The following is a 72,089-nucleotide window of genomic DNA, read 5'->3' on the forward strand; positions in this document are numbered from 1 at the left end:
TTTAACTGCAGCGATGTAACTTTGAAAAACAATTACATTTTAGTTTTGAGTTTTTTTCTTTTTGAGTATTATATTAGCAATAGCTTACAAACAAATATTAATATAAAAACAATTTGATAAACTTACATGTCCTTAAAAGGCTCCTAATGGATTGGTAATATTGTGGTTCTCGACGTCTAACATCACTGTAGCGTCTCAGACATTGATGCCTGGTCCTTAATTTTTGATACACAATACATTCTGCGTATCATTTCATGGTCGCATAGCAACTTTCTAAATGGGTGTGTCTAATCTCTAAAGCTTCTAAATATCGCGTTATTCAGTGTTTCTATGCAACATTATTCTATTTTTGTAAATTGTTCAAAATGTTTAAATAAAATAATTTTAAAGTTGTACTATTTTTGTAAGTCGAGTTTTTTTTCATTTTCATATGAAAAAGTAATATGTGAATAATAATTAATGTTAAATGTAATTTAAGTTTTCAGTATACAGGGAGTGCAGAATTATTAGGCAAGTTGTATTTTTGAGGATTAATTTTATTATTTAACAACAACCATGTTCTCAATGAACCCAAAAAACTCATTAATATCAAAGCTGAATATTTTTGGAAGTAGTTTTTAGTTTGTTTTTCGTTTTAGCTATTTTAGGGGGATATCTGTGTGTGCAGGTGACTATTACTGTGCATAATTATTAGGCAACTTAACAAAAAACAAATATATACCCATTTCAATTATTTATTTTTACCAGTGAAACCGAATATAACATCTCAACATTCACAAACATACATTTCTGACATTCAAAAACAAAACAAAAACAAATCAGTGACCAATATAGCCACCTTTCTTTGCAAGGACACTCAAAAGCCTGCCATCCATGGATTCTGTCAGTGTTTTGATCTGTTCACCATCAGCATTGCGTGCAGCAGCAACCACAGCCTCCCAGACACTGTTCAGAGAGGTGTACTGTTTTCCCTCCTTGTAAATCTCACATTTGATGATGGACCACAGGTTCTCAATGGGGTTCAGATCAGGTGAACAAGGAGGCCATGTCATTAGATTTTCTTCTTTTATACCCTTTCTTGCCAGCCACGCTGTGGAGTACTTGGACGTGTGTGATGGAGCATTGTCCTGCATGAAAATCATGTTTTTCTTGAAGGATGCAGACTTCTTCCTGTACCACTGCTTGAAGAAGGTGTCTTCCAGAAACTGGCAGTAGGACTGGGAGTTGAGCTTGACTCCATCCTCAACCCGAAAAGGCCCCACAAGCTCATCTTTGATGATACCAGCCCAAACCAGTACTCCACCTTGCTGGCGTCTGAGTCGGACTGGAGCTCTCTGCCCTTTACCAATCCAGCCACGGGCCCATCCATCTGGCCCATCAAGACTCACTCTCATTTCATCAGTCCATAAAACCTTAGAAAAATCAGTCTTGAGATATTTCTTGGCCCAGTCTTGACATTTCAGCTTGTGTGTCTTGTTCAGTGGTGGTCGTCTTTCAGCCTTTCTTACCTTGGCCATGTCTCTGAGTATTGCACACCTTGTGCTTTTGGGCACTCCAGTGATGTTGCAGCTCTGAAATATGGCCAAACTGGTGGCAAGTGGCATCTTGGCAGCTGCACGCTTGACTTTTCTCAGTTCATGGGCAGTTATTTTGCGCCTTGGTTTTTCCACACGCTTCTTGCGACCCTGTTGACTATTTTGAATGAAACGCTTGATTGTTCGATGATCACGCTTCAGAAGCTTTGCAATTTTAAGAGTGCTGCATCCCTCTGCAAGATATCTCACTATTTTTGACTTTTCTGAGCCTGTCAAGTCCTTCTTTTGACCCATTTTGCCAAAGGAAAGGAAGTTGCCTAATAATTATGCACACCTGATATAGGGTGTTGATGTCATTAGACCACACCCCTTCTCATTACAGAGATGCACATCACCTAATATGCTTAATTGGTAGTAGGCTTTCGAGCCTATACAGCTTGGAGCAAGACAACATGCATAAAGAGGATGATGTGGTCAAAATACTCATTTGCCTAATAATTCTGCACTCCCTGTATTTGTTAGTGTAAGTTCAATATAGTTATCAATAGTATAATTTATGTTAGTTTGTAATGTAGGAGAGTCATGTAATTATAGATCCTTATTATTATTTTGTTTATATAGTTAGTATGTAATATGTTTGTTTTAAATAAAAATTAAAGTTTTATTATTAATCAATCTCTAATGTGACCGTTTTTAAAAATTGTATTGATATAGATTTTTAACGGTTATATACACACATTCAGCATGAGCTAATAAAGAATTATATTTATATAGACTTTAGATTACATTCACATCTATTTCTATGTTTGAAAAATTAAGACTGGTGTTATATGTTATCCTTCTAAAATAATAAATACTGTATATGTATATTTATATTTTGATCAGAAAAGGATATCTATTCAAATAATAATTTTGAATAAAATCATTCGTTTTCTTTATGGATAACTTTTGGAAACATGCGTGAAATTGATACAATTCATACAATTATAAAAGTAAAAAAAATAAAACAAAATGGTCACTCTCACAAATTCGATGATTACATTTTTTTATTTTATTCACAAATTCACAATTTAAATTGTATATTTTTATTTAAATGACATAAAAATAGAAATCATGTGAATAAAATTTATTTATGAAATCAATCTTTAAAATAGTTTTCTGCAACATCATTTTTGGCGTTAATGGCCTGTCTTCTTGGTGCATCATTACAGATGACCTCCAGGAAGTTCTCAAATGAGATTTCTTCAGCATCCTCAATTTCAAATCCTCTTCTTATTGCAATATTATGAAGAATGCAGCATACAAGAATTATTTTTGCAACCTTTTCTGGAGCATACTGCATCACAGCACCTGAATGGTCAAGACAACGAAAGCACATTTTAACAATCCAAAAGCTCTCTTGATGATTTCTTGGGTGGATCTGTGTGCCTCGTTGAATTTAACCTCACATATTCTTCGAGGATTGTTATATGGTGTGAATAACCATTCTCTACTGAAATAACCAGCATCCCCTATGAAAAAATAAAAAAATAAACATTAACATTTATAATATGATAAAGATGATAAATTTAAAGACAATTAACTATGTTATTGAGTTACATATATCATCAAACTCAATAACATAATGAAAGTGACAATTAAAATAAAACTATATTTTACATAGAAAAAAGAAAAAAAAAATATCCATCCCATACCCATACAGCCATCCTTCAGGCATCTCTCCATCCTCAAACTTCCGATATAACCCAGACTGATGCAAGATATAGGAATCATGACAGGATGCAGGGAAGTTAGAACGGACACTGATTATTTTCATGTTATGATCACACACCATCTGAACGTTGAGAGAATGGTACTGTTTTCGGTTCCTGAAAACTTCCTCACATTCTCGTGATGGTTTGACTGCAACATGTGTGCAATCGATGGCTCCAAGGACATTGAGCATTCCGGACATTCTATAAAAGTTAGACTTCACAGATTGCCAATCTTCAGGAGTCGATGGAAGGCACACGTACCTTGGAAAGACGACCATCAATGCATCAATGACTTTGGTGAGGTGCCTCGAATAAGCAGACTGGCTGATGCCAATTATAACGCTAGACACAACTTAGAATGAACCGGTGGCAAAGAAGTGTAAGGCTGACAACAGTTTTAATAGTTCGGGTATGGCTTGTGAATGCGCTGTCATAGGCTCCAGGTATTCTGCTATTTCATTATAAAGTTCCATAATAGCTTCTCTGTCCAAACGGAATCTCTGGATAATCTCCCGATCAGAAATGCCTTCCAAACCCATATGTGGAAGGAAAACTCTAGGGACTCTGATTCTTCTACCTCTCCTTCTTTGCAATCCATTGTTTTCAACCGGTGCCTGTATAGCCCTTCTTCCTCGTAATTGAATCAATATGAATAGAAACATATGTAAAAGTGTCTCCATCTTCATTCAGTGATCTAAAAACCAATAATGAAACTATTGTAGTCTAGTCCTTTCACTTAAGTACTTCAACCTGGTGTCAGGTTGATACCCCCTATAGTTTTCTATTGTATTCGCTACCTAAATGGTCACGAAGCAAAATCACGCGAAGTTAGAGTGAAAGTTGGAGCGGGTGGATTACTTGTAACATTCATAATTTCCGATTAAAGCAAATTTACATGCGATCGAACATGTAGTACGTGGAAAAAGGGTTAGGAATGATCAGTTGCGTAAAATTACAATAGCTGAAGAAAAATAGTGGTTTTCTATTCAATCACAGATTGGTAAATACGAGATGCAGATCGTGAGCGAATTTTGACGCAGAAATACAGACGAAGGGTCACAACGATGCTTAGTACATGGCGCCCATGGGATGGGGGAGCTCTTTAAGAATCCTCTATTATGGGAGGCAAGTTGGCATCATCAGAAAAACTTCTCCATATAAATTGTCTAGAATTACTTTCAGGTTCCTTTGTGGTTCAAAGTTTTACTACCAAATATTCTTCTATTTCCATTCTGTTACGGATGGAAAATATATCAGCAGTTCAATACATCAATCATCTCGGAGGCACTAAATCACAAATTTTATCAAATATTACCAAAGATTTTATTAATTTATGACTTAGCAGGAATATTTCTGTCAAGGCAGAATATATTCCAGGTCTCTCCAACACAGCAACGGATAGGGGTTCCAGGTATCGCAAAGATTCCAGCGATTGGAAATTGGACAACTCAATAATTTGAATCTCTCTTTTCTTAAAGGTCCTTTCTCGATAGATTTCTTTGCTTCTCATTGGAATTTCCAACTTCTTCCATTGGTGCCCAGATCAAAACACTTCTGTGAAAGATGCTTTTCTTCAACCTTGTCCAACAACCTATGCTTATGCATTTCCTCCTTTTTCGCTGATTCCAAGGACAATATCAAGAGTATGTTGAGATCTTCTTTCCTTAACAATAGTGACTCATTTTGGCCATCTCGACCTAGGTACCCAGCACTCCTAGAACTATCCTTCAAATTTCCAATTCTTCTTCCTTCCATTCTATTCAATTAAGATCATAATCTCTGGAAGGACTTTCGTCTTCAGCTAAAGATCTCATTCAGGATTCATATACAGATAGCATTTACGGGTTTCTTAAACTCTGCCAAACTCCTACCCGGTTAGAACACTGTGATAGTACTCATATAATGAGCGTTACAGTGTATTTGGAAAGGTATGAAATTGCAGGATAATAGTACAGGAAAATGTTAAATAAAACATAATAACAAATTAATTCAAATTATTTGATAGAACATTCTTTTGATTGAAGCAATGTTTTGTGTTACAGTTTCATATCCCATTAAAGAATATGAGACAAGAAATTCCTCTCTTAGGAGTTCTTCTGCCAATCAATGTCTAATTTCTTTAATTCCTCCTCATTTTCCTTTATCTTCTACAACTTTAACCTGATGGATGAAATGGGTTATGAAAGAAGCATCTTTTTCAGCTCATTCTGTCAGAAGTTCTGCAGCATCTAAAGCTTTTATTAAAGTGCTATAAAACATGTTGAGTTATGTGCATATTCTAAAAGGATTAACTGAGGTAAAACAGTGTGTGGAAAAAGTGTAAAAAAAAAAAGCTTAGAAGTATTTTAATAAAATTTCCAAAAATCTGTAAAATTACTTACACTTTAGTGTTGCCAAGTGTAGCCTGTTCCATCCCCCTTATCAGTGTTCTCCAAACCTTGTAGTGTCAAGTAACAAAGTTTGCACGTGAGGATAATTACTCATGCAAGTAAGGGGGGTTAATGAGGGACAGCAGGTACTGCTATTGTTTGTTGCCAAGAGATTTGATTGTTTCCATAGGGATGTCACATGCTTTGTGAAAGATTCAGAATTCTACTATCCACTGCTTTAGTCAGGTGTCATGTGATTGTGTTTCGTACCGTGCATGTGCACAAGTGCATTCTGCTGAAGCTATGGCCTGGATAGCATCTTCCATATATGGAAATGCCCAGGGGGAGCTTTTTGCAAACAAAGCTATGCCTGGGGTTAATGGGGATTAAGACAGAAATAGTTTTGCAGGTAAGCTTTGGCTGCATTATATAATTAGAAACTTGTGTTAGGTCATACTGTTTTATGTCCCTTTAAATCTGCTACATTACAAGGTATTCTTAATGCAGCAGATTGGTCATCTTATTCCACTTTTAAATAATTTTATCAGATATGCTGCTTTCAGTTTAATTAATTTTATTTGCTTTAAACTTGCAAAATATGAGTGTCTGAACTTGTACTGTAAAATTTAGAATATCCTAACTTTGTAACGGTATCATCTAGATGTTATTAAAGACACTGAGAGTAATATTTTCCCTTCCTATTTATATATAAGTATATCCTTTTTTTTCCATTCAATGTCTTATATTTATTGTTTATTTCATTATTTTGTCTAGCATGTAAGATATAATCATTATGACATGTCATTAACCCCTTCATGCCGGTAGCAAATGTTTAACATCAGAATGAAGTTTCAAAGAAGTTTCAATATAGACATTTGCTTGATAAACGAAATCACACAAGTGATTTCAGGGCTAGGATAGTTTCATAGTTGACTGCCTATGCTGCTAGGCACGTCCCCAGTCCGATTCCCGATTTCCTCAAACGTTGAGGCTGCAAGACGCCATATAAGGTAGGACATTCCATGGAATGTCCTAACGACGTGAAGGGGATAATTTCTCTATATTTGTTTTTTCTTAGCTCCTGTCGTTTGAACAGAATCATCTTCAAAACTTCTCTCTGGATTTTGCTATTCAAATTATGAAAGACCCAGATGCTTCAGTCAAGTTCTTCATGTCTAATGATTTGAAATATTAAGTTCCTGTTCATCTTTTATAGTATTTTTCACTGTTCCTTTTTGTATTTTAGCTTTGACTCAATTGTTTTGGACTTATTTTCTCTAAGGAGCAAGTCGGAATGATTGGGACTGTCTTTCTGTCATTTTTTTCTGCATTGAGAAGCCTTTTCTATGTTTTGGCTTCTATCTTTTCATGTATTTATCACTTGTATTGTACTTATGAATAGCCCCATTGGGTAGTAAAAGAAAGGTAAATGCAAAATATTAATCTCTGTGTCTTTAATAAAATCTAGATTATACGGTCACAAAATTAGGATAATCCCAATTCTACCACGTAACCGCACATTTTTTTGCATATCTAAGACCAACCCTTCAAAATGGAAACTGTATCGGCAACTGACAATAGACTACAATAAGAAGTCCACTTAGGGCCAGATAATCTAAAGCTCTCCGCTCAGGCAAGATTTAAGAAAGCTCCTCAGTACGGTGAAGTCCCTAAAATTATTTAAGAAACACAAATTGTATCTTGAGAGATGTTTATCTCACTACGCAGGGCTTTGTATGTGAAGGAGAGACTCCTATGTTACAATATAAGGTCTAACAAAAATCCTATGCAGTAAGTTTTTGATTAAGCCCCTGGACCCCAGTTTATCAACTTGTGGTATGTGTACCCCTGGGGTACATGGGGCATTGGCAAAGGGTACTCTAGGTATTAGGCTTCATTATTTGTTTTTCCAGATATAGTTATTGTAAACATGACATATCAGAGAAAGCTGTGTCTCTCATTTCTACCCTTGAACACTCCTAACAAGGCAGAGTGTATTTCCCTGCCTAGGTTGGACCACTGCTTGATCTCTGATTCACATCAAATTGCTAAAACCTTAGATTCTGGATTGCTAGTGACATATGAGGGCTGGAGTTGAGCTTCACTGATACGAACAGTGAAAGTGTATTACTGTGGCCAAGTGAGTGTACAGCAAGAGCTCAAACGACTGAGCCAAAACTGATAAATTAAATAAAAAAGGAGTGAAAATATCAAGTAAAAAGACAAATTTATTCAGCTAACATGAGACTAAATATGGTGTGAATAGAAAATTAATATGAATAAGTATGCTGTAAAAATACACAACATTCCGGCATCAGAAAATATAATACATATATAAAAACAAATTTTAATTTAAAATATATTAGCAATCTAAAAAACAATAATAGTATTCCTAGTTCATTGAAAACAGCAAAATACTATATATGCAAAATTACTAAATGTTAAAAAATACTGAAATGTAAAAAATAGTGTTTGTTAAACACATAGATAGTGGGTGAGCACAAGTTATGTCCGTCTAGTAGATGTGATTAGGATATCTATAGTCCAATCTTAAAGTGAAATCCTTGGTAATCCTTGATAATTCTTAAAGAATGGTGATAGGAATTTATTTCAAATGCATTCATTTTTACTGTGCATAGCTGTAAGGTACCTTACAGATCGTGAACAAGCGTACTGCTGTAAAGGCTTAGATTTCTTAGTCACGTGACTACTAGAGGTCCAATCCAGATCGCTCAATCACGGGAGTGGTCTTGTTAGATACAGTGTATCAGCTGTGTGAGAGCGGTTATCCTCCGTATGTCTGTATAGTGAAGTACACTCGCAGTGAAGTACTCTCGCAGGTGATTTCAGCTTTCCAGTGGATCTGTGGCTCCTTTACTGCTCGCTGTTGTGGCTTCTGTACTGCTCACTGTTGTAACATCATAAACATCTAAGTTAATAAAGCTATGAGGAGAAGCATATGTTTGCTGTATTCAGAAGCGCTAAGACAGGGTATTAAGCATTGAGTTTAGGGATGCACCGAAATTTCGGCCACTGAAATTTTCGGCCGAAAATGGGCCTATCCCATTTTGGCCGAAAGAGGGGAAAACCGGCAGAAAATTGCATGCTTTGTGAAATTAAATTAACCCCTATGCACCATGAAATCAACCCCTGGCAGCCAGATTTTTATCCCCCAAAATGTCCTCCCCAGTGCCTCACTGACCGCTATAAGCAGTTACAAGCCGCTCCTAAATTTAGCCCTGTGTGGCTGGGTTATTTCCAGGCAATATTCAAGTTAACTACATGCCTCAGAATGCCTCACGGGTAGAGGGGGTGCAGCACTGTGTGCTGTTCACTAACTGTCTTAAAGCAGAGTGAGAGAGGGAACTTGCCGTGTCAGGTGAATTTTATGACACTTGCCTGTAGAGCAATATAGTTACTTGTAACGGATCCTCCGGTCAGTGAGTGTGTGAAAGGCTAATACGTATATATTTACCCTTATCTGGCTCCCTGTCTAACTGTGACTTTATTTGAAAAAGCAGCTCATTGAGTCCTGCACGATGAGTTGCTTTTTCAAATATAGTTATGGTTAGACAGGGAGCCAAGTTACAAGTTATCCATTGTCTAATTTTGTACATTTTTGTGGATTAGTACCAAAAGTTTTTTTTTTTTTTTTTTTTTTTTGTATATTACTGCAATACGTGCACTTGCCACAAGGGTGGCACCCAGCTCTCTGTTGTAGACTCCTAAGCCAATTTTGTGGGGATAATCTTCTTTCAAACTCAAAATGTACAAGGTTATCCCTGAGACTTACTGCTCTTTTTGCAGTTAACAGGGGATAAGGGGAGAGAAACTGATGTAGTGCCTTATCGGTGTACAAAATATGCCAATGTTTGCGCATTATGTGCTGCAACTTACCCCAATGACAATTATATCTGTTGTAACAGTAGTGTACATTAAAAAAAAACACTTTTTTGACTGTGAAATAATAGCAGTCAGTTTCCTTCACACGTGATCGTTTCAGTACCTGCCAGGGCACAGTGTCACCCCAGTGCAACTCATATCTGGTGTAACAGTAGTGTACATTTAAAAAAAACAACACTTTTTTGACTGTGAAATAATAGCAGTGAGTTTCCTTCACAAGTGTGCGTTTCAGTGCCTGTCAGGGCACAGTGTCACCCCAGTGCAACTCATATCTGGTGTAATAGTAGTGTACATTTAAAAAAAATCAACACTTTTTTGACTGTGAAATAATAGCAGTCAGTTTCCTTCACTTTTGTGCGTTTCAGTGCCTGCCAGGGCACAGTGTCACCCCAGTGCAACTCATATCTGGTGTAACAGTAGTGTACATTTAAAAAACAACAACACTTTTTTGACTGTGAAATAATAGCAGTCAGTTTCCTTCACACGTGTGCGTTTGAGCAACTCATATCTGGTGTAACAGTAGTGTACATTTAAAAAAAAACAACACTTTTTTGACTGTGAAATAATAGCAGTCAGTTTCCTTCACACGTGTGTGTTTCAGTGTCTATCAGGGCACAGTGTCACCCCAGTGCAACTTATATCTGGTGTAATAGTAGTGTACATTTAAAAAAAACAACACTTTTTTGACTGTGAAATAAAAGCAGTCAGTTTCCTTCACATGTGTGCGTTTCAGTGCCTGCCAGGGCACAGTGTCACCCCAGTGCAACTCATATCTGGTGTAACAGTAGTGTACATTTAAAAAAAACAACACTTTTTTGACTGTGAAATAATAGCAGTCAGTTTCCTTCACACGTTTGCGTTTCAGTGCCTGCCAGGGCACAGTGTCACCCCAGTGCAACTCATATCTGGTGTAACAGTAGTGTACATTTAAAAAAAAACAACACTTTTTTGACTGTGAAATAATAGCAGTCAGTTTCCTTCACACGTGTGCGTTTCAGTGCCTGCCAGGGCACAATGTCACCCCAGTGCAACTCATATCTGGTGTAACAGTAGTGTACATTTAAAAAAAAAAAACACTTTTTTGACTGTGAAATAATAGCAGTGAGTTTCCTTCACACGTTTGCGTTTCAGTGCCTGTCAGGGCACAGTGTCACCCCAGTGCAACTCATATCTGGTGTAATAGTAGTGTACATTTAAAAAAAATCAACACTTTTTTGACTGTGAAATAATAGCAGTCAGTTTCCTTCACACGTGTGCGTTTCAGTGCCTGCCAGGGCACAGTGTCACCCCAGTGCAACTCATATCTGGTGTAACAGTAGTGTCCATTTAAAAAAAAAACACTTTTTTGACTGTGAAATAATAGCAGTCAGTTTCCTTCACACGTTTGCGTTTCAGTGCCTGCCAGGGCACAGTGTCACCCCAGTGCAACTCATATCTGGTGTAACAGTAGTGTACATTTAAAAAAAATCAACACTTTTTTGACTGTGAAATAATAGCAGTCAGTTTCCTTCACACGTGTGCGTTTCAGTGCCTGCCAGGGCACAGTGTCACCCCAGTGCAACTCATATCTGGTGTAACAGTAGTGAACATTTAAAAAAACAACACTTTTTTGACTGTGAAATAATAGCAGTCAGTTTCCTTCACACGTGTGCGTTTCAGTGCCTGCCAGGGCACAGTGTCACCCCAGTGCAACTCATATCTGGTGTAACAGTAGTGTACATTTAAAAAAAAACAACACATTTTTGACTGTGAAATAATAGCAGTCAGTTTCCTTCACACGTGTGCGTTTCAGTGCCTGCCAGGGCACAGTGTCACCCCAGTGCAACTCATATCTGGTATAACAGTAGTGTACATTAAAAAAAAAAAAACTTTTTTGACTGTGAAATAATAGCAGTGAGTTTCGTTCACACGTGTGTGTTTCAGTGCCTGCCAGGGCACAGTGTCACCCCAGTGCAACTCATATCTGTTGTAACAGTAGTGTACATTTTAAAAAAAAAAACACTTTTTTGACTGTGAAATAATAGCAGTCAGTTTCCTTCACACGTGTGCGTTTCAGTGCCTGCCAAGGCACAGTGTCACCCCAGTGCAACTCATATCTGGTGTAACAGTAGTGTACATTTAAAAAAAACAACACTTTTTTGACTGTGAAATAAAAGCAGTCAGTTTCCATCACACGTGTGCGTTTCAGTGCCTGCCAGGGCACAGTGTCACCCCAGTGCAACTCATATCTGTTGTAACAGTAGTGTACATTTAAAAAAAAAAAAACTTTTTTGACTGTGAAATAATAGCAGTCAGTTTCCTTCACACGTGTGCGTTTCAGTACCTGCCAGGGCACAGTGTCACCCCAGTCCAACTCATATCTGGTGTAACAGTAGTGTACATTTAAAAAAAAAACAACACTTTTTTGACTGTGAAATAATAGCAGTCAGTTTCCTTCACACGTGTGCGTTTCAGTGCCTGCTTGCCAAGGCACAATGTCACCCCAGTACAACTCATATCTGGTGTAACAGTAGTTTACATTTAAAAAAAACAACACTTTTTTGACTGTGAAATAATAGCAGTCAGTTTCCTTCACAGGTGTGCGTTTCAGTGCCTGCCTACCAGGGCACAGTGTCACCCCAGTGCAACTCATATCTGGTGTAACAGTAGTTTACATTTAAAAAAAACAACACTTTTTTGACTGTGAAATAATAGCAGTCAGTTTCCTTCACACGTGTGCGTTTCAGTGCCTGCCAGGGCACAGTGTCACCCCAGTGCAACTCATATCTGGTGTAATAGTAGTGTACATTTAAAAAAAAAAAAACACTTTTTTGACTGTGAAATAATAGCAGTCAGTTTCCTTTACACGTTTGCATTTCAGTGCCTGCCAAGGCACAGTGTCACACCAGTTAAAACTCATATCTGGTGTAACAGTAGTGTACATTTAAAAAAAACAACACTTTTTTGACTGTGAAATAATAGCAGTCAGTTTCCTTCACACGTGTGCGTTTCAGTGCCTGCCAGGGCACAGTGTCACCCCAGTGCAACTCATATCTGGTGTAACAGTAGTGTACATTTAAAAAAAAAAAAAAACACTTTTTGACTGTGAAATAATAGCAGTCAGTTTCCTTCACACGTGTGCGTTTAAGCAACTCATATCTGGTGTAACAGAAGTGTACATATTAAAAAAAAACAACACTTTTTTGACTGTGAAATAATAGCAGTCAGTTTCCTTCACACGTGTGCGTTTCAGTGACTGCCAGGGCACAGTGTCACCCCAGTGCAACTCATATCTGGTGTAATAGTAGTGTACATTTAAAAAAAAAAAAAACTTTTTTGACTGTGAAATAATAGCAGTCAGTTTCCTTTACACGTTTGCATTTCAGTGCCTGCCAAGGCACAGTGTCACACCAGTGCAACTCATATCTGGTGTAACAGTAGTGTACATTTAAAAAAAACAACACTTTTTTGACTGTGAAATAATAGCAGTCAGTTTCCTTCACACGTGTGCGTTTCAGTGCCTGCCAGGGCACAGTGTCACCCCAGTGCAACTCATATCTGGTATAACAGTAGTGTACATTTAAAAAAAAAAAACTTTTTTGACTGTGAAATAATAGCAGTGAGTTTCGTTCACACGTGTGTGTTTCAGTGCCTGCCAGGGCACAGTGTCACCCCAGTGCAACTCATATCTGTTGTAACAGTAGTGTACATTTTAAAAAAAAAAACACTTTTTTGACTGTGAAATAATAGCAGTCAGTTTCCTTCACACGTGTGTGTTTCAGTGCCTGCCAGGGCACAGTGTCACCCCAGTGCAACTCATATCTGGTGTAACAGTAGTGTACATTTAAAAAAAACAACACTTTTTTGACTGTGAAATAAAAGCAGTCAGTTTCCATCACACGTGTGCGTTTCAGTGCCTGCCAGGGCACAGTGTCACCCCAGTGCAACTCATATCTGTTGTAACAGTAGTGTACATTTAAAAAAAAAAACACTTTTTTGACTGTGAAATAATAGCAGTCAGTTTCCTTCACACGTGTGCGTTTCAGTACCTGCCAGGGCACAGTGTCACCCCAGTCCAACTCATATCTGGTGTAACAGTAGTGTACATTTTAAAAAAAAAACAACACTTTTTTGACTGTGAAATAATAGCAGTCAGTTTCCTTCACACGTGTGCGTTTCAGTGCCTGCCAGGGCACAATGTCACCCCAGTGCAACTCATATCTGGTGTAACAGTAGTTTACATTTAAAAAAAACAACACTTTTTTGACTGTGAAATAATAGCAGTCAGTTTCCTTCACACGTGTGCGTTTCAGTGCCTGCCAGGGCACAGTGTCACCCCAGTGCAACTCATATCTGGTGTAACAGTAGTGTACATTTAAAAAAAACAACACTTTTTTGACTGTGAAATAAAAGCAGTCAGTTTCCATCACACGTGTGCGTTTCAGTGCCTGCCAGGGCACAGTGTCACCCCAGTGCAACTCATATCTGTTGTAACAGTAGTGTACATTTAAAAAAAAAAACACTTTTTTGACTGTGAAATAATAGCAGTCAGTTTCCTTCACACGTGTGCGTTTCAGTACCTGCCAGGGCACAGTGTCACCCCAGTCCAACTCATATCTGGTGTAACAGTAGTGTACATTTTAAAAAAAAACAACACTTTTTTGACTGTGAAATAATAGCAGTCAGTTTCCTTCACACGTGTGCGTTTCAGTGCCTGCCAGGGCACAGTGTCACCCCAGTGCAACTCATATCTGGTGTAATAGTAGTGTACATTTAAAAAAAAAAAAACACTTTTTTGACTGTGAAATAATAGCAGTCAGTTTCCTTTACACGTTTGCATTTCAGTGCCTGCCAAGGCACAGTGTCACACCAGTTAAAACTCATATCTGGTGTAACAGTAGTGTACATTTAAAAAAAACAACACTTTTTTGACTGTGAAATAATAGCAGTCAGTTTCCTTCACACGTGTGCGTTTCAGTGCCTGCCAGGGCACAGTGTCACCCCAGTGCAACTCATATCTGGTGTAACAGTAGTGTACATTTAAAAAAAAAAAAAAACACTTTTTGACTGTGAAATAATAGCAGTCAGTTTCCTTCACACGTGTGCGTTTAAGCAACTCATATCTGGTGTAACAGAAGTGTACATATTAAAAAAAAACAACACTTTTTTGACTGTGAAATAATAGCAGTCAGTTTCCTTCACACGTGTGCGTTTCAGTGACTGCCAGGGCACAGTGTCACCCCAGTGCAACTCATATCTGGTGTAATAGTAGTGTACATTTAAAAAAAAAAAACACTTTTTTGACTGTGAAATAATAGCAGTCAGTTTCCTTTACACGTTTGCATTTCAGTGCCTGCCAAGGCACAGTGTCACACCAGTGCAACTCATATCTGGTGTAACAGTAGTGTACATTTAAAAAAAACAACACTTTTTTGACTGTGAAATAATAGCAGTCAGTTTCCTTCACACGTGTGCGTTTCAGTGCCTGCCAGGGCACAGTGTCACCCCAGTGCAACTCATATCTGGTATAACAGTAGTGTACATTTAAAAAAAAAAAACTTTTTTGACTGTGAAATAATAGCAGTCAGTTTCCTTCACACGTGTGCGTTTCAGTACCTGCCAGGGCACAGTGTCACCCCAGTGCAACTCATATCTGGTATAACAGTAGTGTACATTTTAAAAAAAAACAACACTTTTTTGACTGTGAAATAATAGCAGTCAGTTTCCTTCACACGTGTGCGTTTCAGTGCCTGCTTGCCAAGGCACAATGTCACCCCAGTACAACTCATATCTGGTGTAACAGTAGTTTACATTTAAAAAAAACAACACTTTTTTGACTGTGAAATAATAGCAGTCAGTTTCCTTCACACGTGTGCGTTTCAGTGCCTGCCAGGGCACAGTGTCACCCCAGTGCAACTCATATCTGGTGTAACAGTAGTTTACATTTAAAAAAAACAACACTTTTTTGACTGTGAAATAATAGCAGTCAGTTTCCTTCACACGTGTGCGTTTCAGTGCCTGCCAGGGCACAGTGTCACCCCAGTGCAACTCATATCTGGTGTAATAGTAGTGTACATTTAAAAAAAAAAAAACACTTTTTTGACTGTGAAATAATAGCAGTCAGTTTCCTTTACACGTTTGCATTTCAGTGCCTGCCAAGGCACAGTGTCACACCAGTTAAAACTCATATCTGGTGTAACAGTAGTGTACATTTAAAAAAAACAACACTTTTTTGACTGTGAAATAATAGCAGTCAGTTTCCTTCACACGTGTGCGTTTCAGTGCCTGCCAGGGCACAGTGTCACCCCAGTGCAACTCATATCTGGTGTAACAGTAGTGTACATTTAAAAAAAAAAAAAAACACTTTTTGACTGTGAAATAATAGCAGTCAGTTTCCTTCACACGTGTGCGTTTAAGCAACTCATATCTGGTGTAACAGAAGTGTACATATTAAAAAAAAACAACACTTTTTTGACTGTGAAATAATAGCAGTCAGTTTCCTTCACACGTGTGCGTTTCAGTGACTGCCAGGGCACAGTGTCACCCCAGTGCAACTCATATCTGGTGTAATAGTAGTGTACATTTAAAAAAAAAAAACACTTTTTTGACTGTGAAATAATAGCAGTCAGTTTCCTTTACACGTTTGCATTTCAGTGCCTGCCAAGGCACAGTGTCACACCAGTGCAACTCATATCTGGTGTAACAGTAGTGTACATTTAAAAAAAACAACACTTTTTTGACTGTGAAATAATAGCAGTCAGTTTCCTTCACACGTGTGCGTTTCAGTGCCTGCCAGGGCACAGTGTCACCCCAGTGCAACTCATATCTGGTATAACAGTAGTGTACATTTAAAAAAAAAAAACTTTTTTGACTGTGAAATAATAGCAGTGAGTTTCGTTCACACGTGTGTGTTTCAGTGCCTGCCAGGGCACAGTGTCACCCCAGTGCAACTCATATCTGTTGTAACAGTAGTGTACATTTTAAAAAAAAAAACACTTTTTTGACTGTGAAATAATAGCAGTCAGTTTCCTTCACACGTGTGTGTTTCAGTGCCTGCCAGGGCACAGTGTCACCCCAGTGCAACTCATATCTGGTGTAACAGTAGTGTACATTTAAAAAAAACAACACTTTTTTGACTGTGAAATAAAAGCAGTCAGTTTCCATCACACGTGTGCGTTTCAGTGCCTGCCAGGGCACAGTGTCACCCCAGTGCAACTCATATCTGTTGTAACAGTAGTGTACATTTAAAAAAAAAAACACTTTTTTGACTGTGAAATAATAGCAGTCAGTTTCCTTCACACGTGTGCGTTTCAGTACCTGCCAGGGCACAGTGTCACCCCAGTCCAACTCATATCTGGTGTAACAGTAGTGTACATTTAAAAAAAACAACACTTTTTTGACTGTGAAATAATAGCAGTCAGTTTCCTTCACACGTGTGCGTTTCAGTGCCTGCTTGCCAAGGCACAATGTCACCCCAGTACAACTCATATCTGGTGTAACAGTAGTTTACATTTAAAAAAAACAACACTTTTTTGACTGTGAAATAATAGCAGTCAGTTTCCTTCACACGTGTGCGTTTCAATGCCTGCCAGGGCACAGTGTCACCCCAGTGCAACTCATATCTGGTGTAACAGTAGTTTACATTTAAAAAAAACAACACTTTTTTGACTGTGAAATAATAGCAGTCAGTTTCCTTCACACGTGTGCGTTTCAGTGACTGCCAGGGCACAGTGTCACCCCAGTGCAACTCATATCTGGTGTAATAGTAGTGTACATTTAAAAAAAAAAAACACTTTTTTGACTGTGAAATAATAGCAGTCAGTTTCCTTTACACGTTTGCATTTCAGTGCCTGCCAAGGCACAGTGTCACACCAGTGCAACTCATATCTGGTGTAACAGTAGTGTACATTTAAAAAAAACAACACTTTTTTGACTGTGAAATAATAGCAGTCAGTTTCCTTCACACGTGTGCGTTTCAGTGCCTGCCAGGGCACAGTGTCACCCCAGTGCAACTCATATCTGGTGTAACAGTAGTGTTTATTTAAAAAAAAAAACAACACTTTTTGACTGTGAAATAATAGCAGTCAGTTTCCTTCACACGTGTGCGTTTAAGCAACTCATATCTGGTGTAACAGAAGTGTACATATTAAAAAAAAACAACACTTTTTTGACTGTGAAATAATAGCAGTCAGTGTCCTTCACACGTGTGCGTTTCAGTGACTGCCAGGGCACAGTGTCACCCCAGTGCAACTCATATCTGGTGTAATAGTAGTGTACATTTAAAAAAAAACAACACTTTTTTGACTGTGAAATAATAGCAGTCAGTTTCCTTCACACGTGTGCGTTTCAGTGCCTGCCAGGGCACAGTGTCACCCCAGTGCAACTCATATCTGGTATAACAGTAGTGTACATTTTAAAAAAAAAAACTTTTTTGACTGTGAAATAATAGCAGTGAGTTTCGTTCACACGTGTGTGTTTCAGTGCCTGCCAGGGCACAGTGTCACCCCAGTGCAACTCATATCTGTTGTAACAGTAGTGTACATTTTAAAAATAAAACCACTTTTTTGACTGTGAAATAATAGCAGTCAGTTTCCTTCACACGTGTGCGTTTCAGTGCCTGCCAGGGCACAGTGTCACCCCAGTGCAACTCATATCTGGTGTAACAGTAGTGTACATTTAAAAAAAACAACACTTTTTTGACTGTGAAATAAAAGCAGTCAGTTTCCATCACACGTGTGCGTTTCAGTGCCTGCCAGGGCACAGTGTCACCCCAGTGCAACTCATATCTGTTGTAACAGTAGTGTACATTTAAAAAAAAAAACACTTTTTTGACTGTGAAATAATAGCAGTCAGTTTCCTTCACACGTGTGCGTTTCAGTGCCTGCCAGGGCACAGTGTCACCCCAGTCCAACTCATATCTGGTGTAACAGTAGTGTACATTTTAAAAAAAAAACAACACTTTTTTGACTGTGAAATAATAGCAGTCAGTTTCCTTCACACGTGTGCGTTTCAGTGCCTGCTTGCCAAGGCACAATGTCACCCCAGTACAACTCATATCTGGTGTAACAGTAGTTTACATTTAAAAAAAACAACACTTTTTTGACTGTGAAATAATAGCAGTCAGTTTCCTTCACAGGTGTGCGTTTCAGTGCCTGCCAGGGCACAGTGTCACCCCAGTGCAACTCATATCTGGTGTAACAGTAGTTTACATTTAAAAAAAACAACACTTTTTTGACTGTGAAATAATAGCAGTCAGTTTCCTTCACACGTGTGCGTTTCAGTGACTGCCAGGGCACAGTGTCACCCCAGTGCAACTCATATCTGGTGTAACAGTAGTGTACATTTAAAAAAAAAAAACACTTTTTTGACTGTGAAATAATAGCAGTCAGTTTCCTTTACACGTTTGCATTTCAGTGCCTGCCAAGGCACAGTGTCACACCAGTGCAACTCATATCTGGTGTAACAGTAGTGTACATTTAAAAAAAACAACACTTTTTTGACTGTGAAATAATAGCAGTCAGTTTCCTTCACACGTGTGCGTTTCAGTGCCTGCCAGGGCACAGTGTCACCCCAGTGCAACTCATATCTGGTGTAACAGTAGTGTTTATTTAAAAAAAAAAAAAACACTTTTTGACTGTGAAATAATAGCAGTCAGTTTCCTTCACACGTGTGCGTTTAAGCAACTCATATCTGGTGTAACAGAAGTGTACATATTAAAAAAAAACAACACTTTTTTGACTGTGAAATAATAGCAGTCAGTGTCCTTCACACGTGTGCGTTTCAGTGACTGCCCGGGCACAGTGTCACCCCAGTGCAACTCATATCTGGTGTAATAGTAGTGTACATTTAAAAAAAAACAACACTTTTTTGACTGTGAAATAATAGCAGTCAGTTTCCTTTACACGTTTGCATTTCAGTGCCTGCCAAGGCACAGTGTCACACCAGTGCAACTCATATCTGGTGTAACAGTAGTGTACATTTAAAAAAAACAACACTTTTTTGACTGTGAAATAATAGCAGTCAGTTTCCTTCACACGTGTGCGTTTCAGTGCCTGCCAGGGCACAGTGTCACCCCAGTGCAACTCATATCTGGTGTAACAGTAGTGTTTATTTAAAAAAAAAAAAAACACTTTTTGACTGTGAAATAATAGCAGTCAGTTTCCTTCACACGTGTGCGTTTAAGCAACTCATATCTGGTGTAACAGAAGTGTACATATTAAAAAAAAACAACACTTTTTTGACTGTGAAATAATAGCAGTCAGTGTCCTTCACACGTGTGCGTTTCAGTGACTGCCAGGGCACAGTGTCACCCCAGTGCAACTCATATCTGGTGTAATAGTAGTGTACATTTAAAAAAAAACAACACTTTTTTGACTGTGAAATAATAGCAGTCAGTTTCCTTTACACGTTTGCATTTCAGTGCCTGCCAAGGCACAGTGTCACACCAGTGCAACTCATATCTGGTGTAACAGTAGTGTACATTTAAAAAAAACAACACTTTTTTGACTGTGAAATAATAGCAGTCAGTTTCCTTCACACGTGTGCGTTTCAGTGCCTGCCAGGGCACAGTGTCACCCCAGTGCAACTCATATCTGGTGTAACAGTAGTGTACATTTAAAAAAAAAAAAAAACACTTTTTGACTGTGAAATAATAGCAGTCAGTTTCCTTCACACGTGTGCGTTTAAGCAACTCATATCTGGTGTAACAGAAGTGTACATATTAAAAAAAAACAACACTTTTTTGACTGTGAAATGATAGCAGTCAGTTTCCTTCACACGTGTGTGTTTCAGTGTCTATCAGGGCACAGTGTCACCCCAGTGCAACTCATATCTGGTGTAACAGTAGTGTACATTTAAAAAAAAAAACACTTTTTTGACTGTGAAATAATAGCAGTCAGTTTCCTTCACACGTGTGCGTTTCAGTGCCTGCCAGGGCACAGTGTCACCCCAGTGCAACTCATATCTGGTGTAACAGTAGTGTACATTTAAAAAAAAAAACACTTTTTTGACTGTGAAATAAAAGCAGTGAGTTTCCTTCACACGTTTGCGTTTCAGTGCCTGCCAGGGCACAGTGTCACCCCAGTGCAACTCATATCTGGTGTAATAGTAGTGTACATTTAAAAAAAATCAACACTTTTTTGACTGTGAAATAATAGCAGTCAGTTTCCTTCACACGTGTGCGTTTCAGTGCCTGCCAGGGCACAGTGTCACCCCATTGCAACTTATATCTGGTGTAACAGTAGTGTACATTTAAAAAAAAAAAAACACTTTTTTGACTGTGAAATAATAGCAGTCAGTTTCCTTCACACATGTGCGTTTCAGTGCCTGTCAGGGCACAATGTCACCCCAGTGCAACTCATATCTGGTGTAACAGTAGTGTACATTTAAAAAAAAAACAACACTTTTTTGACTGTGAAATAATAGCAGTGAGTTTCCTTTACACGTGTCCGTTTCCGTGCCTGCCAGGGCACAGTGTCACCCCAGTGCAACTCATATCTGGTGTAAAAGTAGTGTACATTTAAAAAAAAAAAAAAAACTTTTTTGACTGTGAAATAATAGCAGTCAGTTTCCTTCACACGTGTGCGTTTCAGTGCCTGCCAGGGCACAATGTCACCCCAGTGCAACTCATATCTGGTGTAACAGTAGTTTACATTTAAAAAAACAACACTTTTTTGACTGTGAAATAATAGCAGTCAGTTTCCTTCACACGTGTGCGTTTCAGTGCCTGCCAGGGCACAGTGTCACCCCAGTGCAACTCATATCTGGTGTAACAGTAGTTTACATTTAAAAAAAACAACACTTTTTTGACTGTGAAATAATAGCAGTCAGTTTCCTTCACACGTGTGCGTTTCAGTGACTGCCAGGGCACAGTGTCACCCCAGTGCAACTCATATCTGGTGTAACAGTAGTGTACATTTTAAAAAAAAAAAAAAATTTTTTGACTGTGAAATAATAGCAGTCAGTTTCCTTTACACGTTTGCATTTCAGTGCCTGCCAAGGCACAGTGTCACACCAGTGCAACTCATATCTGGTGTAACAGTAGTGTACATTTAAAAAAAACAACACTTTTTTGACTGTGAAATAATAGCAGTCAGTTTCCTTCACACGTGTGCGTTTCAGTGCCTGCCAGGGCACAGTGTCACCCCAGTGCAACTCATATCTGGTGTAACAGTAGTGTACATTTAAAAAAAAAAAAAACACTTTTTGACTGTGAAATAATAGCAGTCAGTTTCCTTCACACGTGTGCGTTTAAGCAACTCATATCTGGTGTAACAGAAGTGTACATATTAAAAAAAAACACTTTTTTGACTGTGAAATGATAGCAGTCAGATTCCTTCACACGTGTGTGTTTCAGTGTCTATCAGGGCACAGTGTCACCCCAGTGCAACTCATATCTGGTGTAACAGTAGTGTACATTTAAAAAAAACAACACTTTTTTGACTGTGAAATAATAGCAGTCAGTTTCCTTCACACGTGTGCGTTTCAGTGCCTGCCAGGGCACAGTGTCACCCCAGTGCAACTCATATCTGGTGTAACAGTAGTGTACATTTAAAAAAAAAAAACACTTTTTTGACTGTGAAATAAAAGCAGTGAGTTTCCTTCACACGTTTGCGTTTCAGTGCCTGCCAGGGCACAGTGTCACCCCAGTGCAACTCATATCTGGTGTAATAGTAGTGTACATTTAAAAAAAATCAACACTTTTTTGACTGTGAAATAATAGCAGTCAGTTTCCTTCACACGTGTGCGTTTCAGTGCCTGCCAGGGCACAGTGTCACCCCATTGCAACTTATATCTGGTGTAACAGTAGTGTACATTTAAAAAAAAAAAACACTTTTTTGACTGTGAAATAATAGCAGTCAGTTTTCTTCACACGTTTGCGTTTCAGTGCCTGCCAGGGCACAGTGTCACCCCAGTGCAACTCATATCTGGTGTAACAGTAGTGTACATTTAAAAAAAAACAACACTTTTTTGACTGTGAAATAATAGCAGTGAGTTTCCTTTACACGTGTCCGTTTCCGTGCCTGCCAGGGCACAGTGTCACCCCAGTGCAACTCATATCTGGTGTAAAAGTAGTGTACATTTAAAAAAAAAAAAAAAACTTTTTTGACTGTGAAATAATAGCAGTCAGTTTCCTTCACACGTGTGCGTTTCAGTGCCTGCCAGGGCACAGTGTCACCCTAGTGCAACTCATATCTGGTGTAACAGTAGTGTACATGTAAAAAAAAACAACACTTTTTTGACTGTGAAATAATAGCAGTCAGTTTCCATCACACGTGGGCGTTTCAGTGCCTGCCAGGGCACAGTGTCACCCCAGTGCAACTCATATCTGTTGTAACAGTAGTGTACATTTAAAAAAAAAAAAAACTTTTTTGACTGTGAAATAATAGCAGTCAGTTTCCTTCACACGTGTGCGTTTCAGTACCTGCCAGGGCACAGTGTCACCCCAGTCCAACTCATATCTGGTGTAACAGTAGTGTACATTTAAAAAAAACACAACACTTTTTTGACTGTGAAATAATAGCAGTCAGTTTCCTTCACACGTGTGCGTTTCAGTGCCTGCCAGGGCACAATGTCACCCCAGTGAAACTCATATCTGGTGTAACAGTAGTGTACATTTAAAAAAAACAACACTTTTTGACTGTGAAATAATAGCAGTGAATTTCCTTCACACGTGTGCGTTTCAGTGCCTGCCAGGGCACAGTGTCACCCCAGTGCAACTCATATCTGGTGTAATAGTAGTGTACATTTAAAAAAAATCAACACTTTTTTGACTGTGAAATAATAGCAGTCAGTTTCCTTCACACATGTGCGTTTCAGTGACTGCCAGGGCACAGTGTCACCCCAGTGCAACTCATATCTGGTGTAACAGTAGTGTACATTTAAAAAAAACAACACTTTTTTGACTGTGAAATAATAGTAGTGAGTTTCCTTCACACGTTTGCGTTTCAGTGCCTGCCAGGGCACAGTGTCACCCCAGTGCAACTCATATCTGGTGTAACAGTAGTGTACATTTAAAAAAAACAACACTTTTTTGACTGTGAAATAATAGCAGTCAGTTTCCTTCACACGTTTGCGTTTCAGTGCCTGCCAGGGCACAGTGTCACCCCAGTGCAACTCATATCTGGTGTAACAGTAGTGTACATTTTAAAAAAAAAACAACACTTTTTGACTGTGAAATAATAGCAGTCAGTTTCCTTCACACGTGTGCGTTTCAGTGCCTGCCAGGGCACAATGTCACCCCAGTGCAACTCATATCTGGTGTAACAGTAGTGTACATTTAAAAAAAAAAAAACACTTTTTTGACTGTGAAATAATAGCAGTGAGTTTCCTTCACACGTGTGCGTTTCAGTGCCTGCCAGGGCACAGTGTCACCCCAGTGCAACTCATATCTGGTGTAATAGTAGTGTACATTTAAAAAAAATCAACACTTTTTTGACTGTGAAATAATAGCAGTCAGTTTCCTTCACACATGTGCGTTTCAGTGATTGCCAGGGCACAGTGTCACCCCAGTGCAACTCATATCTGGTGTAACAGTAGTGTACATTTAAAAAACAACAACACTTTTTTGACTGTGAAATAATAGCAGTCAGTTTCCTTTACACGTTTGCATTTCAGTGCCTGCCAAGGCACAGTGTCACCCCAGTGCAACTCATATCTGGTGTAACAGTAGTGTACATTTAAAAAAAAAACACTTTTTTGACTGTGAAATAATAGCAGTCAGTTTCCTTCGCGCGCGTGCGTTTCAGTGCCTGCCAGGGCACAGTGTCACACCAGTGCAACTCATATCTGGTGTAACAGTAGTGTACATTTAAAAAAAAATACAATTTTGACTGTAATAGATTGAATAGCAGTTAGTTGTCTGCAAGCGTGTGTGTCAGGCCTACAGCGTCTACTCTGCCAACTTCTGCCAGTGCACAGTGCCACTCATATCTGTTGTCACAGTAGCTTGCACGCATAGTACCACTTATCGGAAAAAAAATGACAGGCAGAGGCAGGCCACCCCGCAGGGGCCGTCGTGGTTGTGGTGCTGTGATTCCCTTTGGCCCTAGAATAATGCAGTGCGGTGCGTTAAACGGGGAGTTTGGTCTGTCACTGTGAAGCGGGCGTAACCCTTACACTACCTGATCGATACAACATCATACCTGATGTTTTAAAGCACGTTATTCCAAACAATTTAGGAATGTTAGGTGATTTATGCCCTTTATGGATTAAAACCAGACTCTGAATCAACTATGTAATTTTCCATGGGAGTTTTGCCATAGATCCCCCTCCGGCATGCCACAGTCCAGGTGTTAGTCCCCTTGAAACAACTTTTCCATCACTGTTGTGGCCATAAAGAGTCCCTGTGGGTTTTAAAATTCGCCTGCCTATTGAAGTCTATGGCGGTTCGCCCGTTCTCGAACATTTGCGGAAGTTCGCGTTCGCAGTCATCACTATTCTTAAATCTAAGAAAGTTATTGAATCTTTACTCACTTGATGAGTCAAAAAAATATTATGAGGATTTTTGTTTAGCTCTGCCACAAAGGTCTCCACCTTGTCCACTGTGCCATTCTTTGACTTTTGTAAAATTATCATTAGTCTTCTTTTTCTTGTGCATATATAATAGTTAGTGGCTGCATGAACATTGCTTATTGAATTATTTTTTTTATTAAAAACAGGTTTTTGAGTGCCACTTTTTCATGAAACTCATAAATATTACTTTCATCATGCAGAAAAGTTTATTTTCCTCATTTTTTTTTAATGTAAGAAGCACATTAATTGTATATAACGGACTTGTATATCTGTGATTTATGTGTTGATTATTCTCTGTTGTAATATTACAAACATTAAATTCCAGAAAACATGAAACCAATATCTGTTTCTTTTATATTTACTTCAATATATATGATACAAGCTTGTGAAATCAAGTGATACACACAATTTCCATTTTTGCACATGTAAAAGATAAATAATATTTGTGCTACAGTTGGGGTACATAGAAAATAAATGTATGCCTACAGGGGTACATGCTACCAAAAGGTTGAGAAACACTGCCTTAGACTACAAACTCTCAAGACATAATAATGTGAACTAAACAAGCATAGGGATGATCACTTTAAATGTGCATTTAAATTTTAAATAAGTATTTTTGCTAAATATTTCCATTAGCAATGATGGGTATTGATTCTGTGAAGACAAAATTTGTGTCATACAAGCCACTGCTGATTCTCTAAGAATGTGTGATGTTTGAATACTGAGGCAAGGGGCCCTCACAGCATATGTGTGTATGCCGCAGAAAAGGTGTCAGCTTTTACTAGCAGCATTTTTGCTAATTGCAAAAATGCTTCTTTTTTTATGACTCTGAATTCATAGCATTTCAAACGGCTGATCTTATCTTTGTAAAATATATTGAGAGGAAAAAAATAGTAAAGCAATCTGTAAATGATTTCAAAGCGCCCAAACTTCTTTCTTTATCAGTAGAAGCCGCTGCCTATTTACAATCATTATAGCCAGTGCAACCAGCGTCACTGAACACAAATTTATTTTTCACTTTTTTTTCAAGATTTTTTATTATATACTTGTTCTAATAAAGCTTATGCTAAGCAGAACAAAATATTTTATTACAATTTTGCAACAGCATCTTCTCTAGTTGCACAATATACAGAAGCGGAAACCAATAGCGAAGCTTGTGTAAGTGTGCGCATGTGTAACACGTCCTCGCTTTATGGCCCGGAAGTGATCTGCTGTCTTCGTTCTGACACGTAGCAACGGGAGAGGCCGTTGTGAATTAAGTAAGAAACAGCTGTGCGGAGAGCGGCCTGACTGGTAAGAAACCGGAAAACTTGACACAGCGAGCAGCACATTTTTATATTGGGACGTCCGCTGTGTTTCACATGCAATTGTTATAGTTTATGGAATTTTGCTTTATGGCGCACTGGTTGCTATAGAAAGCTACAGTGTATTACATTTGCAGCAGGGATTAGTGCACATATCCCTTATCTATGGTGTTTTGTAATATATTCTCTAACGTTGTATCGCACCCATATTTAAATGTTTGTCAGCTGTTAGGTTTTGTGTGTAGATTAGAAATTTAACGCATCTGATCCCTTTGATTCATAGTATGTTACTTATTGTAGTTTGCTGTCCCCAAAAATCTATTTTCGCAAACTACGTACAAAAACTATCGATGCTCCCTGAAAAGAAAGCTTTGCCTAAACGTATATATAAATATAGTACTGATGACTCTAGGCTCACTGTCTCTTCAATCTCACTTCATTTCTATGCAAATATTTTAGAAAACATAACATTGGATTGCTCAACATATTCTATTTTTTTCCTTTCAGTTGTATTTTTGTGTGATGTTTTGAAACAGTATATTACTTTATCTACACTAAAACAAAAATGAACATAAATTATTATTATTATACTTTATTTATGAAGCTCCATCATATTCCGCAGCGCTCTCCATGGATACAGATCATTTAAATAAAACAATCATATAAAACTTCTAAGACTAAGAAACAGGACAGAATTTACAAACACATACAGGAGGAATGGAGGGCCCTAATGTCACAAACTTGTGATTCACTGCTTTTCTCAATTTGTTTTTCTAGAGCTGCTGCCATGTCACAGTTTGACAACTTCAATACAGATTTTTACCAAACCAGTTACAGCATTGATGATCAGTCTCAAGGCTATGGAGCACCTTACAACAACAAGTAACTTTTTACTGTTTATTAATTGTATAGCTGATATAAACTATAAGATGGAAAACTTCAGCATAGTAAAACCTTTTGAAGAATGTGTCATATACTAGAATTTATGATCACAAGTAAGGCCTTTGCAATTCATGTATTAGTTTTTTTTTGCTTGTATGATTGCTTTTTCAATTTAAAGTGAAGGTAAAGTTACATGGTTTACCACACATCCAGGCATTGTATGACATTAACATATCCAGATTGCTATATTATTTTTTTTATAAAAATATTATTAACAGTTTTATTCTTAGTGTTATAATTCCTACCGTTATCTAGCACGCTCCGCCCACCTTCCACTTCCTATCTCTCTTAGTGAGTTTATGTATAGAGCGGTCCCAACCACTCTATACGTAGCTGCAATGCGCGTTCACAAGCACCGATCGCATTGCCCCTCCAATGGCAATTCAGCTATTCATTACAGTTTCATCATATTGAAAATTCTCAATCATACAAAGTTATTTTTGTTCATGGATAAAACGATTGATAACATTATTGTGTTATCAATCTGTTTTATCCATGAACAAAAATAGCTTTGTCTGATTTGAGAATGTTCAATATGATGAAACTGTAATGAATAGCATTCTAAGTGTAAGGCATTGCGATAACTTCAGCACTCACTCAGGCAGACTACAACGCCGAGGCTCTGCTCTTCCGTGCACACGCTGAGGGAGTCTCCTAGCACTAAGTGACAGTATCTGAACATGAATACCGCGCAGTCCTCAGACACCCGTGCTGCTCAGGCACTGGCAAGCTTGTCCAATCAGTGCGCTGAAAAATTGACGTATCCGTGGTAATTTCTGTTTATTACAGAAACTGGGTAGGCGCATGCGCGCATCGGGAACGCGCAACTTGAGGCATAAAAAATGTCACGCAAATCGATCTATAGTCTAATGACGTAGCTGCCCGGCCGCCTAACGGCCAGAAAGTCAATTGGGAGATCACACAATGTGATCAGGACCTAAAAAAAAAAAACGGGTTGAATTGTAACTTGTAAAAAATTATATTTCATTGCTGATAAAATCTATTTAGAACGAACTTTCTAAAAAATCATGAATGAAACTACTATTGATTTTACATTAACTATTTAACTAAGGATAGTGAAGCATGTAACTTTACCTTCACTTTAACGTACTTTTCTACACCCTAGACATTGCTGTGACATATGTAGGTGTTTTATAAATGTCATTTACTTTTTTTTTTTCTTCTATACAGGCAATATGCATATGATTATAGTCAACAAGCTGGTTTTATGCCTCAGGATATGATGAACCAACAACAACCATACACAGGACAGATTTACCAGCCTGCACAAACATACACTCCTACATCAACAGAATCAGTCTACGGAAGCACATTTGATGACGAACCACCTTTATTAGAAGGTAATGTTTCACCTTTCAAAAATAAAGCATTTATTCTAAGGTTTACTATTAAAGACTGTTTGGGAAATCTTTAGTATAAATTAGAAACATTTAGCTAAACCTGTCTTCATGTGATGGTATCTTCCTGCATAATAGCAACGCTCTAATATACATGTCCCTAATTCTGTATGTGTAATCGTGTATAATTTAGCCCAAACCATGTATGTTACGGTTTAAAATGTCCTTATGAAAGGAAGTAGAGCAATAAAGGAAGCTGGAAGTCAAACCGATCTCGTAAAATGTTTTTGGCATTTAAATTATAATGCATCTCTAAATGTACAACTTCACTGAATTCACATTAATAAACACTAGAGAATTGTGGGATATTACTTCTGTACAGATATTGCAGCTTCATTTTTTCAGTGAACATGGAGTTCTCTTCTTTTGTTTCCCTTTCTTTAACTGTCATTTTAGCCAGTCCCAAATAGTCTCTCCTTTATGGATTGCTGAAGTTTCAGTCTGCACAGGGCCCCAAAGCTGTGTTCTATAACACAGCTAGCACACGTAAGGTGGGGTTTTTAACCCTTTGCTCACCAATAACAACATAATATAGTGATGAGTAACCCTCACTGGGGTAATCAGTATTATGATTTGCGTTTGCTTATATATAATTTCTACCCCAAAATTCTGCTCATTAGATTCTCAATTTAATTTGTCAAGCAACCATTGAGAGGAAAATTTGAGTGGACGTCAGCTTGAAGGGACAATGTGCACTAGATTTTTCTTTGCATAAATGTTTTGCAGATCCATTTATATAGCCCATCTGGTAACAATGTATAGTTTTGCTTATTTTATTTTATTTTGTCTTACTGTATTTTTCCATTAAAAATAATAGAACTTGGAATCAACTTTGATCACATTTGGCAGAAGACACTAACCGTACTACACCCATTGAAAGCAGCAGATGGTAGCATTATGAATGAGACTGATTTGGCAGGACCAATGGTTTTCTGTCTTGCTTTTGGAGCCACATTGTTGCTGGTATGTATAAAACATACATAACGTGAATTTCAGCTTATGCAGCTAATATTAAAGGGACAGTCTGCCATATAATTGTTATTGTTTTAAAAGATAGATAATCCCTTTATTACCCATTCCCCAGTTTTGCATAACCAACACAGTTATATTAATATACTTTTTACCTCTGTGATTACCTTGTATCTAGGAACCTTCTTCCAGCCCCCTGATCACATGACTGTGACTGTTTAGTATCTATTGTCTTAAATTTAGCATTGTATTGTGCTAGATCTTAAATAACCCCCTGTGCCTGAACACAGTGTTATCTATATAGCCCACGTGTACTTTCTGTCTCTTTGTGTTGAAAAGCATATGATAAAGGCAGCCCTCAAAGGCTTAGAAATTAGCATATGAGCCTACCTATGTTTAGTTTAAACTAAGAATACCAAGAGAAAAAAGCAAATTTGATAATAAAAGTAAATTGGAAAGTTGATTAAAATTAAAAGTCCTATCTGAATAATGAAAGTTTAATTTATACTAGACTGTCCCTTTTTAATAGTAGGAATATCTGCAGTATGTCACAAAATACATAGTCAGCACTTAGTTTATAAACGTCTAAGAATAAATGTTATTATTAATCTGCCTTATATAGTAACAATAAGCTAATACTACAATCTGCTTGCAAAGGGCATCTTATTTGAAATATTTGTAACATTAGCTTTTTCAGTGCTTTTATCATTTTTAACGCATTATACTTAGAATGAGACCTGAGCTTGTGTAGTGTATAGTTTCTGATATCTATCTTTCAAAATCCTAGTTATTTTTTTCGTTTTCTATTAAAGGGCCATACAACCTAAATATTTTCTTTCATAACTCAAATAGAAGATAACATTATAATAGCATTTACAATGTACTTCTATTATTCCATTTACTTTGTACTCATTGCATTCTTTGTTGAAAACATACCTAGGTAGGAGGTGTGCATGTCTGCACTTAAATAACTTTTAGGAATGCAGCAGTGTTTTCACAATGTTAAATATTGTTAAAAACATTCTTGCATAACTGCTGTGATATAGTGCTCCAGACTCTCATGTACCTGATCCTACCTACCTGCTTTTAAACAAAGGATACCAAGAGAACAAAGTAGATTTTAAAATTTTGGCATTTTTTTTCCCCCTTAAAATTGTATTCTCTGTCTTATGTATCATGAAATTAAAACTCTGGGTTTCATGTCCCTTTAGACTTTATATTTTAGTTTTTTAAACAGTAGCTCTTCTGCAAATAAGATTAATCATGTTTCATTTTTTTCCCCTCCTTTACAGGCTGGGAAAATCCAGTTTGGCTATGTTTATGGTATCAGCGCAATTGGTTGTTTAGGGATGTTTTGTCTTCTCAACTTGATGAGTATGACTGGCGTTTCATTTGGTTGTGTTTCCAGCGTATTAGGCTACTGCCTTCTTCCCATGATGATCCTGTCTAGTTTTGCTATTGTTTTCTCATTGCAGTAAGTATCACTTAAAGTAACTCATATCAGATAAGTGTTTTAAAGGCATTTTTGTTGGCTGCTTCCTCAAGTCGGTATTTGAAAATGTAATGCAGTTTTGTCCTGTACTAATATTACTTGTGCATACATGTGAAGGCATCTCCCTCTAGTTACAATACAGTTTTGTCCTGTACTAATATTACTTGTGCATACATGTGAAGGCATCTCCCTCTAGTTACAATGCAGTTTTGTCCTGTACTAATATTACTTGTGCATACATGTGAAGGCATCTCCCTCTAGTTACAATACAGTTTTGAAAGTCTTTTTTAAATGCCAACTAGCAACAGTTTTTTATACAAGTATAACTTTCTTTTTCTTCTACACATAACTTTACCATGTTAAATTGCTGTTGTGTGTAGTTTTTTGTGTGTTTTTTTTTTTTTGTGTTTTTTTTTTTTTTTTACTTTATGTGCATGATAGAATGGTTGTTTAATATTTTTTTTTGGCAATCATTCTTCTTTATTTATCCTACTCATTTTGAGTTACTGTATTTTTCACTACCATAGCTGATGGATTTTTTTTTTTTCCTTCACATTTTAATTTTAAATGCATGCCCTCTTCTTGTACTATATGCACACAGGTCTTTTTAGTGGCATTGTTATTTTTAGTTCTGTTGTGATTCACTAACTCATGAACTAACTTAGAATTGTCTATCTACATAGATTACTTACGTTTACCATTTACATCTAGTGCTTTCACTTCATTTTTGTCACTTTCTCTTAAAGATCTCTTAAGATCAGTAAATGTCAAATATGTAAAATAAAATCGACTTACCTTTACTGTAGTTTTAAACAGCAAAAGGCCAGTCTAGACTGTGTATATTGGTAGGTTTAATAAATCGTTACGGTAACGTATGTAGCACAGGGATTCTTGAATTCTCACATTGTATTTGTCCCCACTATCTCTTTTGGAAACCTGTATTGTTTACCTTCTCCAAAAGTAACTGTGCTCAAAAAACCCTGCAAGTTGAGATCATGATTTCTTGTTTTGGCATTGCTTTAATTCAGAGTCTTATTTAATTTCCTATTATGCTTTCTGTCCTGTTACCCCTCTCCCTTCTCTCCTCTAATCTGTATGCATTTGAGACATAGTAGTTAACTAAAATGCACTGATTTTTTAAATTAACCTCATTGTAGTAAATATTTTAGTAAAAACAGTCACTTATTCAGATATAGATTCTACACTGGGCAATTGAACTAGAGCATATGTACATATGCCATGTACATCCACATTCAAATGCAGCATATTCTGGGAGCCTCTGATACTTGCGTATTACAAGCCACTGCATTTCAGTGCAGTGTGTATGGATCATCTGTATATACATGTGCAGAGTAAAACATAAATTAATCAACAAAAGGACATTAAACCCATTTTTTCTTTCATGATTAAGATAGTGTATGCAATTTTAAACAACTTTCTGATTTATTTCGATTATCAAATTCTTTGTTCTCTTGGTATCTTCTGTTGAAAAGCAGTGACAGCTTAGGAGCATGCACGTATCTGGAGCGCTATATGGCAGCAGTTTTGCAAGAATGTTATCCAATTCCAAGAGCACTAGATAGCAGCACTATTTCCTGTCATACAGTGCTCCAGACACATACCTAGGTATCTCTTCAACAAAGAATACCATGGGAATGAAGCAAATTTGAAAATAGAAGTAAATTGGAAACATTTTTTTAAATTGATTGCTATGTCTGAATTTTTTTTTCTTTTTTTTTTATTTTTTTTTGTTTCCTATCCCTTAAAGGGACACTGAACCCAAATTTTTTTCTTTTGTGATTCAGATAGAGCATGCAATTTTAAGCAACTTTCTCATTTACTCCTATTATCAATTTTTCTTTGTTCTCTTGCTATCTTTATTTTAAAAAGCATCTAAGCTTTTTTTCTTTGGTTCAGAACTCTTGACAGCACTTTTTTTTATTGGTGGATGAATTTATCCACCAATCAGCAAGGACAACCCAGGTTGTTCACCAAAAATGGGCTGGCATCTAAACTTACATTCTTGCATTGCAAATAAAGATACCAAGAGAATAAAGAAAATTTGATAATAGGAGTAAATTGGAAAGTTGCTTAAAATTTAATGCTCTATCTGAATCATGAAAGAAAGAATTTGGGTTCAGTGTCCCTTTAAATGTCCCTTTTTATGTATGAGCTGAGTGAAACATACAGGTTACTCATACAGCTTATCTTGACTGTTTTATGTTCATATGGTTTAAATGGACACAAAACCCAGATTTTTTTATTTTGTGGTTTAGAAAGAGCAACAACTTTCCAATTTACTTATTTTATCTGTGCTTTGTTCTTTTGATATCATTTATTGAAAAGCATATATAGATAGGCTCAGTAGCTGCTGATTGGTGGCTGCACATAGATGCCTTGTATGATTGGCACACCCATGTGCATTGCTGTTCCTTCAACAAAGGATATCTAAAGAATGACGCAAATTACATAATAGACGTCAATTGGAATGATGTTTAAAATTATCTATCTGAATCATGAAAGGAAAATTTTGGGTTTCATATCCCTTTAAAACATTTTTAACCCTTTTTGCTACCGGGAATTTCAGAGAAAAATTTGCCAAAATACCAGAGAATTTTTAGCATTTTTTGGTCTCGCTCCTTTTAACTCCTAGACAGCCTTAGGACGTTTCATGCCGTCCTAAAAGTAATGAACTTTAAATCCCTTAGGACAACATGGACTGTACTAACAGCGTCCTGCTCCCTTCTGTGTACATACGTCAATTGATCTGATTGGAGAACATGCCTCTGTTTTTGAAGCACATGATCACTGTGACAATTGTGCTTCCTTTTTTGTTTTCAATCCGAACTTAGACAGATTTGTCTGTTCTGAAGGAGTTAAACAGAAATAGAGGCTTTTTTTTAACCTATCTAAACTCTATATTTAGTTTTATAAGTAGACAACACAAGGTATTGACCATAGTTTGTGATCTTTTTTTTTTTTGTCACCAGGGACAAGGTGCAGTGCTGATATGAGCTGTTAGATTATCAGAGAAATATTTAGTGCCTTGTCCTCAGTGTTGTTATGACATTCAGTTTTGTAAAACATTGCTAGTTTAACCACCATTGCTTGGTTGAGGCAATGCATTTTCTACTTGAGAGCCAGCAAGTTACAGATTTTTAAATGTGGCTTTTGATTGTCCTTCAAATATCATGTATTAATTTCTCCTGCTGCATTTCACATTTTGTTTACAAGAATAAATATTACAATGTCAAAACAACCTTGCACAAGTACAGCTTGTTTCGAACTGTATTTACACAAGATATTATGTTTATTTGTTTTACCTTGTGAATTTAGTGCAGGTGTTTAGCCAGTATATAGAGTCAGTCTAGATGCATTTGTGTACCTTTTTAGCAGAATAATCTTTGTGAAAAATGAAGTCTCTTGCAGCCTAACTGCCAGTTGACTGCTGCCACAAATTTTGCTAAATGTCTAAGTAAATACTTCATGTAGTGCTTTCAAACTATAAAGATAATTGCACACCTGAATATTAATTTCTTAGTAGCCAATCCTGTTCTGTTGTGGCGTATTGTGTTATACATAAGTGATAATTATGCTCTTACAGGATTCATATTTTTAAAACTGATATAACCGAACATATGCAAAGTACTCATTCTGTAAAATTCCTCCACATCCTCTCAGACTTTCCTCTTTTAATATCACTCTTGAATACAGCACAAACTATTTGTGCACGGTGCTGAGGTTAAACTGCAAACTGTTAATTGCAAAAGTACATTCGGTTCACCAGCACTTTCCTCTTTGTCAGTCACCCCCTCGTGGCAAAGCCACCTAGTGCCTTTCCACACCAAGGATAGCTGGCAGGCAAAAATATGGCATTTGTCTCTCTTTTTATTGGTTACTTTTGACACCTGTCTTTAGTTTGCAAAAGGCAGTAGTCAATCTTTGTGGCTGCTCCTCTTACCTACTGGAAAGTACTACTACCTACTGGTTTTTTTTGTTTTGTTTTTAATATACAAGTGTGTGTATGTATATATATATGTATGTACATACATACATACACAGGTGGCCCTCGTTTTACAACGGTTCAATTTACACAGTTTCAGAATAACAACCTTTTTTCCAGTCGTGACTGCTATTGAAAAGCATTGAGAAGCAGTGCATTTATTAAAATAGCCAGTAGGTGAGCTGTCCGCTTGTGTTGCAGCAAAGCCAAGCAAGCTAAAATTAATCAGTTTAACCAGACCTGAGCTATCGAGCAGATTTCAAAGGAACAAGATCTTCCTGTCTATAAATCAGTCCAGATTGGAATGCATAGAAAGAACTGTTTGCAGAAAAATGCAAGTGAAGTCTGTGTTGTGTGATTATTTTATTAGGTTTATAATGCTGTTTAGCATTTAAAGTCTTCATTTCAAAGCTTTAAAAATAATGTATTAGGTGTTACTTATGAGGGGCCTGGAATCTAACTCCCTCACTTCCCATTGACTTACATTATAAACTGGGTTTCAATTTACAACGGTTTCGATTTACAACCATATCTCTGGAACCTAACCCAGGCGTAAACTGTATATATATATATATATATATATATATATATATATATATATATATATATATATATATATATATATATATTGTGTGCATAATACACACAAACACACGTGTTTATCCTTCTTCAGACTAAGTGCAAATAACAAAGTGAACAAACAATTTATAGGATATGTGAGACACAGATGGCGCAGAACACCGGATGTTCTGTGTAAGCATGTTGGATACAGTTTAAACATAAAAAAAAAAAAAAAAGTAGCAGAATATTTATGTTTTAAGAGCTGCATTATGGATTTTGTTTGCTTATTTAGACGGTCAGCATTGTAAACCCTGATCTGTTATGGCTTAATATAGTGTAGGTTTTGCTATATGTGTCTGAGCTGGCTAGGGGGTAACATGATTTCATATAATTTGAACTTTGCAATAAGTTCCTATGACCCAATACAGGTTTTTTTATAGGATGATATTCATACTTTATTTTGATTTTTGATGGATAATGTCTCCAATAGTTTGTTCCTAATATTTCCACACCTACTGCCCTTATATGTTATTTATTGATAGATATTTGCAAACATCATTTTTAATATGTAACATTTCTGGGATTTGCCTGAAGAAAAGGAACACAAATCCCCAAAATGTCCTATATTAAAAATGTTAGCAAATCCTGAGAGTACTTAGCAAGGCTCATGATTTATAGAGACTCACTACAGCACCCGGGTGGTTGTCACGACGAGGCGGATTCACAGTTTAAACTGTGTGTGTGTGTGTGTGTGTATATTATGTATGTAGGCGGTTCTTCTCTGGTGGTGGGAGGGTTCACATATGCTATAAATTGTTTGTTCACTTTATTTGCACTAAGTCTGAAGAAGGGGGGAGATCCCAGAAACAACATCACTGTACTTGATTTGTGCACAATAAAGCACTTGACAATTCCAGTGAGTGCCAACCATTCCTGAAATGTGTATAATAATGATTTTTAAAACTTTACATCCTTCTGCAAGTTTGAAGTAATTATTCCTATTTTGGCACTCCTGGAACTGATTTGCTTTTATAATGAATATAAATATGGTGTGATGTTGATGATATGGGCTAGATTAGAGTGTTTCTTCAAATTTAAAGTAACTTAGCTGTAACACACACAGTGACCACGCACACAAGCAGGCATGTTCAGTAGAATAAAATACCACACAATGTCTTCTATGCACAAATATCACTCCCAGCCATTGCTGAACTGATATAGAGAAGTAATTAACTGGATCATGCTTTTGTATACATAGAAACTATCACTGCACTTTAACTTACATTAAAGGGACATTAAAACCCAATGTTTTTCTTTGATTCAGATAGAACATACAACTTTCCAGTTTACTACTATTATCAAATGTTCTTCATTTTCTTGTTATCCTTTGTTAAAAGGCAGGAAGGTAAGTTCAGGAGCATACAGCTTTGTAACAATGTTATACATTAACAAGAGCTCTAGATGGCAGCACTGTTTCCTGTCATACAGTGCTTCAGAAATGTGCATGCTCCCTATCCAGATATCTCTTCAACAAACCACTCATTTGATTTAAAAAAAAAAAAAGTAAATTGGAAACTTTTTTTTTTTTTAAATTGTATTCCCTGAATCACGAAAGACAAATGTTGGATTGTACCTTTTCCCCATAAAGTTATCAGCAGTAAGATTATTTGCTGTTTATGCCTAGAGTAAATTTTCTTGCCTGACCCTGTTTATATTTGTTTTGACAGAAACCCAAAGCTTGGAGCTTCTCCCCTTCATGCTATCTACACCCTGCCAAGCACTTATGTTTTTAGTGCCTAGGGACGGCTTGTGTTCTTTTGTTGTGTGCGTGTGTACTTGACAAACACTTCTGCTAGTGTCCACAAAAAGTCCTCACATTCAAGGGGCTGTTCATTATATAGAAAACCGAGACGTAATCATTTCTATATATGTTCCTCCATTTTACTTATACTATGTAATAGAACAAATAAAACAAAAAGGAACATCAAAGCCAAAGTTTTTTTTCTTCCATGACTAAGAGATTGTCATTTTAAACAACTTTCCAATTTGCTTCTATTATCCAATTTGCCTAGTTCTCTTGGTATCCTTTGTTAAAAAACATACCTAGGTAGGCTAAGAAGCTGAGAGCTGCTAATTGGTGTCTGCACATATATATCCTCTTGTCATTGGCTTACCAATATGTTAATCTAGCTCCCAGTAGTGCTTTGCTGCTTCTGCAACAAAGGATACCAAGATACTGAAGAAAAATTGATAATAGAAATAAATTGCAAAGTTGTTTAAAGGTATAATAAAGTCAAAATTAAACTTGCATGTCATTTTAAGACACCTTTTTTTTTTTTTTTTTTTTTTAATTCACTTTGATTTATAAATGTGCTTTGTTCATTTACTATCCCTTGTTGAAAAAGAATATGCAGATATAATTCAGTAGTGGGAGCTAGCTGCTGATTGGTGCCTGCACGCATTTGTTTCTTGTGAATGGCTAACTAGATGTGTTCATCTGGCTGCCAGTAGTGCAATGCTGTTCCTTCAGCAAAGGATAACAAGAGAATGAAGCAAGTATGAAAAAAAGAAGTACATTGAAAAATTGATTAAAACACAACATAATATGTTGGAGTTTTCCGCCCCTTTAAAATTGTGTACTCTATCTCTGAATCATGAAATAAAAATTTTGGGTTTTATGTCCTTTTAAAACCAACCTAGTCAATTGGGAAACACATCAGTGTCTAAAAGCAGTCTTATTAGTTATATAGGAAGGGGATCATTTTTCTCTTTGTACCATTTTTATTGTTAATCAAGATTATATTTTCGTAAGTTGTCCACTTCCTTCATGTACAATAGACAAAACCAATATACTAATTAAAAAATTATGTTATTAAAGGGAAAGTTAAATAAGATAGATAATCCCTTCATTACCCATTCCCCAGTTTTGCATAACCAACACTGTTATATTAATACACTTTTTACCTCTGTGATTACCTTGTATCTAAGCCTCTGCAGAGTGCCCCTTATTTCAATTATTTTGACAGACCTGCATTTTAGCCAATCAGTGCTGACTCCTAGGTAACTCCACGGTCATGAGCACAATGTTACCTATACGGCACAAATGAACCAACACCCTCTAGTTGTGAAAAACTGTCAATTCATTCACATAAGAGGCTGCCTTCAAGGGCTAAGAAATTAACATATGAACCTCCTAGTTTTAGCTTTCAACTAAGAATACCAAGAGAAAGCAAAATTGGTGATACAAGTAAATTGGAAAGTTGTTTAAAATGACATGTCCTATTTGAATTATGAAAGTTTTTTTTTTTGGACTTGACTGTCACTTTAATGACTGCTACCCAAGTATACCACAGCACTGATTCAACTTAGTTACTATTGCAATTAATAATTTTCCTATCACGATTGTTGATGCAAAACTAATAATCCACCTTTTAAAAACATGTGACACTATAGTAGCTTAGGGAGAGAGGGAAAAGAAAACAAAAGCTCACATAAATTTCCTAAAAGTATTAACCTAAGCCTCCCTGGGAGAAAGTCAAACAAGCACAATTTTAGATGTATTTTACAGCAAAAGGCTGCAAAATAAATAATGAATGCATATTGCAAGAATGTTTCACTTGCAATAATAAAAAACATTTTATGTGTTTTTAAAATATCAGGTTTAATGGTCCTTTAATCACTTTTCTTCTGTTTTGTTTTTTTTATAGAGGAATTGTTGGTGTTGTCCTCGCTGCTGTTATAATTGGCTGGTGTAGTTTTTCAGCCTCAAAGATCTTCATTTCTGCTTTGGCTATGGAAGGACAGCAACTCCTTGTCGCCTATCCTTGTGCTTTACTGTATGGAGTATTCGCCCTGATCTCTGTCTTTTGAACTGGTTTTTGCAATTGGACTTTAATGGGCCAAACACAACTTGAAGACTTTTTTTTTTTTTTGTTAAGAGTGGACCAGTAAGCTGCTTTATGTGCAAAATCTTGTGTATCTTAGCAGCAGTGGAAAATGTGTACATCCTATGTTAAACATTTTATACAGAACTTTTAAATACTTAAATGACTCTGAAAGCCTTCAACTTTAACAGCTTATGTTTATAAGGTATAAAGGTAAATAATTCCTGTTTACAGAATTCAGCAACAAACACGTTGTGATGTTTTACTTACAATTGTGGCACAGCATGGGAACTGTATGACAGAAATAAAGAAGATACTGTGTCTTATATGCTTTATATTTTGGAACATTTGAGAAGACTGAGTATGAAAAGATTAGATGAGTTGTGGGTGATATCCATATTAAGATGATGATGATGTATCAGTTTATTTGCAATGCTTAATGCAGAAGTTAGAAATCTATTTTATATGTAGAAAACAGAGAATATAAACCAAAAATGTTAGGAACCAAAAGTAAACTTATAGGAGCCATGGCTCCTCAGATTTGATTTACCAGTCTGACTTAATGAGCTTAGTTTACATATAGAAAAATCTACAGCACAGGAAATAAGGTTCAGAAATGGGGACCATACCATTTATTCCAGTTTGCAGTAGTTTGTAGTAAATTACATGCCCACTGAAAGCTGCTTCAAATGTTAGTATAAGTTTAGTTTAAAAATTTTTTATGTAATCCAAAATCATCTAATGCAACGTTCTTCAGTCATTGGCTATTAAAAGCTACTTATTTTTCATGGTTGTATGCAGGGCCGCCATCAGGGGTTGACAGTTGTGACAACAGTTTGGGACCCGGCCGGGATGAGGGGCCCCATCCACTGCTGACATAGCAATTTATTTACAATTTTAAAAAAAAATAAAAAAAATTAAAAGCCGTGCCCGGTAGTGACGATGACATCACTTGCACAAGCCCCACCCACCCATGGCCTGAGACTCTGGCTGTCTGTCACACTCCAAGTTTGAGTTTTTTGATTGGTTAAGGGGCGGGGAGAAGTGGCGGGGCAATATTGTGAGCGGGACTTTACTGCCATAGGCACCCATGAGCCATTCAGGCTGTGAACTAAAGTTATTTGAAATTATGTGCACAGGAAATTAATATGCTCAAATGGAAATTAAAAAAGCTCAGTGGTTTGTCCTATGGGATAGGGCATATTTTATGGCATGTGTGGCTTTTAAAGATGTAAATTGTATCAGATTTCCTCCAAATATGAAAGTGTTTATCCAATATCTGCATCTAAAAATATGTACATTTTTTTTTGTAACATACTTTTAACCTAGATATTTAATAACTCAATCTTTTAAAACTTAAATCTTCCACTGGTAAAGCTTTTTTTTTTTTTTTTTTTTTAGTTAAAAGGACAGTAGAGTCGAGGCATTCAGGATTCAGACAGTATACAATTTTAAACAACTTTTCAATTTACTTCTATTTAATTTGCTTCCTTCTTTTGTTATCCTTTGTTGAAGGAGTTATCTGGGAAAGTTCAGGAGCAGAAAAGCACCTGGGTGCTAGCTGCTAATTGGTGGCTGCATATATGTCTATTGTCATTGGCTCACCCTATGTGTTCAGTTAGCAACCAGTAGTGCATTGCTGTTACTTCAACAAATGATACCAAGAGAATGAAGAGAATTTTGATAATAGATGTAAACTGGAAGGTTGTTTAAAATTGTATACTCTACCTAAATCCTGAAAGAAAAATAGTTGGTTTCCTGTCCCTTTTAACAATGTGTTTCTGGCTTTCTCAGGTAGGACAAAAAAGTATATTACATCTCTGGTCAGTGCATATCGGTTACTAGTGACTGACGTACAGCTTGTATCATGGAAAGTTGCATATAAATCACTTAAGTAATTTAACTGCAGCCAGCAATAACTTATTATTTTATTTATTTATTTAACTCGTACTACAAAGTAAATGAAAAGTTTTTTGTTTTTTTTATATATATTTAATATCGTTTGTAGAAGTTTCATTTCTCCATCAAAAATATTTTACTATCTTTTCAAATCCACCTGCATACATTATTTCTAATACAGTATATGGTCAATGTAAATTTTTTCATTTATAATAATGTTCCCCTTCTACTGAGCCTTTGAGATAGCTGCTAAACACATTTTTTTTTCTGCAAAATGAAAGTAAAACTAAAATCATTTTTAAACTTTATCAAACAATCCATTAAAAAAAAAATGATGAAACAAAATTAAATAGAATGCCCCAAATACTAGAACTACAAACAGCCTTACCAGCAATGTCCAGAATACTTGAAATGTTGTTTTTTTTATAAATTCAGTATTTAGTATTCTATAAGTTTCTATTTAAAGGAAGGCTGTGTTTTCATAAAATATGATGTAATTTATGTGATATTTTGCAGGTTTTTTTTTTGCTTGTTAGTTGTTTGTTTTTATTTTTGTTCTATTTCAGAAGTTCAGCCAACTTGTCATAACCATAAAGTTTGGTTAAAATGAGAATTATTCAATATTGACATCACAGAAGTGATCTTATATTTTCTTATAGGGAAGTTCTATAAAAAAAAAAAATAGAAAAGTCCCCTTTGCTATGCTAGGTCATTTTTTTGTTATGAGCCTGGAAACTCATCTTATTCTGCCATAAAGTGATCAATTAAGTTTGTATTTGCTAAAATAAATACATTAGCAATCGCTAAATAAAAGAATAAAGAATATCTGCCCAGAACATAAAAGGAGATGTTTTACATAGCCTCAATTTAACTCTTTTCTTTATACAAATTTAAAATTGTACTTATTTAATTAATCCCTCCAATATTGGAGCCATGTTGTAGAAATAAAATGATTTGAAGTAAAGAAAGAGTTGTTGTGATAAAGAAAATGTAATTTCTCTTGTAAGGTGTATCCAGTCCACGGATCATCCATTACTTGTGGGATATTCTCCTTCCCAACAGGAAGCTGCAAGAGGATCACCCATAGCAGAGCTGTCTATATAGCTCCTCCCCTAACTGCCACCTCCCAGTCATTCGACCAAAGACAAGCAAGAGAAAGGAGAAACTATAGCGTGCAGTGGTGACTGTAGTTTAAAAAGGCGCTTAAACGGAAGGCACCACTGCCTGTAAGACCTTTCTCCCAAAAATAGCCTCAGAAGAAGCAAAAGTATCAAATTTGTAGAATTTAGAAAAAGTAGGAAGCGAAGACCAAGTCGCCGCCTTACAAATCTGTTCAACAGAAGCCTCATTTTTAAAGGCCCATGTGGAAGCCACCGCTCTAGTGGAATAAGCTGTAATTCTTTCAGGAGGCTGCTGGCCAGCAGTCTCATAAGCTAAGCGGATTATACTTCTTAACCAAAAAGAAAGAGAAGTTGCTGAAGCCTTTTGGCCTTTCCTCTGTCCAGAGTAGACAACAAACCATGCAGATGTTTGACGAAAATCTTTAGTAGTTTGAAAATAAAACTTTAAAGCACGAACCACGTCAAGATTGTGTAATAGACGTTCCTTCTTTGAAGAAGGATTAGGACACAGTGACGGAACAACAATCTCTTGATTGATATTGTTATTGGATACCATGAATGTATTTGTCAGTATCCACTACCTACTATTATGATGATATTTTTTTATGTGCAATACATTAGTTATATGTTTAGTCAGACAATTAATTATCTGCTGTCATAGTTGTTGGTATTGGAGCATTCATTACTTCCTCATTCTTGTTACGCACAATTAATTTTCGATCACATGTGTGAATGATAGAGGGCAATGTCCATACATAATACCCCTTGCTGTACCTGATATTACATATTGTGTTATTTGGATATAACCCGGTGTTTGGTCTATTTGGGTATTTCAAGTGGGTGATGCGTTTGTACATTGGATCGCTTTTGTCATTCTGTATATTCTAATATGCTGCCATAAGTGCTGATTGTATATTCTTATTGTAGCCACCATGGTTTGTTGTTAACATATTGCTGTTGGCAACGTGCCTATTCTATGTGGATACTAGCTATACACAGGTGCATTGAGACCAACATTTGCTCTGACACTTCAGGCTTCCCAACGTTACTATGGCAACGCCATGCGTCATCACGCTAGTCACGTGTTGTGCTTACGTGACGTCATTGCCGCAATGGGGAAGACGCGAGCGGCTGTGTGGTGGCAATTTGAACTTTCAGCTCATCCTTATAAGGGGTATGTTTTTAACAAGTGTGTGAGATGATTTTAAGTGTGCTGTATATTTTGTGAACATATGCTGACATTTGACAAAGGCACAATGCTGTGCCGAAACGTTATGTCACTATTTTTTTAAATGATCTAATAAATTTTGGATATTTTATCAAGACCAGTAAGTGTCTGCATTTGTGAAGCGTTTATATATATATATATATATATATATATATATATATTTATATATTTATTTAGGTTTCATCTTAATTGTGTGTGCCAGCAAAAAATATACCCAATTGCACTGCAACTTTCATTTGACTTCTCATTTAAGCAGGGCTCGACAAACCCAGGAGCTACTGGCTCCTAACTTTTTGGTTTATTCTCCATATATGTATTTTCAAATACCACTGTCTGGCTCCTAAAAGTAGATCTAGCTGCTAAATTTTAAGCAGATTTGTCGACCTCTGTTCTTAAGATTAATATTCTCAGCTGTGTTACATGTTTTGAAATCAAGAAGAATATTTGTAGCATTTCTGCAGTCTAATAAAGGTTGTAGGGTTGTTGCATTTTTTAATTATGTGTTGTACAGCAAATGTTTCCGGCTTTCATAATTGAAGGGATTAGAACTCTAAATGTATTTCTACAGTAAAATAAGTAAGATAAACCGCATTCAATAGGCATTTGCCCCTGCATGTTGTGGGTCTGAAAAACAAGACATCATTATTTTTTTTAAAGGGACAGAAGTCCAAAAAAAAACTTTGTTTCAAATAGGGCATGTAATTTTAAACAATTTAACAATTTACTTTTATCACCAATTTTGCTTTTGTATTCTTGGTATTCTTAGTTGAAAGCTAAACCTAGGAAGGCTCATATGATAATTTCTAAGCCCTTGAAGGTCGCCTCTTATATGCTTTTTATTTGCTTTTCACAACAGGGGAGAGCTAGTTCATGTGAGTCATATAGCTAGCATTGTGATCATGCCCGTGGCTTGTGGCAGACACTGCACTAACTGGCTAAAATGAAAGTCAATAGATAATAAATAAAATGTCATGTGATCAGGGGGCTGTCAGAAGAGGCTTAGATACAAGGTAATCACAGAGCTAAAAAAGTATATTAATATAACAGTGTTAATTAGGCAAAACTGGGGAATGGGTAATAAAGGGATTTTCTACCTTTTTAAACAATACAAATTCTGGTGTTGACTGTCCCTTTAATTCAACAAAATGACACATTTTAAAAGTTGTTTTTTTTGTCATACAGCTGTATTGCAATGGAGTGGGTCATTTTTCATACATTATAAGAAAATATACTTAAATGTTCCTCTAAGAATCTTAAAGAAGGCTTATACATCTAACACAACTTCTAAATTTATAGATTAGACATCACAAGCTGCACCACTGCATCCACTGTTAGTTTTTCCACAAAACTTCACCAGTGCCACAATGAGGGCACAGATGGCAGCATAATCAATTAATTGTAAGACAGGAAAAACAGTTCAATGTATTCAAAAAACACTTTTTTTTAACAACACCTGTTCACCAACAGAATTTGGCTTCTCTGGTCCTTGCTTTCACTCAGTAACCGAGTTATCTAAAATCCACCATTCTGGAGTGAAATATCATGGGCACAGTTCATTCAATTATTTGAAAAAAGGGGTCTGAACCTGAAAGTCCCAGCAAGTGGTGAGTGGATTCCACTAAAAAGTAAAGAAGCTCTCTGCAATGCAGAATCTTGTAAGGGATATCGACTGTGATAGCAACCTCCTTTTTTTTTTTTTTTTTTTTTTTAAGAACATGCAAATCCAATTTTGTTTTTCAGCATATCTTACCTAGTTTCCACTTCTAGTTTTGTGCACATCATTTTCGAACTACAATTAGTACACTGCTAATTTTAATAAAAACTCGCCAGCTTTCATTTAGCAAGATAAAACAGTGAGACATGCAGCCGTAACATGTTTAGAGAATAGTATGAGACCTATGAGAGAACCTCAGACACAAGACTTCAAGACTCATTTTACATATAAAAAGAAAGAACACTTTAAATTTGTAGTTTTAATATGGTTTTAACTTCATATTTTAAAATTACATTGTATGTTAAAGGGACACTCAGGTCAAATTAAATTTTCATGATTCAGATAAAGCATGTAATTTTAAACAACTTTCCTATTTACTTCCATTAAAAAAATGTGCACAGTCTTTTATATTTACAATTTTTGAGTCACCAGATCCTACTGAGCATGTGCAAGAATTCACAGACTATACGTATATGCATTTGTGATTGGCTGATTGCTATCACATGGTACAAGGGGAGTGGAAATATACATAACTGAAATTTGTTATAAAAAAAATCTACTACTCATTTGAAGTTCAGACTAATTGCTATTGCATTGTCTTGTTATCTTGCATTTGTTGATTATGCAAATCTAATGTGTTGACTGGTCCTTTAAATAGGATTTTTACTTTATACATTAACTGACAATGCAGCAGCATTGGTTTTGCACTCCCTTTAAGTTGATTCAGATAAAAATATGATGAGTTTCTCTCACTTCTTTTTGAAGATATCACTTTGGGCCCAATCCTCTAAAACTCTATGCTCAAGCGAAAATTCTCTTAAAAAAAATAATAATCTGGAAGTCTTGGGATCATCTAAAGGTACATTTTACTTTAGTCACTGTGCATCTCACTAATGGGCATAGCCAACAATTTCTGTATAGGAAAGGAAAAAAATACACTACAGTGTAGTGCTCATTAAACTAAGCAGTTAAAATAATGTAAAACATAAAAATTGTTACCGAAAGTATGCATTAAAAATAATTCATAGTATATATTGAAATATATTTAAAAGATATGCAACAACTTAAAACTATGCAAGAGAAATTGTAGTTTCAGTGTAAAATTACTTAAACAGACTTCAAACACTTTGAAACGTATAAAATATTTAATTATGAAAAGAAAAACTTTGCAATACACTTTTTCAATATATTGGAAGTGCACTTCAAGTTTCACAAGCCTAACTCTGTAACATATACAGGTAGCCCTCAGTTTACGCCGGGGTTAGGTTCCAGAAGGAATGGTTGTAAATTGAAACCGTTGTAAATTGAAACCCAGTTTATAATGTAAGTCAATGGGAAGTGAGGGAGATAGGTTCCAGGTCCCTCTCAAAATTGTCATAAGTAACACCTAATACATTATTTTTAAAGCTTTGAAATGAAGACTTTAAATGATAAACAGCATTATAAACCTGATAAAATAACCACACAACACAGAATATATAATTAAACTAAGTTAAATGAACAAAAACATTTGCTAAACAGCAATATAAACCTAATAAAATATCACACAACACAGACTTCACTTGCATTTTTCTGCAAACAGTTCTTTCTATGCATTCCAATCTGGACTGATTTATAGACAGGAAGATCTTGTTCCTTTGAAATCTGCTCGATAGCTCAGGTCTGGTTAAACTGATTAATTTCAGCTTGCTTGGCTTTGCTGCAACACAAGCGGACAGCTCCACCTACTGGCTATTTTAATAAATGCACTGCTTCTCAATGCTTTTCAATAGCAGTCACATGACTGGAAAAAAAGGTTGTTATTCTGAAACGGTGTAAATTGAACCGTTGTAAAACGAGGGCCACCTGTATTTTCCTTATTGGCTGCAACTGAAATTATTAGATAAGAAACTGCAAAACTATAGAACTTTTACTAGCTTAATTATAGAGGCTAACGTTGCCTGCTCCAGTCAAAAGTTCTGATTGGTTCCCCCAATTAAGGCAAATAGTTACCTTAAGTCACCGACAGTTTTTACTTTACACACTGAGAAATGGTTTAAAGACCAGTAACTGTATATTACTATCACTAAACTCAGAGTGCATCGCAGATGTGCAGTCTGTGGAGATATTGTCAAAGTAGTGTATTAAAAACTTTTCATTAAATTAAGTAAGGACATTTCTGAAATTATTATAATTATTCCCGCCATTGGCAATGGCCATGCTCCACTGATGATTCAAGAAGCAACCTAATGCAAATAAATTGCCTTTACAGAGTATTATGATATTTTTTTCCATTAACAATTGGCAGGGTTTAGTTTTGTTTATGTTCCATTATGCAAGGTTTTGTAGACATTGAAATGTATATACAAACTATATCACATTTTGATAAGGTATGATAAGGATTTACCATAATTTCAATAAACTGGTATGTGAATACAAATTTAAATCAATTTTTTTTTTATTATTGAGGCATAGATTGTGCATCAACATTTCTAAATGATGACAACATATAAAGACAACATAGCACTGTACATATAACCACTTCCAATTGACATTTCCCAAACAGCAAATAAACTCATAAAATGCTCAATATTAGTTATGTAAATAAGTTAATATTTAAATTTCTGGTGTATTAACTCCATTAAGATATATTACATATTTTAACATATTACTATAAAATAGATATAACAAAACCCTATGTGGTTATCCTTTTCAATTGAGATCAAGTTTTACACAGCATTTAAATCCCTACCCCCCCCCTTCCCCACACTTTTAGATTTTACTATATTAGTAACTATCTACTTTTTAATCATTTCCCTCATCAGTCTTCCTTTTATTAACCAAAAAATAAACTACCTCAAATATACACATTCTGTGTTATATATAATTTAATAAAATAGGATTTCTTTCCTAAGATACGCTGAGTCCACGGATTTATCAATTACTGTTGGGAATATCACTCCTGGCCAGCAGGAGGAGGCAAAGAGCACCACAGCAAAGCTGTTATATGTCACTTCCCTTCCCACAATCCCCAGTCATTCTCTTTGCCTTCGGTGCAAGGAGGAGGTGAAGTTTTAGTGTCTGAAGAAAAAGGATTTATTTCACTTCAATCAAGATTTTATTATTTTGAAAGCCAGAGTAGGTTTGCTCTGACCTTTCCTCTCATGATTGGGCCTAGCCATACTCCACGTTAGTCTCTTCAGTAGGGCAGTGGTGGCTTTAAAGCAGTTAGGAACTTGTGAGGTGAGCCTCACTGCATTTTTCTAACATATTGCTGCCCTTGTATAGAAAGCCTGAGCAGGTTTGCTCTGATCTTTCTTTTTGTCACAGGTCTCTGTGAGAAGTGGCATACTCTCATACCAGATGAGCTGTCCTCCTGCCGGACAGCTAGATGTACAGGTAAGTGCCTTTTGTCTTCTGGGGCTAGGAGGCTGGCACTGAAGGGGTTAAGTACTCTCTGCGCTTAATGTGGGACACAATAGGAATTTTTCAACCTTAATTCTGATTGGCTGATATAAATCTATCAGCCAATCTAAGGGACGCCATCTTGGATGACGTCATTTAAAGGAACCTTCATTCCGAAGAAGCCGTCGTCAGAAGAGGATGCTCCGCTTTGGATGTCTTGAAGATGGAGCCGCTCCGCGGCGGATGGATGAAGATAGAAGATGCCGTCTGGGTGAAGACTTCTGCAGTCTTGGATGAAGACTTCGGCCGCTTGGATGAAAACTTCTGCCGGCTTCTTGGAGGATGGATGTCGGATCTTCAAAACTGTAAGTGAATCTTCTCGGGTTAGTGTTAGGATTTTTTAAGGGTTTATTGGGTGGGTTTTATTTTTAGATTAGGGTTTGGGCTGCAATAGAGCTAAATTCCCTTTTAAGGGCAATGCCCATCCAAATGCCCTTTTCAGGGCAATGGGGAGCTTAGGTTTTTTTTTTATTAGGTTTTTATTTGGGGGGTTGGTTGTGTGGTTGGTGGGTTTTACTGTTGGGGTGTATTTGTATTTTTTTTTCAGGTAAAAGAACTGATTTCTTTGGGGCAATGCCTCGCAAAAGGCCCTTTTAAGGGCTATTTGTAGTTTATTGTAGGTTAGGCTTTTTGTTTTGTTTTTGGGCGGCTTTTTATTTTCATAGGGCCCTTAGATTAGGTGTAATTAGTTTAAATCTTTGATAATTTCTTTTTTATTTTATGTAACTTAGTGTTTGTTATTTTTTGTAACTTAGTTGTTAGTTTTTGTAATTTTGTAATTTTTTAGTGTAGATTTAAATTATTTGAGTAGGGTTAGGTTTTTAAATATATAATATAGTTAATTTAATTTGTAGTTTAATATAATTTTAGTTTAAAAGTTAGGTTAGATTAATTTTTATTTTAATATAGTTTAATGTAAATTTATTGTAATAGTTAGGGTAGGTTAATTATTAATTTAATATAGTCTAATGTAATTTAATTATAATAGTTAAGGTAGGTTATTTATTAATTTAATATAGTCTAATGTATTTTTAAAGGTAATTTTAAATTTATTTTAAGATAGAAATGAGTTAAAATTTAATATAAAGTTAGCGGGTTGTTAGGTTTAGGGGTTAATAGGTTAATTTAGTTTATGGCGATGTGGCGGGCTGGCAGTTTAGGGGTTAATAACTTTATTTAGTTGCGGTGGGCTCTGGGAGCGGAGGAATAGGGGTTAATAACTTTATGTAGGTGGAGGCGGTATAGGGGGTGGCAGATTAGGGGTTAATAAGTATAATGTGGGTGGTGGCGGTGTAGGGGGCAGCAGATTAGGGGGTATTAACATAGTGGAGGTGGGCTCCGGGAGCGGGGGAATAGGGGTTAATAACTTTATTAGAGTGGCGGTGGGGTATTTAGTTGCGGCAGGGTCCGGGAGCGGCGGGATAGGGGTTAAACAGTTTAGTATAGTGGCGGTGTTTAGTGACAGTATCCAAATAAAGCTGGGAAAGAGCCGAATAATAGCGAGATCAATGACTGTTAGTTAACAGTCCGCTGCTCATCGCCATGTACTTGGTGCACGGCTTTTTGACAGCTTTTTTGTTAAATATGGAGAACATGTTCAGGTCTACGGCAGCAAAGTTAGGCAATGTCAGGCGAGCGTATTGGTGCCGGCGAATGCAGCACAGTTGACTGCTTGATAAGCAGGCCCCATAGTATGTTCTATCTTAAAATGATTTTTTTTTTCTACCTTGAGCAATACTTTTTGTAGGTCACAACTCTAGACGGTACACTCAGAATACATTACCCAACAATATAATTTTTAACTTTTTACTACAGAAAAAAGATACACGTGGAGTTCCTATGAGCCAGCACTGATTGGCTAAAATGCATGTCTGTCAAAAGAACTGAAATAAGGGGCCAGTTTGCAGAGGCTTAGATACAAGATAATCACAGAGGTAAAAAGTTTATTTATATAACTGTGTTGGTTATGCAAAACTAGGGAATGGGTAATAAAGGGATTTTATTACAAGGACAGAGACTTCGTATTTTGCTTATAACTTTTCTTTACTGCTCAACAGCTTTTAAAAGTATAACATATAAACTGCCATAAATAAAAGAAAAAACCAGAAATATAACATCCAATGAGAATAGGACAACATAGGTCAGTATTTGAATGTCCAGTAAGACGGTTAATAGGTATAAATAGTCCAAATAAACAGTTAAACATTCTCTTTTGCTGCTCTGCAGTTAAGTATTGATTTTTATTGCTCTTATTATTCATTGATAATAAATATTTAGCATTTCTCTATTTTATGTGTCTTATTTTGTATTATTATATTGTATTTTCGTTTTCTCTTAACAATTATTTTGTTTTATAGTTTCACTTTTTTTATCTTTTATTATATTGAAGTTATCTTTTCAAAATGTTTTTGTTTTTATTTGTCCCACTTGGTGTTGTTGCTGTTTGCTTTCGCTTTTCATTCCGGTTGTTTTCATTTCTTTCTCCCCTTTTGTGGCAGTTTCTTCTGCTCTCATTCACCTTTTTTCTGTTGCGCTTCTTGCACTGTCCGTTTCTGGCTCCGGCCGCCATTTTCTTTTTCTTTCCTGTTACGTCACGGGACTCCTTTTCCTGCCTCCTTTCTCTGCTTCATTACCGAGTAGACTCCTGCCTCCTCCAGTACCTAACTCGGTACCTCCCTGACACAACTTTGACTGCCAAGTTCAATTTATTAGCTTGCAACAATTGTTTCAGTATTTGTTCTTTCTAATCAGACTGGTTTGTTTCAAAATCTGTTATACATTTTGAATAGTTTTCTGCCTTTTTCATTATAGAATAAGATTTTTCAAGTTTATTTATTTATATTTAAATATTTTACGAAATATTTTGAAAAAATATTTTAATAATTGTTTTTTTTTACATAAATTTAATTAAAATGTCTCAATATACTACTCATTTTATGACTGAACCTAATTTAAACAATATTATTCAGTCAATGGAAAAATTTAAACAGCAAATCTCTGAACAGATGCAAAGTGTTATAGCTTCAGTTAACAATTCCCAAAATTCTGACCCTAAAAAGGCATCTAAGAAAACAAAACATTTAACAAAATCTTTACCCAAAAAATCTAAAATACATTTTAAGTCTGTTGTACGTCTGCCTTGTTCAGACAAAAGAGATTCTACGCTACAGAAACAAGATGATAACTTGAATTCAGACTCAGATTGTTGATCACAGAAAACATGTAGACTTAGTTTCTAAAATTGAGTCGGATGACTCGTATGAATTTTCTAATGAGGAGTTTAATAATGAGGATAATGATGATGATAATTTTTCCACTATTCTTTCTGATTTCTCTTCATCTGAGGAAATTTCCAAAAAGAAAAAGAGAAAAGTTTCTAGCTCTCTTAAAACTAAACTTTTTTTATAACACAGGAGATTTATTTACAGATCCTGATGAACGCCAACATCCTAGATCCACCCAATGGAGACCATCTATACGGGTTGCAAAGTTTTTAGATTATTATATCAGAAAACCATTATCTAAGAAAACCAAATCTACCATGAAAGCGGAATGTCCCAGGCCAGATCTTCTGCATAATACCCATTTAACCCCTGAAATAGATGTAAATTTATTAAAATTCATTGGCTCTAAGGATTTTAATTTCAGGAAAGGTCCTGACCGATATTTAAAAGCATGTCAAGATTAATTACTTGATGTTTTGGGCCCTGTCACTAAATTATTTGAAATTTCAGAAGAGGCCATTTCACAAGACTCCCAGGTAGATCCATACATTATGAGAGAATGGGTTCAGAGGGTTGTATATTTATTAGGTGATGCTAACACATCTATAGCTTCCCAACGTAAACGTATCATTTTAAGATGAATAAATCCTAAAATCTCTGACTTCGCTTTAACTGAAATGGGCCCTAAAGCTGATGGGTTACTCTTTGGTGACACTGGACTGAAAGAATAACGTAATTATGTAAATAATTTAAATTTTCTTAATAAAATAAAAATGAATACTAAGACATTTTTTTTTACCCTCAACAAAATACATTTTTTTGACAGGGCTGGGAAAACTAGGGGCCGCTTTTCCAGCCGTACTCCATCCATTTCAAGGTCCTATTTCCAAAACACGCCTACTCCCGCAACACCTCACTCCAGTTTCTTTCCATCACAAAACAGATAATGGGCAGGTCGGAACTTCAGATACAGACCATCTCTCTGGTAAGTTTTCACATCTCTCCCATCACACCTTTTTCACAAAAAAGAATATGAGGAAAATTAGCTCTTTTTGTACAAAATTGGCATCTTATTACTTCAGATCCTTGGGTTCTTCAGACAATTACAGGTCTTCATTTAAATTTAATTTCCCTACAGTTCAAGAATTTCTACCTGTTACAATAAAATTCTCCCAATCAGATACATCTCTTCTAGACCAAGAAATCTTTTATAAAAAGAAGCTATAGAAAATGTTTCTTTCCCTTCAAACTCTTTCATCAGTAACATGTTTCTGGTAAAAAAGAAAGAAGGGTCTTTTCACCCAGTAATAAATTTAATACATTTAAATTGTTTTCTAGAATACAATCACTTCAAAATGGAAGGTATTCATCTTATCAGAGATTGTCTTCTAGATTTCGATTGGTTAGTTTGCCTGGATTTAAAAGACGCTTACTTAACTATTCCTATTCATCCAAATATCAGGAATTAACTTCGATTTCTTTGGAAAGACTCAGTTTGGCAATTTTCTTGTCTCCCTTTTGGTCCTTCTTCTGCTCCATGGGCTTTCATAAAAGTTTTAAAGCCTGTTGTGGCTTGGTTGAGAAAAAGAGGTGTTTGTCTAATCATTTATTTAGACGATATTCTTTTACTTCACCAAGATTACTCTCAACTCGTAGATCATTTACATCTTCAGAATTTAGGTTTAATTCTAAATTTAAAAAAATCTGTTCTCATTCCTTCTCAGAATCTTATTTTCTTAGGTTTCCTTATAAACACTCAATCGACTACTTTGAGCCTTCCTACAGACAAAATAAAGAAGATAAAGAAAGAAATTATTTATCTTCTCAAAAAAGATCTTTTTCTTATTCATTCTCTTGCCCGAATTATAGGCCTTTTGTCAGTTTCCATTCAAGCTATTTTTCCAGCCCCTCTCCATTACAGAGCTCTTCAGAGGTTGAAGAATCACTATCTCCATAAAGGATTTTCCTACTTTTACAAAATCTCTTTATCAGAGGAAGCCAGAATAGAATTACACTGGTGGCTTGCCAACATAGAGGCTTTGAATGGTAAAGCTATTTTCGGGAATTCTCTAGATATTTCCTGGAATCAGATGCAAGCAAATCAGGTTGGGGTGCAAGATGTGGTCCTCATATTACAGGTGGAAAATGTTTTTTTCCAGAGAAAAACCTTCATATCAATTATCTAGAACTCATAGCAGGTTCCTTTGCAGTACAAAGCTTTGTAAAAAACGATCAGCCTGTTTCAATTCTTCGGATGGACAATATTTCAGCGGTCAAATATGTCAACCGCTTAGGAGGTACAACTTCAAAGATTTTTTCCAATCTTACCAAGGATTTTATTTATCAATGTCTCTCTCAGAATATTTTTCTGCAAGCAGAATATTTACCAGGTCTAAACAATCAAGCTGCAGACTGGGGTTCTCAATTTTTATCGGATGCCAGCGATTGGAAACTGAACAGGAATATTTTTCTTCTTTTACAGTCTCTGAGAGGTCCTTTTTCCATAGATCTTTTTGCATTTTTCAGTTAGAGACCAGATCCCAAAGCCCTAGCGACAGATGTATTTCTTCAACAGTGGCCAATCAAAGGAGCTTATGCATTTCCACTTTTTTCGATGATTCCTTGAACAATTTCCTTTGTGAAAAGGAACCTATTATCCCTCCTTCTGATAACTCCTTGGTGACCGACCCAATCTTGGTTCCCTTCTCTTCTGGAGATGTCTTTCCTTCCTCCAGTATTAATTACTCTTCAACAAGACCTCCTTACAAAACCCATAGGATAATTTCACAAACTAGTTATTCAAGGGTCCCTTCAACTTATTGCTTTGAGCATTTCAGGGGATCCTGGTCCTCCGATGGTCTTTTGTCAGGAGCTAAACTTCTCCTTCAAGACTCTTGGGCACCAGGAACCAGAAAATGTTATTTTTCCTCCTGGTCTAAATGGTCTAGCTGGTGCAACAGCAGGAATCTGGATCCCTTTTTAGCCTCTCTAAACAAAGTTATTAATTATCTCACTTCTTAATTTGAGGCTGGTTTGGCTTACAGATCTATTGATGTTGCTCATTCTGCTCAGCTGGACATGAATTACTTCATAACATGCCTATAGGTCAACATATTACCATTTGTAAACTTCTCAAAGCTATTCGGGTAAAGAAACCTCCAGTAGCTAAATATAATCATTTTGGGATGTGGATTTAGTTATCAATATTTTTAAATCTTGGCCAGATAATAAAGATTTAACATTAAAACAACTTACATGTAAACTTGCTACATTGTTATGTCTTTTATCATGTAAAATAATTTCTGATGTTAGAGCTATCGATTATGATGCAAAAATGTTTTCTCCTCATGGTGTTATTTTCTCTCTGCCTAGACGTACTAATACTTTATCATTTTCTATATTTTATTCTTACTTCTATGAACAACCTAAACTTTGTGTTGTATCCTGTCTAAAAATCTATCACCTAGATTACGAGTCTTGTGTTATGAGCTGTGCGGTGCTAACGTGCAGTTTTTTCTCACCGCTCACTTACCTGCAGCGCTGGTATTACAGGTTTTTACAAAAAAGGCCAGAAGTGAGTGTAGAGCAAAATTGTGCTCCATACCGCACTCCCATACCAGCACTGCTTAAGTCAGCAGTGAGCTGGTCGAACGTGCTCGTACACGATTTCCCCATAGACATCAATGGGGAGAGCCGGCTGAGAAAAAGTCTAACACCTGCCAAAAAGCAGCATAAAACTCACATTTTATGTTTACACCTAACACCCTAACATGAACCTAACAGCCCCTAACTTAAATATAATTTAAATAAATCTTAACACAAAATACCAACAAATACCTAAATTATTCCTATTTAAAACTCAATACATACCTATAAAATAAACTCTAAGCTAGCTACAATATAACTAATAGTTACATTGTATCTAGCTTAGAGTTTATTTTTATTTTACAGGCAAGTTTGTATTTATTTTAACTAGGTAGAATAGTTACTAAATAGTTATTAACTATTTATTAACTACCTAGCTAAAATAAATACAAATTTACCTGTAAAATAAAACCTAACCTAAGTTACACTAACACCTAACCTTACACTATAATTAAATCAATTCCCTACATTAAATACAATTAAATAAATTAAATCAAATTAGCTAAATTACAAAAAAAACCAACCTAAATTACAGAAAATAAAAAAAAACAAATTACAGATCTTTAAACTAATTACACCTAATCTAAGAGCCCTATCAAAATAAAAAAAAGCCCCCACAAAATAAAAAAAAAACATAGCCTAAACTAAACTACTAATAGCCCTTAAAAGGGCCTTTTGCGGGGCATTGACCCAAAGAAATCAGCACTTTTTCCTGTAAAAAAAAATAAAACACCTCCCCAACAGTAAAACCCACCACCCACACAACCAACACCCCAAATAAAAGCCTAACTAAAAAAAACCTAAGCTCCCCATTGCCCTGAAAAGGGCATTTGGATGGGCATTGCCCTTAAAACGGCTTTTAGCTCTATTGCAGCCCAAAGCCCTAACCTAAAAAATAAACCCACCCAATACACCCTTAAAAAATCCTAACACTAACCCCCGAAGATTCACTTAACGGGAGAAGTCTTCATCCAAGCGGCAAGATGTCCTCAAGGAAGCCGGCAGAAGTGGTCCTCCAGACAGGCAGAAGTCTTCATCCAGGCGGCATCTTCTATTTTCATCCATCCAGCGTGGAGCGGCTCCATCTTCAAGACATCTGGCGCGAAGCATCTTCTTCCAACGCCGTCTTCTTGCAGAATGAATATCTCTTTAAGTGACGTCATCCAAGATGGCGTCCCTTATATTCTGATTGGCTGATAGAATTCTATCAGCCAATCGGAATTAAGGTAGAAAAAATCCTATTGGCTGATGCAATCAGCTAATAGGATTGAGCTGGCATTCTATTGGCTTTTCCAATCAGCCAATAGAAGGCGAGCTCAATCCTATTGGCTAATTGGATCAGCCAATAGGATTGAACTTCAATCCTATTGGCTGATTGCATCAGCAAATAGGATTTTTTCTGCCTTAATTCCGTTTGGCTTATATATTTTTATCAGCCAATCGGAATCTAAGGGACGCCATCTTGGATGACGTCATTCTGCAAGAAGACGCCGTTGGAAGAGGATGCTCCACGCTGGATGTCTTGAAGATGGAGCCGCTCCACCCCGGATGGATGAAGATAGAAGATCCCGTCTGGAGGACCACTTCTGCCCGTCTGGAGGACCACTTCTGCCGGCTTCATTGAGGACATCTTGCCGCTTGGATGAAGACTTCTCCTGGTAAGTTAATCTTTGGGGGTTAGTGTTAGGATGTTTTAAGGGTGTATTGAGTGGGTTTATTTTTTAGGTTAGGGCTTTGGGCAGCAATAGAGCTAAATGCCCTTTTCAGGGCAATGGGGAGCTTAGGCCTAGATTTGGAGTTTGGCGGTAGCCGTGAAAACCAGCGTTAGAGGCTCCTAACGCTGGTTTTAGGCTACCGCCGGTATTTGGAGTCATTCAAAAAAGGGTCTAACGCTCACTTTTCAGCCGCGACTTTTCCATACCGCAGATCCCCTTACGTAAATTGCATATCCTATCTTTTCAATGGGATCTTTCTAACTCCGGTATTTAGAGTCATGTCTGAAGTGAGCGTTAGAAATCTAACGACAAAACTCCAGCCGCAGAAAAAAGTCAGTAGTTAAGAGCTTTCTGGGCTAACGCCGGTTCATAAAGCTCTTAACTACTGTACTCTAAAGTACACTAACACCCATAAACTACCTATGTACCCCTAAACCGAGGCCCCCCCCACATCGCCAACACTCGAATAAATTTTTTTAACCCCTAATCTGCCGACCGCCACCTACGTTATACTTATGTACCCCTAATCTGCTGCCCCTAACACCGCCGACCCCTATATTATAATTATTAACCCCTAACCTGCCCCCACAACGTCGCAGCCGGCTACCTACAATAATTAACCCCTAATCTGCCAACCGCAAAGAGCCGCCACCTACATTATAGCTATGTACCCCTAATCTGCTGCCCTTAACACCGCCGACCCCTATATTATATTTATTGACCCCTAATCTGCCGAGCGGACCACACCGCTACTATAATAAAGTTATTAACCCCTAATCCGCCTCACTAACCCTATAATAAATAGTATTAACCCCTAATCTGCCCTCCCTAACATCGCCGACACCTAACTTCAATTATTAACCCCTAATCTGCCGACTGGAGCTCACCGCTATTCTAATAAATGTATTAACCCCTAAAGCTAAGTCTAACCCTAACACTAACATCCCCCTAAATTAAATATAATTTTAATCTAACGAAATTAATTAACTCTTATTAAATAAATTATTCCTATTTAAAGCTAAATACTTACCTGTAAAATAAATCCTAATATAGCTACAATATAAATTATAATTATATTATAGCTATTTTAGGATTAATATTTATTTTACAGGTAACTTTGTATTTATTTTAACCAGGTACAATAGCTATTAAATAGTTAAGAACTATTTAATAGCTAAAATAGTTAAAATAATTACAAATTTACCTGTAAAATAAATCCTAACCTAAGTTACAATTAAACCTAACACTACACTATCAATAAATTAATTAAATAAAATACCTATAATTATCTACAATTAAACCTAACACTACACTATCAATAAATAAATTACATACAATTCCTACAAATAAATACAATGAAATAAACTAACTAAAGTACAAAAAATAAAAAAGAACTAAGTTACAAAAAATAAAAAAATATTTACAAACATTAGAAATATATTACAACAATTTTAAACTAATTACACCTACTCTAAGCCCCCTAATAAAATAACAAAGCCCCCCAAAATAAAAAAATGCCCTACCCTATTCTAAATTACTAAAGTTCAAAGCTCTTTTACCTTACCAGCCCTGAACAGGGCCCTTTGCGGGGCATGCCCCAAGAAGTTCAGCTCTTTTGCCTGTAAAAAAAAAACATACAATACCCCCCCCAACATTAAAACCCACCACCCACATACCCCTAATCTAACCCAAACCCCCCTTAAATAAACCTAACACTAAGCCCCTGAAGATCTCCCTACCTTGAGTCGTCTTCACCCAGCCGAGCCAAATTCTTCATCCAAGCGGAGCAAGAAGAGGTCCTCCATCCGGTAGAAGTCTTCATCCAAGCGGGGCAGAAGAGGTCTTCCATCCGATTGAAGTCTTCATCCAAGAGGCATCTTCTATCGTCATCCATCCGGAGCGGAGCGGCAGCATCCTGAAGACCTCCAACGCGAAACATCCATCCTGGCCGACGACTGAACGACGAATGACGGTTCCTTTAAATGACGTCATCCAAGATGGCGTCCCTCGAATTCCGATTGGCTGATAGGATTCTATCAGCCAATCGGAATTAAGGTAGGAATATTCTGATTGGCTGATGGAATCAGCCAATCAGAATCAAGTTCAATCCGATTGGCTGATCCAATCAGCCAATCAGATTGAGCTCGCATTCTATTGGGGTCAGCGGTGTTAGGGGCAGCAGATTAGGGGTACATAGGGATAATGTAAGTAGCGGCGGTTTACGGAGCGGCAGATTAGGGGTTAAAAATAATATACAGGGGTCAGCGATAGCGGGGGCGGCAGATTAGGGGTTAATAAGTGTAAGGTTAGGGGTGTTTAGACTCGGGGTACATGTTAGAGTGTTAGGTGCAGACGTAGGAAGTGTTTCCCCATAGCAAACAATGGAGCTGCGTTAGGAGCTGAACGCGGCTTTTTTGCAGGTGTTTTTTTTTTTTCAGCTCAAACAGCCCCATTGTTTCCTATGGGGGAATCGTGCACAAGCATGCTTTTGAGGCTGGCCGCGTCCGTAAGCAACTCTGGTATCGAGAGTTGAAGTTGCGTTAAATATGCTCTATGCTCCTTTTTTGGAGCCTAACGCAGCCATTCTGTGGACTCTCAATACCAGAGTTATTTTAAAGGTGCGGCCAGAAAAAAGCCAGCGTTAGATTCGCGGGTCGTTACCGACAAAACTCTAAATCTAGCCGTTAGTTTTTTTAGATAAGCTTTTATTTGGGGGTTGGTTGTGTGGGTGGTCGGTTTTACTGTTGGGGGGTTGTTTGTATTTTTTTTTACAGGTAAAAGAGCTGATTTCTTTGGGGTAATGCCCCGCAAAAGGCCCTTTTAAGGGCTATTGGTAGTTTAGTTTAGGCTATGGTTTTTTTTTTTTATTTTGGGTGGGCTTTTTTTTTGTTGATAAGGCTATTAGATTAGGTGTAATTAGTTTAAATATCTGTAATTTGTTTTTTATTTTCTGTAATTTAGTTTTTTTTGTGATTTAGCTAATTTAATGTATTTAATTGTATTTAACGTAGGGAATTGATTTAATTGTAGTGTTAGGTGTTATTGTAACAGGTCAATTTGTATTTATTTTAGCTAGGTAGTTATTAAATAGTTAATAACTATTTAGTAACTATTTTACCTAGTTAAAATAAATACAAACTTGCCTGTAAAATAAAAATAAAGCCTAAGCTAGCTACAGTGTAACTATTAGTTATATTGTAGCTAGCTTAGGGTTTATTTTATAGGTAAGTATTTAGTTTTATTTGAAATAGTTTTTATTGGTTTTAAACAGAAATACAGAGTTCCAGAAATTACATGCATCAGTCTTCATCCTCTTGACAACATAAAATCAATACTGACATGCAATCAACTTGAAACAATAAGCATAATTTGCTGATCTCACCATTCCTCTTCTTATTCTGCCATTATGTTTGGTTACTTTAATGAAAAAAGGAATTCAATTCCCCAACCTATAAAACACTCCCCCCACCTCCCTTCTTCCAGGCTGTATTAACATGTCTCCGATTCTCATAAGGATTAGAGTTTATCACTATCCTTCCTCAAAACTTAACCTAAAGAGACGGGAAATGTCCCCTCTAACCTTGCCATCTTTTCTGTTGAGAAATGGTGTGTCCTACTACTGATGTTCCCTTTATCCTTCTTAATCTAACAGGTTCTGTACCTCATCCCTCCTTAACATCCAATAAAACCACACCTTTTGGAATTGCTCGGGCTGGCCTTGTGACCATGCTGCTGCTTCTGATAAATGAAAGGTGTCTACAATTTTATCTGTCACTTCCTGCCATGTGGGTGTCCCCACCTTCCAGTGTCTAGCGACACAGATTCTCAGACACGTACAGAAAATTCTGATTAAACTATTAATTGATTTGTTGAAGGGTCTTACTCTATCGTGCAGCAATGCCTGTGATATTGTGAGGGTAATTCTTTCGTTCAGAAGCAGTCCTATCAAAGTTGAGAGTTTCCCCCAAAGTATCTGAACCCTAGGGCAATCCCACCACATGTGTCTGAATGTCCCCTTCTCTCGACATCCTCTATAACAATTACCGTCATGTGTTATTGCGTAGTGCGCCGTTCTGGTAGGTGTAAGGTACCATCTAAACGATACTTTAATAGCATTCTCTCTCAGGTCCGCACTAAGTAGTCCTTTACTTGTGTCCCTCAGTATGACCTCCCATTCACCCTTCTCCCTTACTTCTCCAATATCTCCTTCCCATCTCTCCATTAAGTGTGATTTAGACTGACTTCTCGCTTTTTGCAACAATAAGTAGATTCGAGAGATCAGTTTTTTCCCCCTAAACGGAGCACTTATCATTCTCTCCAGTTCTGTAAGAGGTGTCGATCATTTTGGTGACATGTAAGTGTGTATAGATGAGCTAACTTGTAGATACAAGTACCAGTGGAGGGGTTCCGGCTCTATTTTTTCCCTAATCTGATTATATGTGAGTATTTTTGAATTCTGTAAGAAGTCGGCTACCCTGTACAAGCCCTTGTTTTCCCACTTTCCGACCAACCTTCTTAGTTCACCAGGTATCAAGAATTTAATGGGTTTATGTAAGGACTCCTGTCTACAAAGTTTTAACCCTCTCATGGTCTTTGTCCATAGGCTTATTGACTCCACTGTGACCTATACTCGTTTACTTTCAAAAGCGTCTCTGCGTCCCACATGATGTCCGCAGCCTTGTTGTAACCTGCTATTTCCGCTTCTATCCTAGGCCAAATTAGTTTGTTGTCACTCTTCCCCATCACCACCAATTGGGCCAATCTAGAGGCCCGATAGTATTCTATGAAATTTGGAACTCCCACCCCCCCGTCTGTCTGTGTTGTTTCAACACCTGCGCCGCTATCCTTGTCTTGCCATCTCCCCTCAGAAATTTTATTAAGTCGTCCTGTAAGGCCTCAAGATCCTTAATGGGAACACCTATGGGCATAGCTCTAAAAATATACATTAATCTCGGAAGGAGGTTCATTTTGATTGCCATTAATCTACCGTACCACGAGAAGTTCCCCTTTTTCCATTTTCCCAAATCACCTCTAATGGCCCTGTAGATTGGAAGATAGTTTAACCTGTATAACTCTGACAAGCTATCGCTCAGTTTAACCCCTAAGTAAGTGATGTGTTTTGTCCCTCCCGCAATATCAAAGTTTAACTCAATTGCCTTTGTCGTGTGTGGTGGGAGACATATCTGGAGTGCCTCGCATTTGGTGGCGTTAATCTTGTAACCCGAGATCACTGAGAACTCTTCCAGAGTTTTGTATAGGTGGGTTAATGAATGTAGGGGTCTGGTTAGCGTTAATAACACGTCATCCGCAAATAACATCAATTTATATTCCGAATCTGCTATCTGTACTCCCGAGATGTCTCTCAAATTCCTTATGTATGAGGCCAGTGGCTCTATGCATAGAGCGAACAGCAGTGGCGACAACGAGCACCCTTGCCGGGTCCCATTTAAGATCGTTATTTGTCTAGATATATGTCCCGCCGCCCCCACCACTGCCGATGGCCCAGAATAAATACCTTTAAGTGCCTGTATAAAGGTCCCTTTAAACCCCATAGCCGAGAGCACTGTGAACATGAAACTCCAGTCCACCCTGTCAAACGCTTTTTCTGCGTCTAATGACAGGAATAGAGCTGGAGTCCCAGTTGCCTTCAAGTAATCTATCAGGGTGACCGCTCTCCTAACATTGTCCGGGGCTTCCCTATCTTGTATAAATCCCACCTGGTCCTGGTGGATCAATGTGGGGATAATCTGTTTTAGTCTGTTTGCCATAATTTTGGCAAAGATTTTAATGTCATGGTTTATTAAGGAAATCTGCCTATAGTTCTGACAAAATTTGGCATTTTTCTCCCCTTTTGGTATCACTATTATCTTCGCCTTGTGGATGTGTAGTGATATCCCCCCCTCTGTATAAAGTTTGGGTATGGAAAAGAATTTATTCCTTTCTCTCAATTTGTATGCCAAATATTTATCAGGCTTGTTGGCGTATAAAAAATAGTGAGCTCTCAGCCGCAGGGCTGCCCTAACAGAAGCGTCATTCAAAATCTTTGCCAATTCCCTCCTCTTTGCCACTAGTAGTTTATATTTGTAGGTGGAAGTAGTGCGTTGGTGTTCCTTCTCTAATTGTTCAACCTCTTTCTGTAGAGTATCAACCAGTTTAACCGCCTGTCTGTTTTTAATTGACTTTTCCTTTATAAGCAGTCCCCGCATAAAAGGCTTATGCTCCTCCCATGTCACTAATGGATTATTAACTGACCCGGTGTTTATGTCCCAATACTCCCTGAGCGCTCTCTGTGCCCTCCCATATATTTCTGGATCCCTCAACAGTAACGGATTATATGTCCAAGAACGGTGTCTAGAAAAGTTTACTAGGCCCGTTAGTTCCGCGTAAACCACAGAATGGTCTGACCACACACAGGCCTGAGTGCCCACCTTCACTAGCGTAGGTGACAAGATTTGACTGACAAAAATGTAGTCAAGAGTGGTATACATTTTATGTGCAGGGGAATAGTAGGTAAAGTCGTGGGCCTGCCTTCCTGCTGCTTCCCAAGTGTCTACAAGATTATGTTCCCCAAGTGAATTTTTAATTGATTTAATTATGCTGTTGTGTCTGTGTTGCTTGCTAGTGAGTTTGAAGTTTGCTGATCCCTCCTTGGGGGTCAAGTTAACATTAAAGTCCCCGGCAAGGATCACTCTAGTCTGTGACCACTGTGTAAGTAGACAGGATATAGTAGTGAAAAAGGCATTTTGAGTTTCATTAGGGGCATATAGATTACATAACACCACATTTGAACCCTGAATTGTCCCTTGCACTATGACGTAACGTCCGTCTTTGTCTGCAATTACCTTGTCTGTCACTAGGTCAAGAGATCTATGGACCAATATCGTGACCCCTCTTTTTTTTGAGTCTGAAGTTGAGTGGAAATGATGGGGAAAGTGGTGCGACCAAAACCTAGGAATAGCTGCCTTCACAAAGTGGGTCTCTTGTAAAAATATTATTTTGGCTTTTGCCCTCAGGTATTGGGTTATAGCTGTCCTTCTTTTAGTATCCGTGTTTAGCCCCCTTACATTGTGAGTAAGTATAACTATGTTGTTTGGAGTCATTTTATAATATCCTCTACTCCCTGTCTCGTCTCCTCCCCCGTGGCTACGAACCCCTCAGTATTATGTCTGGACTTCACCTTCCTAATCTGATTCTCATCCCCTGCTTCCCTTTTCCCTAAACCCTCTATTTGAACATCATTTTTATCTTTGGGAAACCCAGCCTGGAAGAATATAAACAAAAACAAATAACCTAACGCAATAACATTAGATAAACCAATCTTAACTAAACAGTACATTTAGCTAGACTAATAAGGCAGCCAAATATTACATTCATATAATGACTCTTAGTGGCGTATATTTTAAGTCAAGCCTTCTCTAAAACCTTATATGAAGTGGCCAACAGAGTGTAGGGCAATTATCCCGTATGAACCTGGATACTGCCTGTACGGCCCTTTTTCACAACCACCTTAAACAGTATAACAGACCGTCATTTCTTCCGATGATTCAAAGGGTGTAGTCTCTTTTATCCCCCAAACATGGTTAAACGTTAACAAACACAACCCCCCAACATCTCAGTCCTTAGTTCAAAACAAACATTTATCACAACCTGTAAGAAAAACATAGTATTAGCATCAGTGTATACTCATCTGTCCGGTGCTCTGGTTCTAGCCAGTCCCGTTTCTCCCGGTCGTGTAAGTCCGTCACGACCAGGACATAAACTGAGCACCAAAGAGCTTCACATTAATTAAACCATGCAAAGAGAAAATCTGTCTTTTCATGTCTTCCTTCTCTTCTCAGGGACACGTGTCCACTTCTTCTGGAGTGGGTTTCTGTTACCCTCTTCACCCCCTGTAGGGGGTCTTTGCTGCTGGAGAGTTGGTGGTTCGAGTTTCATTTTTCTGCAGGTTTCTGGAATCTCTGCTGGATCTTTGATTGAGAGGATTCTATTTTCCCAGGAGATGTGTAAAGCGAATGGGAATCCCCATCTGTAAGCGATTTGGTTTTTCCTCAGCTGGGCTGTGAGTGGGCGAAGTGCCCCTCTCCTCTGTAATGTCCTTAAGCATAAATCCTGAAAAAATTGGATGACATTGCCCTGATGTTTAAATGTTGGGTTTCTGCGTGCTGCTGCCATTATTTCCTCTTTTTCTTGGAATCTGAGCATCCGAATTATAATGTCCCTAGGCGGGTCTTCCCCTTTGGGTTTCGGCCTGAGTGCTCTGTGGGCCCTTTCTATCTGGAATTTCTCCTCACCTCCAGCCCCTGTAATACCTTGGAATAGGTTGAGTAAGTACGTGTTCAGCTCTTTTGGGCTCACCGATTCTGGGACACCTTTCAGGCGTATATTGCACCTGCGACTGCGATTCTCGAGATCTTCGAGCTTATCTTGTATCTCTTCCAGTTCTTGCTGCTGGGCTGTTGCTTGGGTTGTGATATCGTTCAGGCCTTCTGCTTGTGCTTCTCCGCTTTCTTCAAGAGAGTCAACTCTAGAGCCTATTTCACCCACTTCTTGCTTCAATTCCGTCAGGCTGTTAGTGACCGTGTTCTGCAGTGTTTCAATTTTCTCAAGTAATCTCTCGAAGTTTGTAGAAATGTCTTGCTTTGACACCAGTTGCTCCAAGTCAGCTCTAGTTAAGGGTTCTTGGCTTCCCATGCACGTATGGGGATTCATATCATTTTCCCCATCCTTATCAGACTGGGGTGATTGTTGATCTGGAGATTTCTCCCCTCTGGTGGATTTAAAAAAGATGGATGCCGTAGACTGCTTGTTTATAGGCGTGGCTTTAATGTTGCTTTTGGAGGCCATTATTGCCTCTCCCCAGAGACAGAGCAATATCTTTCACTTGTAGATTCTAGTAAATGAACCTTCAACAGTCTCTGAGACACCTCAAAACACCTTGTCTTCACACTCTCCGTTTATCAAACTTTAACATTCAAGAGGGACCGCTCCCCCTGTTTTCTGGGGGTAAACTCAGTAACTTGCAGCTCCCCATCCGTGCTCAGGTGCTCTCACAAGTTCGCCACGTGGCCTTTTAACATGGCCGCTGTCCCTTTGTGCTCCTTTACACCTCTTGTGCTGTATCCTTATCGGGTGTTAAAGGCGGCACTCCGCCGCGAGGCTCTTACTGCTCTGACACTCCGGGCTCACCCCCGGTCTTCTTATACCAGGCTTACATGAGTCTGACCGGTCATAAACGCCTGAAAACTAACTTGGCTGCCTGGAGCTTTACCCTCATGCGGCCATTCCGCTCTCACTCCAGGCTCCGCCGGTAAGTATTTAGTTTTAAAGGGACAGTCTACACCAGAATTTTTATTGTTTTAAAAGATAATCCCTTTATTACCCATTCCCCAGTTTTGCATAACCAACACAGTTATAATAATATACTTTTAACCTCTGTGGTTATCTTGTATCTAAGCCTCTGCAAACTGCCCCTTTATTTCAGTTCTTTTGACAGACTTGCAGTTTAGCCAATCACTGCCTGCTCCCAGATAACGTCACGTGCATGAGCACAGTGTTATCTATATGAAATACGTGAACTAACACCCTCTAGTGGTGAAAAACTGTTCAAATGCATTCTGAAAAGAGGTGGCCTTCAAGGTCTAAGAAATTAGCATAAGAACCTCCTAGATTAAGCTTTCAACTAAGAATACCAAGAGAACAAAGCAAAATTGGTGATAAAAGTAAATTGGAAAATTGTTTAAAATGACATGCTCTATCTGAATCATGAAAGTTTTTTTTGACCTAGACTGTCCCTTTAAATAGGAATAATTTAGGTAACAATAGGAATTTTTTTAAATTATATTTAAGTTAGGGGGTGTTAGGGTTAGACTTAGATTTAGGGGTTAATACATTTAATATAGTGGTGGCAATGTTGGGGGTGGCAAATTAGGGGTTAATAAATGTAATTAATGTAGGTAAATTGCAGCGACATTGGGGGAGGGAGATTAGGGGTTAATAAATATAATGTAGGTGTCGGCGATGTTGGGGGCAGCAGATTATGGGTTAATAAGTATAATTTAGGTGGCGGCGATGTCCGGAGTGGCAGATTAGGGGTTAATAAATATAATGTACATGTTGGCGATGTTGGGGGCAGCAGATTAGGGGTTAATAAATATAATGTAGGTTGCGGCGATGTCCAGAGCGGAAGATTAGGGGTTAATAAGTATAATGTAGGTGGCGGCAGATTAGGGTTTAATAATATTTATATTTAGTTATATTTAGTGTGGGCTAATATTATATATTTATATTTAGTGTGGGAGTACGGCGGTTTAGGGGCTAATATGTTTATTCTAGTGGCGGCGATGTCCGGAGCGGCAGATTAGGGGTTAAAAAATTTATTTTAGTATTTGCAATGCGGGAGGGCCTCGGTTTAGGGGTTAATAGATAGTTTATGGGTGTTAGTGTACTTTTTAGCACTTTAGTTATAAGTTTTATGCTACGGCGTTGTAGTGTAAAACTCAAAACTACTGACTTTAAAATACGTTACGAATCTTGTCGGTAGAGGCTGTACCTCTCACTTTTTGGCTTCCCAGGACAAACTCATAATACCAGTGCTATGGAAGTCCCATAGAAAAAAGCCTTTACGAACTTTATGTAAGTAGGTTTGTGGTAAGGCCAACAAACTGTGCGGTACGCCTATACCTGCAAGACTCGTAATAACAGCGGGCGTAAAAAAGCAGCAACAAGACCTGTTATTGCTGCTTTTTTACCTTAACGTACAACTTGTAATCTAGCCGTATGAATCTAAGCCTTATCTCTTTTCGGAATTCTTCCTCTAATCAACTTCTAGTTTATTTTTCTCATCCTCATTTACCTGTTACTTCTACTACAATTAGTAGGTGGATTAAGTGGATTATGGTTCAAGCTGGTGTGGAATTTCTTTTTAACTCTCTATCTATTAGAGGAGCGTCTGCTTCAAAAGCTTTTTCTAACATCTGCTTCTTTACAAGATATTTTAAATGCAGCAGATTGGTCCTCTTCGTCAATTTTATTTTAAACCTATTTCTATTCCACACCATCTAACATCATGATTACTTGTTTGCTTTAAGCAAGCAAAATATGAAGTCTATGTTCTTGTAATAAAATTCTGATTATCCTAATATTAAGTGTATTTCCTGTAAGGCCTATCAGGCTATAGTATGGGCTGATTTAATACTTTCAAAATGACTTATTATCATAAGACAAGAATTGATAGAGTTGGAGAAAAATATTTTTCAATAATATAATATTTTTCAAGTAATATTTTTTTCAAAAATGTTTTACATGTTTATTCTGTTATATGACAATTCTTATAGTAGTTTAGGGATGTTAAATTTAACCTATAGAGAGATAGAAATATTGTATAACCCTTGTATGATTTATGTATCTAAAGAAAAGCCCTATAATACGTGAGGTTGAACAGGAGTTAGAAATTACCTATACATGTATCTCTTTGGAAATGTAAGTATCCAATGAAGCTCTATTTGTTTCACTATTATATTATTTGTACTGATTCACAGACAGTAGTGCTTTTTAGAAGGAAAGCGTGTAAGTATAATTTTTTTCTATTTTGTTGTGGCTCATAGAATAAATTTATATCACACTATTTACCCCTTATGGGAGAGCCAGTAAGCTATATACATACACGTTTTCATTTCTTCGTTTGCTAATTACATTAACTGGTGCTTAAGTATAGCGCTAAGGTTTTTGATCAATATACGCTGTTTTGTATGCACATTTTTTGTAATAGATTTAAGTCCAAGTTGTATATATTTTCATTAGACATGCACCTGTATGTGTTCCTTTAAAAGTTTCCCTTCGGCACCTAGATGTTAACTATGTTTACAGGGTTTATCTGAAACGCGTCAGTGACGTCAGCAGGGCCGAGATCGTAGCTTTTGAATTTTAGTATGGCAGGTTCTCTTGCTAGTGGTCTGTTTGTTGTTTTAGATTTTTGAAATAAAGTTACCCTTTTACACATCTAAATTGGAGCCAGTCTGGGTGATTTTCGCTTTTCCATATTATCGTTCAACAAGGATACCCATAGGGCGCATGAAGTGGTGTTGAAGGAGAGTCTGCACGGAATCATAGTTCAGGCTGTGTCGAGGAACAGCAAGCTGTAAACGGTCAGATGAGACGCTGAGAGCCAGTGGAGGCTCCTCCAGTTGTGCACATTCGCACGTGAACCCCCCAGGGGGCAAGGAGGAAAAAAAAAATTGAGCCAAAAAAAAAATTCATCAAAAAAAAAAATTGTTTAATTTTTTTGTTTAATTTTTTATTTTTTATTAGTGTGTGTGTGTTATTTTTTTATTTATTATAATATTTAGTGCTGTGTAGACTGGGCTCTGTTTTGTTACTGTAGCCTCTTACTGTAGCCCTCAGCCTGTAGGACCGGTACCACCATTAATATAGTTGTAGACTCACTGTAGATTGAAGCAGGAGGGAGCAAGGACCAGGCGGATGTAAACTATCTACGGGTTTGTTCTCACTGCGCAAGTGCGCGCACAAGTCACCAGAGTGCCAAACACTGATCGCACGTGCGATCAAGCAAAACCCTATCCTGCACAGTGATCTCTATGCCTCACTGTGCAGGCGTAGCTCCTCCCAGCCCGGCACCGCTAATAGAGCCCTATTCACACAGGCTGAAGTGTGCGAGCTGACTTCAGCCTGTGCTCTAGCTCCTCCCACAGTCTGCCTGATGACTGAGTCTCGCCTCTGATATGCTCTGATAGCGTCATGTGACCGCTCCCACAAGTCTCCTCCCCCTCAACGGCGCAAACATCTCGTTGAGGAGATAGCCGTTGAGCAGAGAGGAGCAGGGCAGGCGAACCACTTATTGCGTGTGGCAACTGAGGCCACCACCATCATTATCAGCATGACAGCATCATGTCTCCTGGCTGATCAGCTTCACCACCTACTCACACACGGCATGCACATAATTTTAACTGCCCATTTAGAGGCAGCAGCCCCAGCTCTGCAGCAGGCTGAGCATAGCAGTTTGTGGAGAGGCGATGTCTCTCAGGCAAGGCAAGTGAAGGAGCCGGTGGGCTGCAGGAGACAAGTCATCCCTTCAGACTTCAGTTAAGTATGTTTTATAGAATTAAAACAGAGAGAGCTCAGAGAACTAGTTTAGAAGTGAACATCAAAATGAAATGTGTGTGTCAAGCTCTTATTTAGCTACTTATGTAAAGCATAACTGCAGTCTGTGGAACAATGAAGTTAATAACAGCGTGTCACTGTGAAACTTGTTCTAAGTGTCTGTCTCCTACTACCTCACATTACATGTTTAAGCTTAGCCTGTCAGGGATTGTGATGTTAATTGTGGGACCCGGAAAACACTTCACCCTTGACCCTGCCTTGAATTACCTAAAAAAAAAAGCTCCGTAACATAAGGAACACCATTTAACTCCCTGGCTCCTAGAAAGGACTGCAGTTTATTCCTAAGCAGTGTATTGCAGCCCTTTTTGGTAGCCATGGGGTTAAATTGTGAATCAGTCAGTGTTGTCCTATGCATGCTGCAGGGCAGGAGGTCATGAGGGAGAGGAGGACTCCAGTTTAAATTTACAACTCTACTGCACACAGCACTTGAAGGAACAACTATGTGATCATAAAGGTCAGTCTGACTGAGTTAGTTCATAGAAATTTTTATGCTCTGCCTCTAACAAAATTCTAAATATACTGTATATGCACTGTGGCACAAAGAAGGGTTAACTCAAATTATTAATACACTTCCACTGTTATGAACATTTAAATGAGCTGGACTGGACCTCAAGTTTAGAATAAGAAAAGTCCCATGAGTATTTAAAAAAAAAAAATATTACCATGCATGTTCCTGCATATATATGTGTATGTCTGCCTATATATGTGCAGCATGTGTTGGTGCCTATCTCTGTGCATCTATGTATGTATGTGTGTACCTCTACATGTATGTGTATGTATCTGTATGTGTATCTCTGTGTGTGTATGTATGTATTTATGTGTGTGTATCTCTGTGTATGTATGTTTGTATATTTCTTTGTATGTATGAATGTGTATCTGTATGTATGTCTGTGTATCTCTCTGTGTGTGTATGTATGTGTGTGTATCTCTAAGTATGTATGTGTGTGTGTGTGTATATCTTTGTGTATGTATGTGTGAGTGTATCCCTAAGTATGTGTCTGTGTATGTGTCCCTTTCATCTGCTATCTTGTGTACTAACCTTACACAATCATGCCAGTACATCCCCTAACATCAAAGGTCCTCATAGCACCCAAGGACCCAGAAACCTTAGAAATACAGCTTCTGTCCTCAAGATCTACCTTTAAAAACACCCACCCAAAATAATAAAAAATAGATAAGCTAAATTGGTGAGGGGCTGGAAATGTTAGATATAGTGTGGCAGTGGTGGGTCCTAGGAAATCAGTGGATCCCCTATAGTAGGTATAACAATGATACCTATATAAGTTATATACCAGCA

General features: G+C 37.2%; 1 protein-coding gene across 1 annotated transcript; it reads left to right on the forward strand.

Moving 5' to 3' along the window:
- The first annotated feature begins 26,207 nt into the window (after positions 1-26,207).
- Positions 26,208-39,952, forward strand: YIPF5 (Yip1 domain family member 5). The gene is made up of 6 exons (XM_053717155.1): positions 26,208-26,346; positions 27,135-27,239; positions 28,491-28,660; positions 29,535-29,680; positions 30,979-31,160; positions 39,450-39,952. Exons 2-6 carry the CDS (start codon positions 27,145-27,147, stop codon positions 39,610-39,612), a joined length of 756 nt encoding a protein of 251 aa, XP_053573130.1. The 5' UTR covers positions 26,208-26,346; positions 27,135-27,144; the 3' UTR covers positions 39,613-39,952.
- The last annotated feature ends 32,137 nt before the right edge of the window (positions 39,953-72,089 follow it).

This window comes from Bombina bombina, chromosome 6, assembly GCF_027579735.1.
Source record: "Bombina bombina isolate aBomBom1 chromosome 6, aBomBom1.pri, whole genome shotgun sequence".
In the NCBI taxonomy this organism is placed as follows: domain Eukaryota; kingdom Metazoa; phylum Chordata; class Amphibia; order Anura; family Bombinatoridae; genus Bombina; species Bombina bombina.

Bases quoted from the DNA above. Each gene is read 5' to 3' on its own strand.
- YIPF5 (XM_053717155.1), top strand. From the start codon at position 27,145: ATGTCACAGTTTGACAACTTCAATACAGATTTTTACCAAACCAGTTAC. The intron at 27,240-28,490 runs GTAACTTTTTAC...TCTTCTATACAG, and splicing joins GGAGCACCTTACAACAACAA to GCAATATGCATATGATTATA. The intron at 29,681-30,978 runs GTATGTATAAAA...CCTCCTTTACAG, and splicing joins TTGGAGCCACATTGTTGCTG to GCTGGGAAAATCCAGTTTGG.